The sequence below is a fragment of the Mustelus asterias genome, unplaced genomic scaffold (assembly GCF_964213995.1).
Source record: "Mustelus asterias unplaced genomic scaffold, sMusAst1.hap1.1 HAP1_SCAFFOLD_1602, whole genome shotgun sequence".
Lineage (NCBI taxonomy): Eukaryota > Metazoa > Chordata > Chondrichthyes > Carcharhiniformes > Triakidae > Mustelus > Mustelus asterias.
In genome coordinates this window covers 1-72089 of record NW_027591547.1, presented here as the reverse complement: position 1 = coordinate 72089, position 72089 = coordinate 1, and the positions used below count along the sequence as shown (strand labels likewise).

General features: G+C 51.0%; 2 protein-coding genes across 2 annotated transcripts; both read right to left on the bottom strand.

Moving 5' to 3' along the window:
* Nucleotides 1-24726: 24726 nt before the first annotated feature.
* On the bottom strand, nt 24727-37777 carry LOC144488485 (low molecular weight neuronal intermediate filament-like). The gene is made up of 4 exons (XM_078206543.1): nt 36607-37777; nt 32198-32515; nt 28942-29066; nt 24727-25194 (listed from the first exon to the last, which is right to left on the bottom strand). The coding sequence occupies exons 1-4, from the start codon at nt 37288-37290 to the stop codon at nt 24969-24971; spliced, it is 1353 nt and encodes a 450-aa protein (XP_078062669.1). The 5' UTR covers nt 37291-37777; the 3' UTR covers nt 24727-24968.
* An 18357-nt stretch (nt 37778-56134) lies between these two features.
* On the bottom strand, nt 56135-71990 carry LOC144488484 (serine/threonine-protein kinase 10-like; the record flags this gene model as incomplete). The annotated part of the gene is made up of 7 exons (XM_078206542.1): nt 56135-57300; nt 59308-59421; nt 63468-63593; nt 66073-66258; nt 67942-68066; nt 68530-68659; nt 71814-71990. Coding segments are annotated over 7 exons (993 nt in total), but the record flags the coding sequence as incomplete, so codon positions are not given.
* Between the last annotated feature and the right edge of the window lie 99 nt (nt 71991-72089).

Genomic DNA, 72089 nt, shown 5'->3' with positions numbered 1-72089 from the left:
TGAGCCACCAGGTGGCACTGTAATCACATGGACCATCGCTAACGGGCCTAATCTTTCGGCTGAAGCCTGACTCTGAGGCAGACTATTTCATTCTTCCTCCACCTTTCTTCATCTTAGTCTCTAACACCGGAAATTCGTGGGAAATCCTGAAAATTAAAAAATAAATATGCGAACCATTCAATGGCTTCCTGTCAGTGGGCGAGGCTCAGGTGGGCAGAATGGCCCCCTGGGGTGGGGGCACCAGAAGGCTGCCACTACCCTTGTTACATCTCAGGGGAAGATAAAAGTGGGGCTCGGGGGGGGGGGGGGGAGGGGGGGGGGTGTGGGGGATGCGATTCATAGAATCATAGAATCCCTACAGTACAGAAAGAGGCCATTCAGCCCATCGAGTCTGCACTGACCACAATCCCACCCAGGCCCTACCCCCATATTGTGGGGGGAATAAAATAATTATGTATTTCAGGTTTCAGGGATGTACTTCTGAGGCTGTATAAGGCTCTGGTCAGACCCCATTTGGAATATTGTGAGCAGTTTTGGGCCCCGTATCTAAGGAAGGATGTGCTGGCCTTGGAAAGGGTCCAGAGGAGGTTCACAAGAATGATCCCTGGAATCAAGAGCTTGTCGTATGAGGAATGGTCGAGGACTCTGGCCTGTACTCGTTGGAGTTTAGAAGAATGAGGGGGGGATCTCATTGAAACTTACAGGATACTGAAAGGCCTGGATAGAGTGGACGTGGAGAGGATGTTTCCATTAGTCGGAGAGACTCGGATCCGAGGGGCACAGCCTCAGAGTAAAGGGACGACCCTTTAGAATCGAGATGAGGAGGAATTTCTTCAGCCAGAGAGTTTGATGAATCTGTGGAATTCATTGCCACAGAAGGAGGCCGGGTCATTGAGTGTATTTAAGACAGAGATAGATAGGTTCTTGATTGGTAAGGGGGGGTCAAAGGTTACTGGGAAAAGGCAGGAGAATGGGGTTGAGAAACTTATTAGCCATGATCGAATAGTGAGTAGACTCGATGGGCCGAATGGCCTAATTCTGCTCCTATATCTTATGCTCTTATATAGTGCTTTCAATGCAGTGAAATGTCCCCAGATTCTTCACAAGGGCATCAAGATGGTGGTGTAGTGGTTATGCCACTGGCCTAGTAATCCAGAGGTCCAGACCGAATGGGTTCAAATCCCATCTGGGCAGTTTTAATTCAATTAATAAAAATCTGTAAAGTTGTCCATCGCGGCTGTCATTGTTTTAAAAAACTGTTTGACTAATGTCCTTTTGGGAAGGGAATCTGCCGTCCTTACCCGGTTTGGCCTACATGTGACTCCAGACACACAGTCCTCGGGTCACTGTCTGTGTGGAGTCTGCACGTTCTCCCCGTGTCTGCGTGGGTTTCCTCCGGGTGCTCCGGTTTCCTCCCACAGTCCAAAGATGTGAGGGTTAGGTGGATTGGCCGTGCTAAATCGACCCTAGTGTCAGGGGGGATTAGCAGGGTAAATGTATGGGGCTACGGGATGGGGCCTGGGTGGGATTGTTGTTGGTACAACCTCGATGGGTCGAATGGCCTCCTTGTGCTCTGTAGGGATTCTATGAATGTGGCTGCCTCTCTGAAAATGGCCCAATAGGGAGGCCTAATGGATAATCCAGAAACTCAGCTAATGCTCTGGGGACCCGGGTTCGAATCCCGCCATGGGCCTGTACTGCGCTGTAATGTTCTATGTTCTATGGCAGAATTTGAATTCAATAAAAAAAATATTGGAAATTTAAAAACTATGAAATCATCATCAATTGTCAGAAAACCCCATCCAGTTCACTAATGTCCTTTAGGGAAGGAAATCTGCCGTCCTTACCCGGTCTGGCCGACATGTGACTCCAGAGCCACAGCAATGTGGTTGACTCTCAACTGCCCTCCAAGGGCAACTAGGGATGGGCAATAAATGCTGGACCCCAGCCAGCGACGCCCATGTCCCACGAATTAAGTTAAAAAAAATTGGGGATGGGCAACTGGTGCTGGCCTTGCCAGTGACATCAAGGGCTGGATATTCCGACCCCTCCAGCTAGTCGAATCTTCCAACCCAGCTGAAGTTGAACCCTGATGTCGGTGGTGAACTGGGTAAGCACAGTAAGAAGTCTCACAACACCAGGTTAAAGTCCAACAGGTTTATTTGGCAGCACGAGCTTTCCGAGTGTCACTCCTTCTTCAGGTGAGTGAGGACTTGTGTTCACAAACAGGGCATTTACAGACACAAACTCAATTTACAGAATAATGATTGGAATGCGAGTCTTTACAGATAATCAAGTCTTAAAGGTACAAACAATGTGAATGGAGGGAGCATTAAGCACAGGTTAAAGAGATGTGTATTGTCTCCAGACAGGACAGTTGGTGAGATTTTGCAAGCCCAGGCAAGCTGTGGGGGTTACAGATAGTGTGACATGAACCCAAGATCCCGGTTTAGGCCGTCCTCATGTGTGCGGAACTTGGCTATCAGTTTCTGCTCAGCGACTCTGCGCTGTCGTGTGTCGTGAAGGCCGCCTTGGAGAACGCTTACCCGAAGATCAGGGGCTGAATGCCCGCTGACCCCAACAGGAAGAGAACAGTCTTGCCTGGTGATTGTCATTCTCCAAGGTGGCACACGACAGCGCAGAGTCGCTGAGCAGAGACTGATAGCCAAGTTCCGCACACATACTTTTCACTGTATACCAATACATGTGACAATAATAAATCAAATCAAATCAAATCAAATCAAGAGGTGGTGACAGAGGTTAGGGGGACTTGAAAACAGCGATGTGGATTTTAAATTCAGGGTGCTGAGAGCCAGCAGAGGTCAGTGAGCACGGAGATGATGAGTGAAGCAGAAATTGAGGTGAGTTGGAATCGGCAGAATGTAAGCTGCTTTTTGTCTGCTCAGACCCAAGTAATCGCGACAGATAGAAAGGTATCCCACAGGAATAGGGAGAGGCTGACTCAAGCTTCCAGCTGCGGCAGAAATTATGCAAGTGGGAAGATAGAGAAATATATTCAGACCAGCTCCAATCTATTCTGACTTCAGGCTCATCGAATCTAATTTTCGCACCTTGCGGATGCTGTACTCAGGCAAAGTGTCCCCTGAACCTGCATTGAATTCAAAATGAGAGCAAATTGAATTCAAAATGGGGGGGGGGCAGCACGGTGGCACAGTGGTTTAGCACTGCTGCCTCACAGCGCCAGGGACCTGGGTTCGATTCCCAACCTTGGGTCACTGTCTGTGCGGAGTTTGCACATTCTCCCCGTGTCTGCGTGGGTTTCCTCCAGGTGCTCTGGTTTCCTCCCACATTCTGAAAGACGTGCGGGTTAGGGTGCATTGACCCGAACAGGCGCCGGACTGTGGCGACTCGGAGGATTTCACTGTAACTTCATTGCAGTGTTAATGTAAGCCTTGCTTGTGACTAATAAATAAACTTAAAAAACTTTAAGGAACAAGACCAGCTTGATCAGAGCAATTGACTAATAAATAAACTTTAAAATTGCACTCAGGAAGGAAGCTTATCTGCTTATCCTCAATTCCCGAGGCAAACACTTGATCCCCTTTATCTCCCACTACCAACGCCTCTACTTTCTCAGGAGACTAAGGAAATTTGGCATGTCCACTACAACTCTCACCAATTTTTACAGATGAACCGTAGAAAGCATCCTTTCTGGTTGTATCACAGCTTGGTATGGCGCCTGCTCTGCCCAGGACTGTACGAAACTACAAAAGGTCGTGAATGTAGCCCAATCCATCACTCAAACCAGCCTCCCATCTGGCGCCTGCTCAGGTTACACTGAGGGAGAATTTAGCACCTAACCAGCATGTCTTTCGGACTGTGGGAGGAAACCGGAGCACCCGGAGGAAACCCACGCAGACACGGGCAGACTCCACACAGACAGTCACCCGAGCTGGGAATCGAATGCTGGTCCCCGGTGCTGTGAAGCAGCAGTGCTAACCACTGTGCCACCATGCCAGCCTGTTAACCTCCTTCACCTTACATCCCCCTTCATTTGAGACACCAAGTGAGCCCATGCGACGTGGGTTAACGACATTGCCAACCCAGCGCCAGTTGGTACAGCTCCACATTTAGCACCCAGAGAGCACTTGGTATTGGAGATCACCGGCTCACTTTTGCCTCTTGCCGGGGCCTACCTCGGGCGTCGAGCCTCACCGCAGCCAGCTGTGGATACTTCCATCTAGAAATCCTAAAGTAACTAGTTTTCTCACCCACCGTCCCATCACTGCTTATTGCTGCCAAACAGCTGTGTGAAGGAATCTCACTGCGTTCAATAAACTACCTCCGGGAAATGGGCAATTGGGTGCAGTGCCAATTGTCTCTGCTGTTGTCGTGACAATGGGAGCTAGGGACACAATTCATCCTCTGTTCCATCAGGTAAAAGCAGTTGGGGAAGGCGATGGCCTAGTGGTACACGCACTAGATTCTTTATCCAGGAAATTCAGCTCACGTTTTGGGGACCCGGGTTCGAATCCCGCCACGGCAGACGGTAGAATTTGAATTCAATTTTAAAAAATCATAATCTGGAATTAAGAATCTACTGACGACCGTGAAACCATTGTCAGATTGTCGGAAAAACCCACCTGGTTCTTTCCTAAGGTAGCACTAGGGCATGTAGGTTTAAGGTGCGTGGGGAAAAGTTTAGAGGAGATATGCGAGGCAATTTTTTTTACACAGAGGGTGTTGAATGTTTGGAATGCGTTGCCCGGGGAGGGGGTGGGAGCGGGTACGATAGCGGCATTTAAGGGGCAACTAGACGATACATGAATAGGATGGGAATGGAAGGATACGGGCTCCGTAAGTGCACACGGTTTTAGTTGAGGCAGGCATCATGATCGGCGCAGGCTTGGAGGGCCGAAGGGCCTGTTCCTGTGTTGTACTGTTCTTTGATCTTTGTACCTTTGGGCAGCTAGGGATGGGCAATAAATGCTGGCCCAGCCAGCGACGCCCATGTCCCACGAATGAGTAATAATAAAATTAGGCCATTCTCAGTGTAAAACCCTCACTAATGTCCTTGAGGGAAGGAAATCTGCCATCCTTACCTGGTCTGGCCTACATGTGACTCCAGAGCCACAGCAATGTGGTTGACTCTCAACTGCCCTCCAGGGGCAACTAGGGATGGGCAATAAATGCTGGGCCCAGCCAGCGACACCCACGTCCCAGGAATGAATGCAAAAAATTTTTGCTTGCAGGTACGAGATCTTAAAAACGATCGTGGTTTCATGGGTAGTAAACTTGGTCTTTATTTACAACAGGTTTAGCTTGTGTCGCAGAGTAAGATCATAGCTTAGGAGTGGGCAGGAATGGGGAAGGAGATGGGGAAGTGGGGGAGGCAATTCTTCACTTTAATGGAAGTCACTTGATTGAATCGAGATGAGGAATTGAGGAAGCTCAGAAGAGGAAATAAGACTGAAGAAGCGATACAATATTGACAATCTGCAATTCCTGCACAAGTTACGGATGGTGTTCTCCTGACTGGCGTTTAGCTTCGCTCTGAATCATAGAAGGAGGCCATTCGGCCCATTGGTTTGGCACCGACCACAATCCCACCCAGGCCCTATCCCCGTAACCTCACGTATTTGCAGTTGGGGATCAGTATAACTAATATTGCTTCATTCTGCAGACTGAAGGTGGTACATTTGGTCCCAGGCATCCCGGTTCACTCTCAATGGGTATGTATACACAAGCTTTTTTTCATTCAGTCCTGGGACATGGGCGTCGCTGGCTGGGTCCAGTATTTATTGCCCATCCCTAGTTGCCCCTTGGGAAGGTGGTGGGTGAGCCGCCATCTTGAATCCGCTGCAGTCCCTGTGGTGTAGGTACACCCACAGTGCTGTTAGGGAGGGAGTTCCAGGATTGTTATTGGACATCAGTCAGTCCGTGTGGTGTAGGTACACCCACAGTGCTGTTAGGAAGGGAGTTCCAGGATTGTTATTGGACATCAGTCAGTCCGTGTGGTGTAGGTACACCCACAGTGCTGTTAGGGAGGGAGTTCCAGGATTGTTATTGGACATCAGTCAGTCTGTGTGGTGTAGGTACACCCACAGTGCTGTTAGGGAGGGAGTTCCAGGATTGTTATTGGACATCAGTCAGCCTATGTGGTGTAGGTACACCCACAGTGCTGTTAGGGAGGGAGTTCCAGGATTGTTATTGGACATCAGTCAGTCTGTGTGGTGTAGGTACACCCACAGTGCTGTTGGGGAGGGGGTTCCAGGAGTTTGACCCAGCGACTGCGAAGGAATGGCCGATATATTTCCAAATCAGGATGGTGAGTGGCTCAGAGGGGAACTTGCAGGTGGTGGTGTTCCCCATGTATCTGCTGCCCTTGTCCTTCTAGATGGTAGAGGTCATGGGTTTGGAAGGTGCTGTCTAAGGATGAGTTGCTGCAGTGCATCTTGTAGATGGTCCACACTGCTGCTACTGAGCGTCGGTGGTGGAGGGAGTGAGTGTTTGTGGATGGGGTGCCAATCAAGCGGGGCTGCTTTGTCCTGGATGGTGTCGAGCTTCTTGAGTGTTGTTGGAGCCGCACCCATCCAGGCGAGTGGGGAGTATTCCATCACACTCCTGACTTGTGTCCTTGTAGATGGGGGACAGGCTTTGGGGGAGTCAGGAGGTGAGTTACTCTCCGCAGGATTCCCAGCCTCTGACCTGCTCTGGTAGCCACTGTGTTTATGTGGCTGGGTCCCGCTCAGTTTCTGGTCAATGGTAACCCCCAGGATGTCGATAGTGGGGGATACAGCGACGGTAATGCCATTGAATGTCAAGGAGCGGTGGTTAGATTGTCTCCGGGCCAGCAGAGTGACTGTCCTTGTGCCAGTGGTTTTGGGCAGAAATGGAATGCTGGCAGTGCAGATCCTATGAGAAATAGTTTGGAAGGAAGCTCGCTAAACTGCGAAGTACGATCACAATCAGAATCAGGCAATGAAGAGGCTCCCCCAGCCTCACTCCCAAGGCCTCGTCTACTTAGCCTGGATCCTTCAGTTGGATTCCCGCCGGGAAAATGTCATTTATTGTTTTCCTGCCTTCAGAATTTTAACTCTTTCAGTCCTGGTCAGGCTGTGCTGCACCTTGTAAGGCCATCAGAACCAAAGGAGAAAGAAACAGTGGGAAGGAGTAGGCCATGTAGGCCTCCGCATCATTGATCTGTGGCCTAAACTCTTTTCCTGTCAGATTCCCCTCATTTGGTGTCCAGAAAGCTATCCATCGCGGCCTTAATCATCGAGTAATCAGCCAGAGCCCTCTGGGTTAGAAGTTCTCAAAGATTCACAACCCACTCAGTGATGTATTTTTGCCTCACCCGCAGTCCAAAACGGCCGCCCTCCCAGCCTCCTCTTTCTAGACTCTCCAGCCAAGGGAAAACAGCCTCTCAGCACGGTCGTTAGCACTGCTACCTCACAGCACCAGGGACCCGGGTTCGATTCCCGGCTTGGGTCACAGTCTGTGTGGAGTCTGCATGTTCTCCCCGTGTCTGCATGGGTTTCCTCCGGGTGCTCCGGTTTTCTCCCACAGTCCAAAGATGTGCCCCTTAGTGTCCCAAGATATATAGGTTAGGTGGATTGGCCATGGTAAATTGCCCCTTAGTGTCCAAAGATGTGCAGGTTGGGTGGATTGGCCATGCTAAATTGCCCCTTAGTGTCCAAAGATGTGCAGGTTAGATGGATTGGCCATGCTAAATTGCCCCTTAGTGTTCAAAGATGTGCAGGTTGGGTGGATTGGCCATGCTAAATTGCCCCTTCGTGTCCAAAGATGTGCAGGTTGGGTGGATTGGCCATGCTAAATTGTCCCTTAGTGTCCAAAGGTGTGCAGGTTGGGTGGATTGGCCAAGCTAAATTGCCCCTTAGTGTCCAAAGATGTGCGGGTTAGGTGGATTGGCCATGTTAAATTGCCCCTTAGTGTCCAAAGGTGTTAGATGGATTTGCCATAGTAAATGTGCGAGGCTATGGGGATAGGGTGAGATACTCTGTCAGGGAGTCGGCACAGACTCAATGGGCCAAATGGCCTCCTTCTGCACTGTAGGGATTCTATGATAACCTGCCAAACCCTCTCCGAATCTTAGATGCTTCAATGAGTTCAGCTCCCATCCTTCTAAACTCCAGAAAGTCTACCCCATCAGCTCACAGCACAACCCCCTCATGGCTCATTGCTCACTAACTAGGAGGATTAACTGGGCTGAGAGTTAGAATCATAGAACACAAGGAGGCCATTCGGCCCATCGAGCCTGCACTGGCAACAAAACCACCCAATCTCTATATCCTACTTATTTACCCTGCTAATCCCCCCTGACACTAAGGGGCAATTTAGCGTGGCCAATGCACCTCACCCACAGATTGTGGGAGGAAACCGGAGCACCCGGAGGAAACCCACGCAGACACGGGAAGAATGTGCAGACTCCGCACAGACAGTGACCTAAGCCGGGAATCGAACCCGGGTTCCTGGCGCTGTGAGGCAGCAGTGCTAACCACTGTGCCACCGTGCTGCCCCAGTTTCTCTTTCCTAGACTCTGGTCTCTGAGGCCATTTAGAAGGCAGCTCAGCATCGTCTAAGGATCATCCCCAGGATCTTCAAGGTGGAAGATGATTGTTGGTCTTGCTGGTAAATATTCTGGGCAGTACCTTTCCACACACAGACAAAAGGAGCACCTTCTCTTCAGTGAAGGGGAAACAAGTTGTAATTGTCAGGATTGTGGGATAGACCAGAGATGATCTAAGGTTCTTTGCCAGTCTGTCGACCACACAGCAGAATGTGGCGATGCTGCATTGCAGTGAAGGTGTCTATATTTAGCAACATTGCGATTAGGAGCTAGAGGCTGCAGCATTGGGACAGAAAAGGACACACACTCCTACACACACACTCACACACACACACACACACACACACACACTCACTCACTCACTCACACACTCACTCACTCACACTCACACACACACACACACACTCCTACACACACACTCACACACACACTCACTCACACACACACACACACACACACACACACACACACACTCACACTCACACACACACACACACTCCTACACACACACTCACACACACACACACTCACACACACACACACTCACACTCACACATACACACTCACACACACATACACACTCACACACACACACTCACACACGCAGTCACACACACACACACACTCACACATACACACTCACACACGCACTCACACACACACTCACACACACACTCACACATACACACTCACACACGCACTCACACACACACTCACACTCACACATACACACTCACACACACACACTCATACACACACACACTCACACACACACACTCACACACACTCACACACACTCACACACTCACACACACACTCACACTCACACACTCACACACACACTCACACTCACGCTCACACTCACACACACACTCACACACACTCACACACTCACTCACACTCACACACACTCACTCTCACACACACACACACACACACACACTCACACACACACACACACTCACTCTCACACACTCACACACACACACACTCACTCTCACACACACACACACACGCACTCACACACTCACTCTCACACTCACACACTCTCATACGGATCTCAAACAATGCCGAGACAGAGTACGGGATTAACAAGGGAGGGTGAAAGGTTATTGGGATAAATGAGATGCGGATTTGAGGTTACTATTCGATCACTGGGGCACAGGAGAGGTTAAAGGGATAATGGTGCAAATGAAGCGTTAATGAGACAAGTTCAGAAAGGTAGGTCTGGAAGAGGTGTAAATGATTACAGAGGAACCATTAGCTGCGCTGAACCGTCCAACTAAATAGGAATCATAGAATCCCTACAGTGCGGAAGGAGGCCATTCGGCCCATCGAGTCTGCACCGACACATCTTTGGACTGTGGGAGGAAACCGGAGCACCTGGAGGAAACCCACGCAGACACGGGGAGAACGTGCAGACTCCCCACGGCCAGTGACCCGAGCCGGGAGTCGAACCCGGGTCCCTGGCGCTGTGAGGCAGCAGTGCTAACCCACTGTGCCACCGTGCCACCCATCAGCGGTTACAGCGTAAAGTGGTGAACTGAATGTTGTAAAGCGCTGAGTCAAAACATGGCACATTCCTTGTGTTGGTGTTGAGTGAGAATTCTGAGCCAGCACGGGCACAGATGGGCCAATGGCCTCCTTGTGTGCTATTCCACGGTGGCACAGTGGGTTAGCACTGCTGCCTCACAGCGCCAGGGACCCGGGTTCGATTCCCGGCCTCGGGTCACTGTCTGTGCGGAGTCTGCACGTTCTCCCCGTGTCTGCGTGGGTTTCGTCCGGGTGCTCCGATTTCCTCCCACAGACCAAAAGATGTGCGGGTTAGGTGCTAAATTCTCCCTCAGTGTCACCCGAACAGGAGTGTGGGGACTAGGGGATTTTCACAGTAACTTCATTGCAGTGTTAATGTAAGCCAACTTGTGACACTAATAAATAAACTTTATTGACTTTAAATCTGGTGGCACATTCACATCCAATACTTATAGCTCTTTTGTGGGACCGTTATGCTTTTTAGAATCCCGATGTGGAGGTGCCGGCGTTGGACTGGGGTAAACACAGTAAGAAGTTTAACAACACCAGGTTAAAGTCCAACAGGTTTATTTGGTAGCAAAAGCTTGTGTGGCTTTTGCTACCAAATAAACCTGTTGGACTTTAACCTGGTGTTGTTAAACTTCTTACTGTGTTTTAGAATCCCTACAGTGCAGAAGGAGGTCATTTGCCGATCGAGTCTGCACCGACCACAATCCCACCCAGGCCCTATCCCCGTACCCCACATATTTACCCTGCTAATCCCCCTGTCACTAAGGGGCAATTTAGCATGACCAATCCACCAAACCTTCACATATAATTGGGGGAGGGGTAATTATGACGCGATTAGGCAGGAATTAGGGAGCGTAAGTTGGGAACAGAAACTGTCAGGGAAAGGCACAAATGAAAAATGGAGCTTGTTCAAGGAACAAATACTGGGTGTCCTTGATAGGTATGTCCCTGTCAGACAGGGAGGAAATGGCCGAGTGAGGGAACCATGGTTCACAAAAGAGGTTGAATGTCTTGTCAAGAGGAAAAAGGAAGCGTACGTAAGGATGAGGAAACAAGGTTCAGTTGGGTCGCTTGAGGGGTACAAGGTAGCAAGGAATGAGCTCAATAAAGGGCTTAGGAGAGCTGGGAGGGGACACGAGAAGTCCTTGGCGGTCGGATCAAGGAAAGCCCCAAAGAGTTTTACTCTTATGTGAGAAATAAAAGAATGACCAGGGTGAGGTTAGGTCCGGTCAAGGACAGTAGTGGGAACTTGTGCATGGAGTCAGAAGAGATAGGAGAAGCAATGAATGAATACTTTTCTTCAGTGTTCACCAAGGAGAGGGGCCATGTTTTTGAGGATGAGAGTGTGATACAGGCTGATAGGCTGGAGGAGGTAGATGTTCTGAGGGAAGATGTATTAGCAATTTTGAAAAACCTGAGGGTCGATAAGTCCCTTGGGCCAGATGGGATATATCCTAGGATTCTTTGGGATTGCAGAGCCTTTGGCTTTGATCTTTGGGTCCTCACTGTCCACGGGGATAGTGCCAGAGGACTGGAGAGTGGCGAATGTTGTTCCTCTGTTCAAGAAAGGAAGTAGGAATGACCCTGGCAATTATAGGCCGGTTAGTCTTACTTCGGTGGTTGGTAAGTTAATGGAAAAGGTCCTGAGGGATAGGATTTATGACCATTTGGAAAGATGCAGCTTAATCCGGGATAGTCAACACGGATTCGTGAAGGGGAAGTCTTGCCTCACAAATTTGATTGAATTCTTTGAGGAGGTAACTAAGTGTGTAGATGAAGGTAGAGCAGTTGATGTTGTATACATGGATTTTAGTAAGGCGTTTGATAAGGTTCCCCGTGGTGGGCTCATGAAGAAAGTAAGGAGGTGTGGGGTAGAGGGAAATTTGGCCGATTGGATAGGTAACTGGCTATACAGAGACCACTCCATCTGACGAAGGAGCATTGCTCCGAATAATTTGCTACCAAATAAACCTGTTGGACTTTAACCTGGTGTTGTGAGACTTCTTACTGTGCTATCTCATAGAAGACAGAGGGTGGTGGTGGATGGAAAATTTTCAGACTGGAGACCAGTTACCAGCGGTGTACCACAGGGATCAGTGCTGGGTCCTCTGCTATTTGTGATTTTTATCAATGACTTGGAGGAGGGGGCTGAAGGGTGGGTCAGTAAATTTGCTGAAGACACCAAGATTGGTGGAGTAGTGAATGAAGTGGAGGGCTGTTGTAGGCTGCAAAGAGACATAGATAGGATGCAGAGCTGGGCTGAAAAATGGCAGATGGAGTTTAACACTGATAAATGTGAGGTGATTCATTTTGGGAGGACTAATTTGAAAGCGGATTACAGGGTCAAAGGTAGGGTTCTGAGGAATGTGGAGGAACAGAGAGATCTTGGGGTTCATATCCACAGATCTCTGAAGGTTGCCGCTCAAGTGGATAGAGCCGTGAAGAAGGCCTATAGTGTGCTAGCGTTTATTAACAGGGGGTTTGAGTTTAAGAGCCGTGGGTTATGCTGCAACTGTACAGGACCTTGGTGAGACCACATTTGGAATATTGTGTGCAGTTCTGGTCACCTCACTATAAGAAGGATGTGGAAGCATTGGAGAGAGTGCAGAGGAGATTTACCAAGATGCTGCCTGGTTTGGAGGGTAGGTCTTCTGAGGAAAAGTTGGGCTTTTCTCTTTAGAGCGGAGGAGGATGAGAGGCGACTTAATAGAGGTCTATAAGATGGTGAGGGGGATAGATAGAGTGGATGTTCAGAGACTATTTCCTCGGGTGGATGTAGCTGTTACTGGGGGGCATAACTATAAGGTTCATGGTGGGAGATATAGGAGGGATGTCCGAGGTAGGTTCTTTACTCAGAGAGTGGTTGGGGTGTGGAATGGACTGCCTGCTGTGATAGTGGAGTTGGACATTTTAGGAACTTTCAAGCGGTTATTGGATAGGCACATGGAGCACACCAGGATGATAGGGAGTGGGATAGCTTGATCTTGGTTTCAGACAAAGCTCGGCACAACATCGAGGGCCGAAGGGCCTGTACTGTGCTGTACTGTTCTATGTTCTATGTTCTATCTTGGGACACGAAGGGGCAATTTAGCATGGACAATCCACCGTATCCGCGCATCTTTTCAGTGTGGGAGGAAACTGGAACACCCGGAGGAAACCCATGAAGACAAGGGGAGACAGTGACCCGAGACCGGAATCGAACCTGGGTCCCTTGGCGCTGTGAGGCAACAGTGCTAACCACTGTGTCACTGTGCCACCTTTAGGTTACATATAGTCACTGATCAGCCCACGAGGGAATTCGGGATAAATCTTTTAATCTGAAGTGGGGCAAGAATGTCACACTGGAAGAATCAAAAGATATGTTGATAGGTTGAGGGAGGGAGAAGGTTCAATGTGAAGCATAAGTGCTGGGAGAGATTAGTTGGGCCGAATGGCCTGTTAACGTGCTGTGTAATGTAACCCAACCTCTATCCGAGGGGCGGCATGGTGGCACGGTGGTTAGCACTGCTGCCTCACGGCACCAGGGACCCGGGTTCGATTCCCGGCTTGGGTCACTGTCTGTGTGGAGTTTGCACATTCTCCCCGTGTCTGCGTGGGTTTCCTCCGGGTGCTCCGGTTTCCTCCCACAGTCCAAAGATGTACGGGTTAGGTTGGTTGGCCGTGCTAAATTGCCATTTTTAATGTAAGGGGGATTAGAAGGGTAAATATGGGGCCTAGTGGTATTACCGCGAGGCTACTAATCCAGTAATTTAGCTAATGTTCTGGGGACCCAGGTTCGAATCCCGCCACGGCAGATGGTGGAATTTGAATTCAGTAAAAAAAATCTGGAATTAAGAATCTACTGATGACCTTGAAACCATTGTCGGAAAAACTCATCTGGTTCACCAATGTCCTTGAGGGAAGGAAATCTGCCATCCTTACCCGGTCTGGCCTACATGTGACTCCAGAGCCACAGCAATGTGGTTGACTCTCAACTGCCCTCGGTCAACTAGGGATGGGCAATAAATGATGGCCCAGCCAGCGACGCCCATGTCCCACGAATGAATAAAAGAAAATGTGGGGTTATTGGGATAGGGCCTGGTTGGGATTGTGGTCGGTGCAGGCTTGATGGGCTGAATGGTCTCCTTCTGCACTGTAGGGATTCTGTGATTCTATAAATGGTACAGCTACTGACGCTTTTTTTTTGTTCCCGCAGGGAAAATCACAGCGAGCAAATCTGTCCAGACAAAATGACAAATTAACTTCAGTACAAAAAATTAACTGCAGAGACAAAGCTCAGAGAGTCCGTCTCAAGGTTAACCAGTCTGAAGGACATTGGGGACTAAGCTGAGCGGGACAATTGTTTCAATGAAAATAGATCTTCACATTCTTCCTTTGTGACAGTGTGGATTGTGTACCTTGTGGTTATCAGAGAATTTAATATCAACCAGCCTGGGTTCTTTTTTAATTTTAATTCCCAGCTTATCGAAAGGACGGTAAGCCGTGCTGGCTATCGGTGAGGGTGATAATTTACCATCACCGTGGCGATGTATTATGAATTCAATGGGCTGAATGGCCTCCCTCTGAGCCCAATGGTATGTCACCCGATTACAGGAAAGATATTGATAAACTGGAAAGAGCGCAGAGAAGATTTACGAGGATGTAGCCAGGACTAGTGACGCAGTGGTTAGCACTGCTGCCTCAGAGCGCCAGCGTCCCCGGGTTCGATTCCCGGCCTCGGGTCACCGTCTGTGTGGAGTTTGCACATTCCCCTCGTGTCTGCGTGGGTTTCCTCCGGGTGCTCCGGTTTCCTCCCACAGTCCAAAGATGTATAGGTTAGGTGGATTGGCCATGCTAAATTGCCCCTTAGTGTCCAAAGATGTGCAGGTTAGGTGGATTGGCCATGCTAAATTGCCCCTTAGTATCCAAAGATGTGCGGGTTTGGTGGATTGGCCATGCTAAATTGCCCCTTAGTGTCCAAAGATGAGTAAGTTAGGTGGATTGGTCATGCTAAATTGGTCGTTAGTGTCCAAAGATGTACAGGTTAGGTGGATTGGCCGTGCTAAATTGCTCCTTAGTGTATAAAGATGTGCTGGTTAGGTGGATTGGCCATGCTAAATTGGTCGTTAGTGTCCAAAGATGTACAGGTTAGGTGGATTGGCCGTGCTAAATTGCTCCTTAGTGTATAAAGATGTGCTGGTTAGGTGGATTGGCCATGCTAAATTGCCCCTTAGTGTTCAAAGATGTGCAGGTTGGGTGGATTGGCTATGCTAAATTGCCCCTTAGTGTCCAAAGATGTGCAGGTTAGGTGGATTGGCCATGCTAAATTGCCCCTTAGTGTCCAAAGATGTGCAGGTTAGGTGGATTGGCCATGCTAAATTGCCCCTTAGTGTCCAAAGATGTGCAGGTTAGGTGGATTGGCCATGCAAAATTGCCCCTTAGTGTCAGGGGGATTAGCAGGGTAAATATGTGAGATTATGGGGATAGGACCTGGGTGGGATTGTGGTCGGTGCAGGCTCGATGGGCCGAATGGCCCCCTTCGGCGCTGTTAGGGATTCTATGATTCTGACGTAGCTCCCCAGTTGCCCACTCTCATTGGAACACAGGAGCAGAGGAAGGCCACTCAGTCCCTCGAGTCTGCTCTGCCATTCAATAAGATCATGGCTGCTCTGTTTGTGTTTCAAATTCCACATTCCCCACCTACCCCCCGATATCATAGAATCTCTACAGTGCAGAGGGAGGCCATTCAGCCCATCGAGTCTGCACCGACCACAATCTCACCCAGGCCCTATCCCCATAACCCCATGCGTTTACCCCAGCTAGTTCCCCGGACATTAAGGGGCAATTTAGCATGGCCAATCCACCTAACCTACACATCTTTGGACTGTGGGAGGAAACCGGAGCACCCGGAGGAAACCCATGCGGATACGGGGAGAACATGCAGACTCCGCAGACAGTGACCCAAGGGTGAGAATCGAACCCGGGTCCCTGGCGCTGTGAGGCAGCAGTGCTAACCACTGTATCAATCACCTTGCCCAACAAGAATCTATCTACTGCTGCCTTAAAAATATTCAGTGACCACCTCCCCCCGCCACCGCCCTCCCCCACCCCTACCGCTCCCACTGAGGCAGAGAATTCCAAAGTCACGCAGCCCTCCGAGAGAAAAATATATCTCCTCTCTCATCAGAACAGATGCAGGATCAGAAGGCAAAGTGGGCATTTGGGGGAAATAAGCTTAGAGTGCTTTGAGAATAGAGAGGGGGGGAATGGTACTGACTGGATTGATGTCGGAATGAATTCAATGGGCTGAATGGCCTCCATCTGAGCTGAATGACATGTCACCCTGTTATAGGAAAGACATTAATAAACTGGAAAGAGCGCAGAGAAGATTTCCGAGGATGTTGCCAGGACCATTGGGTCTGAGTTATAGTGAGAGATTGGCCAGGCTAGGACTTTATCCCTTGGAACGTAGGAGAATGAGGGGAGACCTTATTGAGGTGTATAAGATAATCAGGGGCATGGACAGGGTGAACGCACAGAGTCTTTTCCCCAGGGAAGGGGAATTGAAAACTAGACGGCGTAGAATCATAGAATCCCTCCAGTGCAGAAGGAGGCCATTCAGCGCATCAAGTCTGCACTGACCACAATCCCACCCAAGCCCTATCCCCACAACCCTATGCACTTACCCTAGCTAGTCCTCCCTGACACTCAGGGGCAATTTAGCATGGCCAATCCACCTAACCCGCACGTCTTTCGGACTGTGGGAGGAAACCGGAGTACCCGGAGGAAACCCACGCAGACACGGGGAGAATGTGCAGACTCCACACTGACCCGGGAATCGAACCTGGGTCCCTGGTGCTGTGAGGCAGCAGTGCTAACCACTGTGCCACCGTGCCGCCCCTTAGGTTAAAGGTGAGAAGGGAAAGGGGACTGAGGGGCAACTTCTTCACGCAGAGGGTGGTGCGTGTATGGAATGAGCTGCCAGAGAAAGTGGTTGAGGCAGCTACAATGGCAACATTTAAAAAGCATTTGGATAAGAACATGGAGGGAGAAGGATAGAGGGATGTGGGCCAAATGCGGGCTAACTGGGACTAGCTGGGAGAGCGCCAGGGTCAGCATGGACCGGTGGGGCCGAAGGGTCTGTTTCTGTGCTGTGTTGCTCTCTGGTTCTATGGGTGGGATTTTCCCATCTCTGGGGAACTGTAGCGGGCGGGACATGACCATGCAAAGGTTCATTCACCTCGGGTGGGATTTTCTGGCTTCGGGGTGAGTGCGGTGGAAACTCCCGCCCCTATGACTCTCTGAAGAATAAGGAGTCAACAAGAAACTAATACTCTTAATAATGTGTAGATATGTGTTAAACGTAACAATTTATTGTCGCCATCCCCTGTTTCGGGTGCCTTGCCTGAAGAGGATCATGGAGTTAAAGTCATCGAGTCATAGAGGTTTACAGCATGGAAACAGGCCCTTCGGCCCAACCTGTCCATGCTGCCCTTTTTTTGAACCACCAAGCTAGTCCCAATTGCCCACGTTTGGTCCATATCTCTCTATACCCATCTTACCCATGTAACTGTCTAAACGCTTTTTAAAAGACAAAATTGTACCCGCCTCTACTACTGCCTCTGGCAGCTCGTTCCAGACACTCACCACCCTCTGTGTGAAAAAATTGCCTTTCTGGACCCGTTTGTATCTCTCCCCTCTCACCTTAAACCTATGCCCTCTAGTTTTAGACTCCTCTCCCTTTGGGAAAAGATGTTGACTATCTCGCTGATCTATGCCCCTCATTATTTTATAGACCTCCATAAGATCACCCCTCAGCCTCCTATGCTCCAGGGGAAAAAGTCCCAGTCTATCCAGTCTCTCCTTGTAACGCAAACCATCAAGTCCCGGTAGCATCCTAGTAAATCTTTTCTGCACTCCTACAGTGCAGAAGGAGACCATTCGGCCCATCGAGTCTGCACTGACCACAATCCCACCCAGGCCCTATCCCCGTAACCCCATGCATTTACTTTAGCTAGTCCTCCTGAGACTAAGGGACAATTTAGCATGGCCGATCCACCTAAACCACACACCTTTGGACTGTGGGAGGAAACCCACGCAGACACGGGGAGAATGTGCAGACTCCACGCAGACAGTGACACAAACCGGGAATCGAACCCGGGTCCCTGGCGCTGTGAGGCAGCGGTGCTAACCACTGTGCCACCGTGCCGTCCCTAGTTTAATAATATTCTTTCTATACAGTTCCATGTTGTAATGCTTGGCAAGTGGGTTTGCCATTGCCATAGTAAGGGGGGCCACCTTCTCTCCCCATTTGAACCCGGGCTGCCCCGTGCTTTGTGAACCACTGGCAAGGAAGCTTCTGCCTTCCGTGAAGGTCTTGTTTCTCTAAATAGTTTGTGCCCCAGTTAGCTCTTTATAATGGTTGCAACAGTAAAGCAGTTGGGAGTGGGGTGATTCTAAGTTCAGCGTCGTTGTAAGCACTTTTTATCAAATCGCAAGGGGAAAGGTTATCTCAACATTTAAAGTATAGGGAATGTAGGAATAAGCTACTCGGTCACCATTTAATTCGATCGTCACCATTCTATCCTCATAATATATACCCTCAGTGTGTCAAAGCTTTGACAAAGGGTCACCTGGACTTGAAACGTCAGCTCTTTTCTCTCCTCACAGATGCTGCCAGACCTGCTGAGATTTTCCAGCATTTTCCCTTTTGGTTTCAGATTCCAGCGTCCGCGGTAATTTGCTTTTTTCCCCCATCCAGCTTGGTGTGCCTCCTGCTCTGCCCAAGACGGCAAGTAAACTACAAAGGGTCGTGAATGTAGCCCAATCCATCACTCAAACCAGCCTCCCATCCATTGACTCTGTCTACACTTCCCGCTGCCACGGAAAAGCAGCCAGCATAATCAAGGACTCCACGCAAACCAGACATTCTCTCTTCCACCTTCTTCCGTTGGGAAAAAGATACAAAGGTCTGAGATCACGTATCAAGTGACTCAAGAACAGCTCCTTCCCTGCTGCCGTCAGACTTTTGAATGGACCTACCTCGCACTAAGTTCTTTCTCTACACCCTAGCTATGACTGTAACACTACATTCTGCACCCTCTCCATGTACGGTGTACTAGTTTGTATAGCGCGCAAGAAACAATACTTTTCACTGTATACTAATACATTTGACAATAATAAATCAGATCAAATCAATAGTTACAGTTTGCTGACCTGAAAGTGACCCATTTATTCCAACTCTGTTTACTGTTAGTTCACCAATTAACCATCTATGCAAATTGCAATGACCTCAGCGGGGCCCATGAGGTTGGCCTCTTTGAGTATGAGCTCCCTGATTGAGGTAATGCTTGCTTGCCCAATCAGGGAGTCTCGCCAGAGTATATAAGGAGGGCCAGGGCCACTGACACTCCAGATTCTGACTCTGTACCTGAAGCACTCTGAGGATTGGAGATACGTTTGTAAATAAAGGGAATTTGGTGAAGGGACAGTGGCCTTTGAGGAGTTATTTCACAAACATGTCACGCCCTAACACCATTAACTCTTACCTTCTACAGTACCCTCTTATGTTGCTCCTTCATCGAATGTCTTTTGGAAATCCCAAATACACCACATCTACTGGTTCCCCTTTAGTCATCCTGTTTATTACATCCTCAGAGAACGCGAATAAGGGGCCTCTCACAAGAACATAAGAACTAGGAGCAGGAGTAGGCCATCTGGTCCCTCGAGCCCGCTCCGCCATTCAATAAGATCATGGCTGATCTTTTCGTGGACTCCACTTACCCGCCCGCTCACCATAACCCTTAATTCCTTTACTGTTCAAAAATCTATCTATCCTTGCTTTAAAAACATTCAATGAGGTAGCCTCAACTGCTTCACTGGGCAGGGAATTCCACAGATTCACAACCCTTTGTGTGAAGAAGTTCCTCCTCACCTCAGTCCTAAATCTGTTGCCCCTTATTTTGAGGCCATGCCGCCTAGTTCTGATTTCATTGGAAACACCCTTCCTGCTTCTATCTTATCATAATCTTATATGTTTCTATAAGATCCCCCCCCTCATTCTTCTGAATTCCAATGAGTAGTGTCCCAGTCTACTCAGTCTCTCCTCATAAGCCAACCCTCAACTCCGGAATCAACCTAGTGAATCTCCTCTGCACCCCCTCCAGTGCCAGTATATCCTTTCTCAAGTAAGGAGACCAAAACTGTACACAGTACTCCAGGTGTGGCCTCACCAGCACCTTATACAGCTGCAACATAACCTCGCTGTTTTTAAACTCCATCCCTCCAGCAATGAAGGACAAAATTCCATTTGCCGCCTTAATTACCTGCTGCACCTGCATACCAACTCCTTGAGATTCCTGCACAAGGACACCCAGGTCCCTCTGCACAGCAGCATGCTGCAATTTTTCACCATTTAAATAATAGTCCATTTTGCTGCCAAAATGGATGACCTCACATTTACCAACATTGTACTCCATCTGCCAGACCCTCGCCCACTCACTTAGGCTATCTGACTCATTGACTATTTATTAACGTCACAAGTAGGTTTACATTAACACTGCAATGAAGTTACTGTGTGAATCCCCAAGTCGTCACACTCCTGTTCGGGTGACACTGAGGGAGAATTTAGCACCTAACCAGCATGTCTTTCGGACTGTGGGAGGAAACCGGAGCCCCCGGAGGAAACCCACGCAGACACAGGGAGAATGTGCAAACTCCACACAGACAGTGACCCGAGTCGGGAATCGAACCCGGCTCCCCGGCGCTGTGAGGCAGCAGTGCTAACCACTGTGCCACCGTGCCGCTCTATATCCCTTTGCAGAGGTTCGGTGTCCTCTGCACACTTTGCTCTGCCGCTCGTCTTCGTGCCATCTGCGAATTGGTCAGACTACACTCGGTCCCCAACTCCAAGTCACCTGTGTAAATTGCAAACAATTGCGGTCCCAACACCGATCCCTGAGGCATGCCACTAGTCACTGATCGCCAACCAGGGGAAATAAAAATGAAATTCGGGAAACAGTGAAGCCAAATATCTCAGGACAAGGGAGAACAAATGATCGCAGATTGCAGATTTTGGTATCAGAACTTGGAACTCGTTTTTATTGCAATCGGCTGGACTTGAATGAATCTCCTGCATTTGGACTTACCCAAGGGTCAGACTGATTACGTTAACACATGTTGTGAAAATGATAACATGATAAAGCACGCTGCCATTCCACGGAGCTGTATTATATATTTGCTCTCTTCCAATGCTTAAACCTCTGCAGTAAACACCACTGCCGTTCATCACGCTTAAAGCAGCATCATGCATCACAGTCTCAAAAGATTATTACAAGTTAGCCACTGATTCCCTCGCTTGGCTCGACAGTTCTGTGGCTCCTCGGCAACTTACAGTTCTAGGAACACCAAATCGTTGCCCCATTTCTACTGGCCCTTTTGTGTGGGGGGGGTGGGGGGAGGTAAGAGGGGTGCGGGGTTGAAAATCTTACCTCACTGTCCTGTCTCCTTAACTTTACACTCATCAGTATGATGGAGATATAGGCCGGAATTTTACCGGCCCACCCGCCACAGGAATTGAAGCGGGCAAGGGGCGGACGGTGGGAAGGTCCGTTGATCTCGGGTGGGATATTTTGGCTTCGGGATGAGCGAGGTTGCAAAATCCGGCCCATAAAGTTTATTTATTAGTGTCACGAATGGGCTGACATTAACACCAGAATGAAGTTTCTGTGAAAATCCCCTAGTCGTCACACTCCAGCAACGGGTACACCGAGGGAGAATTTACCATGGCCAATCCTCCTAACCTGCACATCTTTGGACACAAAGGGGCAATTTAGCATGGCCAATCCATCTAACCTGCACATCTTTGGACACTAAGGGGCAATTTAGCATGGCCAATCCATCTAACCCGCACATCTTTGGACACAAAGGGGCAATTTAGCATGGCCAATCCACCTAACCTGCGCATCTTTGGACACAAAGGGGCAATTTAACATGGCCAATCCACCGAACCTCTCCATCTTTGGACACTAAGGGACAATTTAGCATGGCCAACCCACCTAACCTACACATCTTTGGACACTAAGGGACAATTTAGCATGGCCAATCCATCTGACCTGCACATCTTTGGACACAAAGGGGCAATTTAACATGGCCAATCCACCTAACCTCTCCATCTTTGGACACTAAGGGACAATTTAGCATGGCCAATCCACCTAACCAGGATGTCTTTCAGACTGTGGGAGGAAACCGGAGAACCTGCAAGAAACCCATGTAGACACGGGGGAGAACGTGCAGACTCCGCACAGACAGTGACCCAAGCCGGGAATCGAGCCCGGGTCCCTGGCGCTGTGAGGCAGCAGTGCTAACCCACTGTGCCAACATGTTGCCAGTGCTTAACATCTGCAACCAAAAAAAGGAAAGTCTTGTGTTGCCAACATCTGAGAGGGAAAACAAGCAAGCTGAAGCAGGACTTGTGGTCAGAAATGGCATTGTCGATAGGGAGATGCTTTGTGGTTCCCATCAGACAAGATGGGAGATCAAATGGGGAGGTGAGGGATGGCTTGCTGGGGCAGTTGGGTTGAAGGGCATGGACAATTCTCAGCCTCTGTCCTGGTTGTTAATCTGTGACATGGGATTTCTGAGGCTTTGTATACTTTAAAGTAAAGTTAAAGTTTATTTATTAGTAACAAGTAGGCTTACATTAACACTGCAATGAAGTTACTGTGAAAATCCCCCAGTCGCCACACTCTGGTGCCTGTCCGGGTTACACTGAGGGAGAATTTAGCATCTAACCAGCACGTCTTTCAGACTGTGGGAGGAAACTGGAGCATCCGGAGGAAACCCACGCAAACACAGGGAGAATGTGCAAACTCCATACAGACAGTGACCCAAGCTGGGAATCGAACCCGGGTCCCTGGCGTTGTGAGGTAGCAGTGCCAATCACTGTGCCACCGTGCCGCCCCACGCAGCATGGGGGGGGGGGGGGGTGAGGGGGAAAGGTGTCAATAAATGAAATTGTGGCAAAACAAACCAAAGGGTTTGACCAGGTAACTTACACGCGACAATTGGATGGCATGCTGTGTCATTTGGCATCTCGCGATCTGGACATAGCCACTCCCAATAAGCCTTTGAACAAGGTTATCCTCTCCCGACATTGTGCAACTCTCTTGAGAAGCTATTATTCAAGTGAATCTTTGTGCTTTTCAGTGGGGAAGATGTCAATGGTGGTGTGTGTGGGGGTGGGGGGAGTGTGGAGGGCAGGGGTTAGGGTAGCTCTTTCATTTTACCCACCTTGAGACATCTTCTATATTGAAGGCATGTTGCTATTGTGATTGTGCTAACCTCGTCCTAAATAAAGAGAGTGAGAGAGGACTTCCTCAAATGTGGAACAGTTCCTGCTTCTCTATTCAGCAATCCTTATTTTGCACATAAAATTCATCTTGCAAATACTGTCTGGAAGAAAATAATAACAAGGATTCTGATGCAGTTGCAAATAACTCTCAGTGATAGGAACATAGAAACCTAGAAGCAGGAGGAGGCGATTCGGCCCTTCGAGCCTGCTCCACCATTCATCACGATCATGGCTGATCATCAAATTCAATATCCTGATACTCCCCCCTTCCCCCCCGCTCATATCCCTCGATCCCTTTAGCCCCAAGAGCGAAATCTAATTTCTTCTTGAAATCACACAATGTTTTGGCCTCAACTACTTTCTGTGGGAGTGAATTCCACACATTCACCACCCTCTGGGTGAAGAAATTTCTCCTCACCTCAGTTCTAAAAGGTTTACCCCTTATCCTCAAACTATCATAGAATCCCTTCAGTGCAGAAGGAGGCCATTCGTCCCATTGAGTCTGCACCGACCACAATCCCACCCAGGCCCTATCCCCATAACACCATTCATTTACTCTAGTTAGTCCTCCCTGACATTAAGGGGCAATTTAGATGGCCAATCCACCTGACCTACATACCTTTGGACATTAAGGGGCAATTTAGCATGGCCAATCCACCTAACTTGGATATCTCACTGTCTGTGTGGAGTTTGCACATTCTCCTCGTGTCTGCGTGGGTTTCCTCCGGGTGCTCCGGTTTCCTCCCACAGTCCAAAGATGTGCGGGTTAGGTTGATTGGCCAGGTTAAAAATTGCCCCTTAGAGTCCTGAGATGCGTAGGTTAGAGGGTAAAATATGTGGGGGTAGGGCCTGGGTGGGATTGTGGTCGGTGCAGACTCGATGGGCCGAATGGCCTCCTTCTGCACTGTAGGGATTCTATGATTCTATGATCTTTGGACACTAAGGGGCAATTTAGCATGGCCAATCCCCCTAACCTGCACATCTTTGGACACTAAGGGGCAATTTAGCATGGCCAGTCCACTTTACCCACACATCTTTGGACTGTGGGAGGAAACCGGAGCACCCGGAGGAAACCCCACGCAGACACGGGGAGAGTGTGCAGACTCTCAGGTGGTGACCTGAGCCGGGAATCGAACCCGGGTCCCTGGCGCTGTGAGGCAGCAGTGCTAACCACTGTGCCACCGTGCCGCCCTATGACCCCTAGTTCTGGACTCCCCCCACCATCGGGAACATTCTTTCTGAATCCACCCCGTCTAACCCTGTTAGAATTTTATAAGTTTCAATGAGGTCTCACTGAGAGTGTGAAATTATACATTGGATTGTTTAGTTACAAATAAAATACATTCAAGAATAACTATCAATCATTGGTTACATTGGAAAGGTTGTATCTAGTGTTTCTCCGAGTGCTGCGTTGTAATAATCCTGACTGTCTCCTGTAAGCTGTGTAAAGATGATGTCTAGAAACTTTACTCTAATTTTCTCCCCTTGGGGGTGAGGGGTTTGGAAATGGGAAGAGTCAGCCAGTCGGATGATTTGAAAAAGGGACTAAGTCTTGCTGGGCTTCTTTCCTGGTTTCTCCTCATCCCGAGGTTTCTCCTTCTTTTTTGAGGCCGCTGTGGCTTTCCCTCCCGTGCTTTTCCTGAAGTCGGCAGCGGAGAAGGACCTTGTCTCAGACAGGATGGAGGAGGAGTAGGAGTAGGTGGAGTTCAGGAACGCAGAGGTGCCGCCATCGATAGTGTTCAGCCGCGTCTCCTCCCCCTCCAACAGTTTCCTGCAACAGAAAATATCAGGTTTACAATCCATCTGGTACAAATCCACTCAGATCTCTCTCTGCATGTTCTGACTCTACTTCAGGGCAAAATCTACTCTAACAAACATGAACACCCAAAATAGAAGGCCATTCAGCCCCTCGAGTCTGCTCCTGTTATATATTTCAGTGGTTGCAGATTGCTTTAAGAGCAGAATACACGATGTAATCGCAATATCATTAGGGTGTTGCACTGTGTGAGTTTCAGTTTGTACTCTGTACAGGCCAGAACTCCAAGAATAAATCTGTTGTCCTTTGAATCGACATGCGCAAACCACATCCTTTTATTTTGTTTAATCACTGGTGGCACAGTGGCACAGTGGGTTAGCACTGCTGCCTCACAGCGCCAGGGACCCGGGTTCGATTCCAGCCTTGGGTGACTGTGTCTGTGTTGAGTTAGCACGTTGTCTGCGTGGGTTTCCTCCGGGTGCTCCGGTTTCCTCCCACAGCCCTGGTTTGGTGGATTGGCCATGCTCAATTGCCCCTTAGTGTCCAAAGATGTGTAGGTTAGGGGAATTGGCCATGCTAAATTGCCCCTTAGTGTCCTAAGATGTGTAGGTTAGATGGATTGGCCATGCTAAATTGCATCTTAGTGTTCAAAGATATGCGGGTTAGGTAGATTGGCCATGCTAAATTGCCCCTTAGTGTCCAAAGATGTAGGTTAGGGGGATTGGCCATGCTAAATTGCCCCTTAGTGTCCCAAGATGTGTAGGTTATGTGGATTGGCCATGCTAAATTGTCCCTTAGTGTCCCAAGATGTGTAGGTTAGGGGGATTGGCCATGCTAAATTGCCCCTTAGTGTCCAAAGTTGTGCAGGTTAGGTGGATTGGCCATGTTAAATTGCCCCTTAGTGTCCAAAGATGTGCAGGTTAGGTAGATTGGCAATGCTAAATTGCCCCTTAGTGTCCAAAGATGTGTAGGTTAGGGGGATTGGCCATGCTAAATTGCCCCTTAGTGTCCCAAGATGTGTAGGTTATGTGGATTGGCCATGCTAAATTGTCCCTTAGTGCCCCAAGATGTGTAGGTTAGGGGGATTGGCCATGCTAAATTGCCCCTTAGTGTCCAAAGATGTGCAGATTAGGTGGATTGGCCATGTTAACTTGCCCCTTAGTGTCCAAAGATGTGCAGGTTAGGTGGATTGGCCGTGCTAAATTGCCCCTTAGTGTCCAAAGTTGTGCCGGTTAGGCGGATTGGCCATGATAAATTGTCCTTTAGTGTCCAAAGATGTGCAGGTTAGGTGGATTGGCCATGCTAAATTGCCCCTTAGTATCCAAAGATGTGTATGTTAGGTGGATTGGCCATGCTAAATTGCCCCTTAGTGTCCAAAGATGTACAGGTTAGGTGAATTGGCCATGCTAAATTGTCCCTTAGTGTCCAAAGATGTGTAGGTTAGGTGGATTGGCCATGCTAAATTGCCCCTTAGTGTCCAAAGTTGTGCGGGTTAGGTGAATTGGCCATGGTAAATTGCCCCTTAGTGTCCAAAAATGTGTAGGTTAGGTGGATTGGCCATGCTAAATTGCCCCCTAGTGTCAAAAGATGTGCAGGTTAGTGGGATTAGCCATGCTAAATTGCCCCCTAGTGTCAAAAGACGTGTAGGTTAGTGGGATTAGCAGGGTAAAGATGTGGGGTTATGGGGTTGGGATTGGGTAAGATGCTCTGTCAGAGAGTTGGTGCAGACTCAATGGGCTGAATGGCCTGTCTGTATTGTCGGGATTCTATGATAAACTTTAAAAAATAATATTAAATAAAAAATTTAAAAATAAAATAGAAGATAGACTTTTTAGAATAAGTAGAAAACACCTGTCAGAGTAAGAAGTTTAAAACAAACTCGATCATCAGTCTATCAATAGCTGTGCTGATACATACTGCATTATTCCAATAAACATTGTTAAAATCAGGCCCTACTCACCAGCTTTAGCTGGTCAAATTTGGTGGGCCGCACTGTGGCACAGTGGTTAGCACTGCTGCCTCACAGTACCAGGGGCCTGGGTTCGATTCCCGGCTTGGGTCACTGTCTGTGTGGAGTCTGCACGTTCTCCCCCGTGTCTGTGTGGGTTTCCTCCAGGTGCTCCGGTTTCCTCCCACACTCCAAAGATGTGCGGGTTAGTTGGATTGGCCGTGCTAAATTGCCCCTTCGTGTCCAAAGATGTGCAGGTTAGATGGATTGGCCATGCTAAATTGCTCCTTAGTGTCCAAAGATGCGTAGGTTAGGTGGATTGGCCATGCTAAATTGTCCCTTAGTGTCCAAAGATGTGTAGGTTAGGTGGATTGGCCATGCTAAATTGTCCCTTAGTGTCCAAAGATGTGTAGGTTAGGTGGATTGGCCATGCTAAATTGCCCCTTAGTGTCCAAAGATGTGTAGGTTAGGGGGATTGGCCATGCTAAATTGCCCCTTAGTGTCCAAAGATCTACAGGTTAGGTGAATTGGCCATGCTAAATTGTCCCTTAGTGTCCAAAGATGTGTAGGTTAGGTGGATTGGCCATGCTAAATTGCCCCTTAGTGTCCAAAGTTGTGCGGGTTAGGTGGATTGGCCATGCTAAATTGCTCCTTAGTGTCCAAAGATGTGCAGGTTAGGTGGATTGGCCATGCTAAATTGTCCCTTAGTGTCCAAAGATGTGCAGGTTAGGTGGATTGGCCATGGTAAATTGTCCCTTAGTGTCCAAAGATGTGTAGGTTAGGTGGATTGGCCATGCTAAATTGCCCCTTAGTGTCCAAAGTTGTGCGGGTTAGGTGGATTGGCCATGGTAAATTGTCCCTTAGTGTTCAAAGATGTGCAGGTTCGTTGGATTGGCCGTGCTAAATTGCCTCTTTCCTTGTCAAATTACTCCTTCCAAAGTGTATCACCTCTCACTTTTCAGGGTTAAATTCCATCTGCCACTTATCCGCCCATTTAACCATTCTGTCTATATCTCCCTGTAACCAAGACACTCAACCTCACTGTTAGCCACCTGGCCAATCTTTGTGTCATCGGCAAACCGACTGATCCTACCCCCACATAGTCATCTATGTCATTTATATAAATGACGAACAATAGGAGGCCCAGCACGGATCCCTGTGGTACGTCACTGGCCTCCAGTCACTAAAGCAGCCTTCTGTCATTTAGGGTCAAGTTATGTGATTTCAAGAAGAAATTAGATTTCGCTCTTGGGGCTAAAGGGATCGACGGATATGGGGGGAAGGGGAAAGGATCAGGATATTGAATTTGATGATCAGCCATGATCATAGTGAATGGTGGAGCAGGCTCAAAGGGCCGAATGGCCTCCTCCTGCTTCTAGTTTCTATGCTTCACCCGGAGGGAACCCACGCAGACACGGGGAGAACACGCAGTCTCCGCACAAACAGTGACCCAAGCCGGGAATCGAACCCAGGTCCCTGTGAGGCAGCAGTGCTAACCACTGTGCCACCATGTTGCCCATTAACACTGCAATGAAGTTACTGTGAAAATCCCCGAGTCGCCACACTCCTGTTCGGGTTACACTGAGGGAGAATTTAGCACCCTAACCAGCACGTCTTTCAGACTGTGGGAGGAAACCGGAGCACCCGGAGGAAACCCACGCAGACACGGGGGAGAATGTACAGACTCCGCACAGACAGTGACCCAAGCCGGGAATCGAACCCGGGACCCCGGCGCTGTGAGGCAGCAGTGCTAACCCCACTGTGCCACCCGGTGCCATCCGAAATCAAATCGAATCAAATGAGTAGAGGTGAACCTGTATGCAGCGATTTCTATATCCAGCGCCATCTTGACATTGAGCAGGTCCTGATACTCTCTCAGGTGTCGAGACATTTCATTCTTGGTGGACCCCAGGGCACTCTCGAGCTGGTTAATGGTTTCCTGTGGAGGTCAAAGGTGGCAAAGTTAGGCCGGTGGCTTTGAACTTGCATGCTGGATAATGTGCACCCGTCATAACGGACTGGAAAACAATCGCGCGGAATATCGCCTGCGTGCTAAGCGCAAAGCTTGGCCGCAGGGGCCAGGTGAGGCACATCGATTCAAAATGGGAGGAGGCCTCGAGTGCACCTCAGGTTTAGTGAAGGAATGGGTAAGAAGGGGCCTGAATTTATTACCTCCCATCGCGCTGACTCACCTCAACGGTACATCGAATAAGGTTGTTAAATTTAATTTATTAATCACAAGTTAGGTTTACATTAACACTGCAATGAAGTTACTGTGAAAATCCCCTAGTCGCCACACTCCTGTTCGGTGACACTGAGGAAGAATTTAGCACCTAACCAGCACGTCTTTAGGTCTGTGGGAGGAAACCGGAGCACCCGGAGGAAACCCACGCAGTCATGGGGAGAATGTGCACACTCCACACAGTGACCCAAGCCGGGAAGCGAACCCTGGTCCCTGGCGCTGCGAGGCAGCAGTGCCAACCTCTGTGCTGCCGTGTCTCATTAGTCTAGCTTTCAGGGATGAATCTGAGGCAACAGGCGAATATTGGGCTTCTCCTAGCAGGACAGAGTGCCGAGTATGGAAGTACATCCGTGTTCCGGAGTCCCTGCCACGTTTCCCCACTTGAGACATCTGTGCCAGCTGTGGAAAGGACTGCCACTCCTGGATTTGGTGGCACAGTGGTTATTACTGCTGCCTCACAGCGCCGGGGACCTGGGTTCAATTCCCGGCTTGGGTCACTGTCTGTGCGGAGTCTGCATGTTCTCCCTGTGTCTGCGTGGGTTTCCTCCGGGTGCTCCGGTTTCCTCCCACACTCTAAAGATGTGTACGTTAGCTGGTTCAGAAATGCTAAATTGCCCCTTAGTGTCCAAAGATGTGCAGGTTAGGTGGATTGGCCATGCTAAATTGTCCCTTAGTGTCCAAAGATGTATAGGTTAGGTGGATTGGCCATGCTAAATTGTCCCTTAGTATCCAAAGATGTGCAGGTTATGTGGATTTGCCATGCTAAATTGCCCCTTAGTGTCCAAAGATGTGCAGGTTAGGTGGATTGGCCATGCCAAATTGTCCCTTAGTGTCCAAAGATGTATAGGTTAGGTGGATTGGCCATGCTAAATTGTCCCTTAGTATCCAAAGATGTGCAGGTTATGTGGATTTGCCATGCTAAATTGCCCCTTAGTGTCCAAAGATGTGCAGGTTAGGTGGATTGGCCATGCCAAATTGTCCCTTAGTGTCCAAAGATGTATAGGTTAGGTGGATTGGCCATGCTAAATTGTCCCTTAGTATCCAAAGATGTGCAGGTTATGTGGATTTGCCATGCTAAATCGCCCCTTATTGTCCAAAGATGTATAGGTTAGGTGTATTGGCCATGCTAAAATGCCCCTTAGTGTCCAAAGGTGTGCAGTTTAGGTGGATTGGCCATGCTAAATTGTCCCTTAGTATCCAAAGATGTGCAGGTTAGGTGGACTGGCCATGCTAAATTGCCTCTTATTGTTCAAAGATGTGTAGGTTAGGTGTATTGGCCATACTAAATTGCCCTTAGTGTCCAAAGGTGTGTAGGTTAGGTGGATTGGCCATGCTACGTTGCTCCTTAGTGTCCAAAGATGCGCAGGTTTGGTAGATTGGCCATGCTAAATTGCCCCTTCGTGTCCAAAGATGTGTAGGTTAGGTGGATTGGCCATGCTAAATTGCCCCTTCATGTCCAAAGATGTGTAGGTTAGGTGGATTGGCCATACTAAATTGCCCTTAGTGTCCAAAGGTGTGTGGGTTAGGTGTATTGGCCATACTAAATTGCCCTTAGTGTCCAAAGATGTGCAGGTTAGGGGGATTGGCCATGCTAAATTGCCCCTTAGTGTCCAAAGATGTGTAGGTTAGGTGGATTGGCCGTGCTAAATTGCCCCTTAGTGTCCAAAGATGTGTAGGTTAGGTGGATTGGCCATGCTAAATTGCCCCTTAGTGTCCAACGATGTGTAGGTTAGGTGGATTGGCCATGCTAACTTGCCCCTTAGTGTCCAAAGATGTGTAGGTTAGGGGGATTGGCCGTGCTAAATTGCCCCTTAGTGTCCAAAGATGTGTAGGTTAGGTGTATTGGCCGTGCTAAATTGCCCCTTAGTGTCCAAAGATGTGTAGGTTAGGTGGATTGGCCATGCTAAATTGCCCCTTAGTGTCCAAAGATGTGTAGGTTAGGGGGATTGGCCATGCTAAATTGCCCCTTAGTGTCCAAAGATGTGCAGGTTAGGGGGATTGGCCATGCTAAATTGCCCCTTAGTGTCCAAAGATGTGCAGGTTAGGTGGATTGGCCATGCTAAATTGCCCCTTAGTGTCCAAAGATGTGTAGGTTAGGGGGATTGGCCATGCTAAATTGCCCCTTAGTGTCCAAAGATGTGCGGGTGAGGTGGATTGGCCATGGTAAATTGCCCCTTAGTGTCCAAAGATGTGCAGGTTAGGGGGATTGGCCATGCTAAATTGCCCCTTAGTGTCCAAAGATGTGCAGGTTAGGGGGATTGGCCATGCTAAATTGCCCCTTAGTGTCCAAAGATGTGTAGGTTAGGTGGATTGGCCGTGCTAAATTGCCCCTTAGTGTCCAAAGATGTGTAGGTTAGGTGGATTGGCCATGCTAAATTGCCCCTTAGTGTCCAACGATGTGTAGGTTAGGTGGATTGGCCATGCTAACTTGCCCCTTAGTGTCCAAAGATGTGGAGGTTAGGGGGATTGGCCGTGCTAAATTGCCCCTTAGTGTCCAAAGATGTGTAGGTTAGGTGTATTGGCCGTGCTAAATTGCCCCTTAGTGTCCAAAGATGTGTAGGTTAGGTGGATTGGCCATGCTAAATTGCCCCTTAGTGTCCAAAGATGTGTAGGTTAGGGGGATTGGCCATGCTAAATTGCCCTTTCGTGTCCAAAGATGTGTAGGTTAGCTGGATTGGCCATGGTAAATGCATGGGGTTATAGGGGTAGTTGCTGGGTGAGATGCTCTGCCAGCGATCTCACTGGTCCTGTGCACCAGTTCAGTCGAGTAGACTCATTCCCCACACGTGTTGGCTGGTTTCCCTATTTTCCTCCCACCCAGTGATTACCTGCAGGTTGCCGGTCTCCGTGCTGTGCCTGTCTTCCATCTCCTGCAGCTGCCTCTCCAGGGATTCGTTGGTGCTTTTGGCAGCCTCGATCTCGATGTTCTGCATCTGTAATTGGCGGCGATACTCGGACATCTCCTCCCTGGCCGCCCGGGCCTCCTCGCTTCCCCGTGCCGCACTCTCGGATAAATCGGCAAATTTGGATTTGTACCACTCTTCCGCCGTCTGCTGGTTCTTGGACGCGATGGCTTCGTACTGGGACCGGACCTCCTTCAGAGCGGTGGACAGATCCGGCTTGCTGAAATCCATCTCCACGGTTACCTTGCCAAAGAAAATTCCAACAAAAATCTATTAGAAACATGAAAGATAGCAGGAGGAGGCCATTCGGCCCTTCGAGCCTGCTCCGCCATTCATCACCATCATGGCTGATCGTCCAACTCAATAGCCTAATCCTACTTTCTCCCCATAACCTTTGATCCCATTTGCCCCCAAGTGCTATGTCCAGCCGCCTCTTCGAATCCTACAGTGCAGAAGGAGGCCATTCGGCCCATCGAGTTTGCACCGACCACAATCCCACCCAGTCCCTTTCCGCATAACCTCATACATTTACCCTCTGACACTAAGGGGCAATTTAGCATGGCCAATTCACTGAACCCGCACATCTTTGGACTGAGGGAGGAAACCCACGCAGACACGGGGAGAATGTGCAGACTCCGCACAGTGACGCAAGCCAGGAATCGAACCCTGATCCCTGGCACTCTGAGGTGGCAGTGTGCTAACCACTGAGCCACGATGCGACCCCTTGAATGCACGCAATGTTTTGGAATCAACTACTTCCTTAGCAGGGATAGGGGATTGGTTAACTAACAGAAAGCAAAGAGTGGGGGTAAATGGGTATTTTTCGGGTTGGCGATCAGTGACTAGTGGTGTACCTCAGGGATCAGTGTTGGGACCGCAATTGTTTATGATTTACATAGATGATTTGGAGTTGGGGACCAAGTGTAGTGTGTCAAAATTCACAGATGACACTAAGATGAGCGGCAGAGCAAAGTGTACAGAGGACACTGAAATTCTGGCACGGTGGCACAGTGGGTTAGCACTGCTGCCTCACAGCACCAGGGACCCGGGTTCGATTCCCGGCCTTGGTTCACTGACTGTATTGAGTCTACATGATTTGATTTATTATTGTCACATGTATTAGTATACAGTGAAAAGTATTGTTTCTTGTGCACTATACAGACAAAGCATACCATTCATAGAGAAGGAAACGCGAGAGTGCAGAATGTAGTGTTACAATCATAGCTAGGGTGTAGAGAAAGATCTCCCCATGTCTGCGTGGGTTTCCTCCGGGTGCTCCGGTTTCCTCCCACAGTCCGAAAGACGTGCTGGTTAGGTGCTAAATTCTCCCTCAGTGTGACCCGAACAGGAGTGTGGCGACTAGGGGGATTTTCACAGTAACTTCATTGCAGTGTTAATGTAAGCCTACTTGTGATACTAATAAATAGTCAATGAGTCAGATAGTCTAAGTGAGTGGGCGAGGGTCTGGCAGATGGAGTACAATGTTGGTAAATGTGAGGTCATCCATTTTGGTCGGAATAACAGCAAAATGGACCAATATTTAAATGGTAAAAAATTGCAGCGTGCTGCTGTGCAGAGGGACCTGGGTGTCCTTGTGCAGGAATCTCAAGGGGTTGGTTTGCAGGTGCAGCAGGTAATTAAGAAGGCAAATGGAATTTTGTCCTTCATTGCTAGAGGGATGGAGTTTAAAAACAGCGAGGTTATGTGGCAGCTGTATAAGGTGCTGGTGAGGCCACACCTGGAGTACTGTGTACAGTTTTGGTCTCCTGACTTGAGAAAGGATATACTGGCACTGGAGGGGGTGCAGAGGAGATTCACTGGGTTGATTCCGGAGTTGAGAGGGTTGGCTTATGAGGAGAGACTGAGTAGACTGGGGCTATACTCATTGGAATTCAGAAGAATGAGCATCTTGATGAATAATTATCAGATAATTTTTACTGTTTGTTGTCCTTGTGAATTATATCACATTGCGGCAATCAATACTTAATAGGATTAAAATCAGTGACAGGTATGCTCGTTAACTCCAAAGATTCTGTACCCCTTATCAAGCACAATTTTATGTGGCAAAGTCATTCTGGATCGGTAAAAAATACTGGAGGAGAAATATGAAAAATTGCACATTTGTCATAAAGGAAGAGACAGCAAGTGAAGGGAGGTATTCAGCTCGCTGCCGCTGCTTCAGCATCCAGCTACCCCGCTGTGATTCATTTCAAAATGACAGAGTCTTTATAAATCAGAAACAGAGAACCGCAGAGTTACCGCATTCCCCTCGCACTGTGCAGAGAGCTCAGGGAAACGGGGCAGAGATACACATCTGTCTCCCGGCAGAATTAACTCAATATGAACTCACATTTTGGGGACCATGTTAATATTTGATTGGTTGAAAGCCACACACACTCTCACACACATTCACACACACTCACTCACTCACACTCACACACTCACATTCATACTCACACACACACACACACACACACACATTCACACTCACACACACACATAAAACACTCACTCACACACTCACACACACACTCACACTCACTCACACTCATTCTCTCACACACACACTCACACACACACTCACTCTTACACACACACACACACACTCTCTCACACACACACACACACACACTCACACACACACACTCACACACACTCTCTCACACACACTCACACACTCACATTCATACTCACACACACACACACACACACACATTCACACTCACACACACACTCTCACACACATTCACACACACTCACTCACTCACACTCACACACTCACATTCATACTCACACACACACACACACACACACACATTCACACACACTCACTCACTCACACTCACACACTCACATTCATACTCACACACACACACACACACACATTCACACTCACACACACACATAAAACACTCACTCACACACTCACACACACACTCACACACTCACACTCACTCACACTCACTCTCTCACACACACACTCACACACACACTCACTCTTACACACACACACACACTCTCTCTCACACACACACACACACACACTCACACACACACACACACACTCACACACACTCTCTCACACACTCTCTCACACACTCTCTCACACACACACTCACACACTCACACACACTCTCTCACACACACACACACACACACACACTCACTCACACACATTCACACACACACACACGCTCACACTCACTCTCACATACACTCACTCACACTCACTCACACACACACACTCACACACACTCAGACACACACTCTCTCACACACTCACACTCACTCACACACACTCTCACACACACACACATACACACACACATACACACTCACACACACACATGCAAGCACGTATTTAATATAATTTATAATGTGTACATATATATATGCACATTTAATATATATTTTATAAATTATATATATATTTCTGTACCCCTCTGTGATATAAAAATGCACATTATATTATTTTTATTATTAATTCATGGGACATGGGCATCACTGGCTGGGCCAGCATTTATTGCCCATCCCTAGTTGCCCCGAGGGTAGTTGAGAGTCAGCCACATTGCTGTGGCTCTGGAGTCACATGTAGGCCAGACCGGGTAAGGACGGCAGATTTCCTTCCCTAAAGTGAACCAGATGGGTTTTTCCGACAATGGTTTCATGGTCATCAGTAGATTCTTAATTCCAGATATTTTTTATTGAATTCAAATTCCACCATCTGCCGTGGCGAGATTCGAACCTGGGGCATTACCCTGGGTCGCTGGCTGAGTGACAATATATACAGACATTTCATTGCATGCAGTATATAAGTACTGATACATGCACGATATACACACACATTCCATATGCACACATTATATATGGACACAGATATAAATGTGCACTATACGCATGCACTATATGCACACATTTCGGATATATGGACATTAGGTATACACATGTAGATGTGAGACCTCTGTACACTGATCTACATAGTAAAGTAAAGTAACTTTTATTTATTAGTCACAATTTAAGGCTTACATTAACGCTGCAATGAAGTTACTGTGAAAATCCCCCAGTCGTCACACTCCGGCGCCTGTTCGGGTTACACTGAGGGAGAATTTAGCACCTAACCAGCACGTCTTTCGGACTGTGGGAGGAAACCGGAGCACCCGGAGGAAACCCACGCAGACACGGGGAGAACGTGCAGACTCCGCACAGACAGTGACCCAAGCTGGGAATCGAACCCAGGTCCCTGGCCCTGTGAGGCAGCCGTGCTAACCACTGTGCCACCGTGCCACCCTTACTCATTGTATATATTGCCCATGTATACATTGACACAGCCTTACCTGGGATGCCTGCAGTGCAGCCTGCAGTTCAGCCAGCTCCTCCTGGTGAATCTTCCTCAGGAAGGTGATCTGGTCCAGCAGGGAATCGACCGTCCTCTCCTGCTGCAGCTTGGCCATCCTGGCCTGCTGAACCTCCTCCCGATATCTCAGCAGGGTGCCCTGGGCCTCCTGGCGCTTGTTCGCCTCCTGCTGGTGGCCGTGGCGGAGCTGCTGCAGACAGATGACCAGCTGCTGGCAGTCCAGCTGCAGACGCCGCTTGTCGTGGGTCAGCCCCTCCAGGCGGGAGCGTAGGTCGCGGATCTCCTGGCCGTACAGCTGGCTCAGGCGACAGGGCTCCGTCTGCTGCTGCTGCCTCAGCAAGACCACCTCCGCCTCCAGCGCCCGCTTCTGCTGCTCCAGCAACCTCACCTTGTCCATGTAGCCCACCAGCCGGTCGTTCAGCCCCTGGAGCTGCTCCTTCTCGTTGGTCCTGATGATCTTGAACTCGTTGTTGATGGCGCTGCACTGGGACAGGTCGTAGCTGTCCCAACAGGGGGAGGGGCTGCCCCTCTTGAGGGAGGATAGAGGGTTTCCTCTGGGAGCAGAGAGCCTACCCCCAGAGCTCAGGCGAGCTCCCAAGCCCAGTGGGGTGTCCCCCAAGACCTTTCGGTAAGAACCGTGATAGCATTCGGTTGCATAACTCATCGCTGCTGCTGCTAATTGTGGCAACTGCTACAGGTATTGTGGTCGTTATTCCAATTGCTACAGTTATTGTGACTGTTATTCCAATTGCTACAGGTATTGAGACTTTTATTCTAATTGCTACAGTTACTGCAACTGTTATTCCAATTGCTACAGGTATTGCGACTGTTATTCCAATTGCTACAGGTATTGAGACTGTTATTCCAATTGCTACAGTTATTATGACTGTTATTCCAATTGCTACAGTTGTTCCAATTGCTTGTTATTGCAATTGTTTGCTGTTCCGATTGCCACACTTACTGGTCCTGCTGCAATTGCCACAGATATCGCTGCAGTTATTGCTGTTGCTGTCCTTGGCTTCTCCTGCTGCTCTGGTTCTGCTGCTCTGCAAAGCCTGCCCCCTATCCCTCCCCCTTCTTATATCCCACACGCCTGGGATACACGGCCAATCTGCAGCCTCGAACACACCCCCCCCTCCTTCCCTCTCCTCCGAATTCCCTCTCCAAAAACCTCTCTGTAAGCTTCCCAGCCGACTGAAGAACAGCTTCTTCCCTGCTGCCGTCAAGGCTTTTGAATGGACCTACCTCGCATTAAGCTGATCTTTCTCTGCACCCTGGCTGTGACTGTGACACCGCATTCTGCACCCTCTCCTTTCCTTCTCCATGAACGGTATGCTTTGTCTCATAATTCCCTGCCTGAATTTTCCAAGTAATGCCCAGTGCAGGATGGTCCCGAGGAATGGCTGGGATAACGTGTGTGAAAGTGTACAAATGGCCAGATGTTGAAGAGTTAAACGCAGCAGCCTCAGTTGGAGCAGGAGCTGCGACAGATTCAAGCCATGACGTGTCCTGTTGTTTCACCATGTTAAGTTGGGGCATCACCGAGTGTTGACGGCATTGAATTGAAATTAATATCAGACAAACTCAGCTTGCAATCTGCTTTCCGGCTGTAAACACTTTGGCGATACAGCGAGTGTGAGAGTCACAAGACAGAGACAGATTAGAAGCTGTTTTACAGTTTTATTTATTAGTGTCACAAGTAAGGCTCACATTAACACTGCAGTGAAGTGACTGTGAAAATCCCCTAGTCGCCACATTCCTGTTTGGGTTACACTGAGGGAGAATTTAGCACCTAACCTGCACATCTTTGGACACTAAGGGACAATTTAGCATGGCCAATCCACCTAACCTACACATCTTTGGACACTAAGGGACAATTTAGCCTGGCCAATCCACCTAACCTGCACATCTTTGGACACTAAGGGACAATTTAGCATGGCCAATCCACCTAACCTGCACATCTTTGGACACTAAGGGGCAATTGAGCATGGCCAATCCCCCTAACCTGCACATCTTTGGACACTAAGGGGACAATTTAGCATGGCCAATCCACCTAACCTACACATCTTTGGACACTAAGGGGCAATTGAGCATGGCCAATCTACCTAACCTGCACATCTTTGGACACTAAGGGGCAATTTAGCATGGCCAATCCACCTAACCTGCACATCTTTGGACACTAAGGGACAACTTAGCATGGCCAATCTACCTAACCTGCACATCTTTGGACACTAAGGGGCAATTTAGCATGGCCAATGCACCTAACCCGCACATCTTTGGACACTAAGGGACAATTTAGCATGGCCAATGCACCTAACCTGCACATCTTTGGACACTAAGGGACAATTTAGCATGGCCAATGCACCTAACCTGCACATCTTTGGACACTAAGGGGCAATTTAGCATGGCCAATCCACCTAACCCGCACATCTTTGGACACTAAGGGACAATTTAGCATGGCCAATCCACCTAACCTGCACATCTTTTGGACACTAAGGGGCAATTTAGCATGGCCAATCCCCCTAACCTACACATCTTTTGGACTGTGGGAGGAAATTGGAGCACCCGGAGGAAACCCACGCAGACACGAGGAGAATGTGCAAACTCCACACAGTGACCCAAGCTGGGAATCGAACCCGAGTCCCTGGCTCTGTGAGGCAGCAGTGCTAACCCACTGTGCCACCGTGAACACACACATGTGCCGACCTCCTCTGGCATTGCTCTGGCAGCTGGCACCCAGATTGTGATGTTTGGCTTACTCAGGTGGGGCTAGCTTGATTTTCCCCCCTCCAAGACAACTGGTTCACAAGATCCCCAGTTGAGGTCAGTTATCGAATGATGTTTTCTCTTTATAAGCCCAGAACTCTTGCCTCTGGGGGAAAAGATTAAGTTGAGTGAAATATGCAGCAAGTAGTTGGATCTTGAGAAAGGATATACTGGCACTGGAGGGGGTACAGAGGAGATTCACTAGGTTGATTCCGGAGTTGAGAGTGTTGGCTTATGAGGAGAGACTGAGTAGACTGGGGCTATACTCATTGGAATTCAGAAGAATGAGGGGAGATTTATAGAAACGTATAAGATTATGAAGGGAATAGATAAGATAGAAGCAGGGAAGTTGTTTCCACTGGCAGGGGAAACTAGAAGTAGGGGGCATGGCCTCAAAATAAGGGGAAGCAGATTTAGGATTGAGTTGAGGAGGAACTTCTTCACACAAAGGGTTGTGAATCTGTGGAATTCCCTGCCCAGTGAAGCAGTTGAGGCTACCTCATTGAATGTTTTTAAGGCAAAGAAAGATTTTTGAACAGTGAAGGAATTAAGGGGTGAGCGGGCGGGTAAGTGGAGCTGAGTCCACGAAAAGATCAGCCATGATCTTATTGAATGGAGGAGCAGGCTCGAGGGGCCAGATGGCCTACTCCTGCTCCTAGTTCTTATGGTCTCCCTCTCTCACAGAAAATGCCGGGGGGTTGGGGGGGGGGGTTGGGGGGGGGGGGGGGGGGGGGAAACGACTCAGCAGGTCTGGCAGCATCTGTGGAGGGTGAGAACAGAGTTAACGTTTCGAGTTGGCAAGACTCTTCTTCAGAACTAAAGAGAGGGAGGAATGTATTGGATTATATACTGTTTTAAGTTTATTTATTAGTGTCACAAGTTAGGCTTACATTAACACTGCAATGAAGTTACTGTGAAAATCCCCTAGTCGCCACACTCCAGCGCCTGTTCGGGTTACACTGAGGGAGAATTTAGCACCTAACCAGCACGTCTTTCAGACTGTGGGAGGAAACCGGAGCACCTGGAGGAAACCCACGCAGACACGGGGAGAACGTGCAGACTCCACACAGACAGTGACCCGAGCCGGGAATTGAACCTGGATCCCTGGCGCTGTGAGGCAGCAGTGCTAATCACTGTGCCACCGTGCCGCCCAGTGGGAAGAGAGCAGAAAGTCAGTGGGTGCTGGGAGAGATGGCAGCAAAGAAATGTGGCAAAAACTGAGGAACAAGTGACAGATGGCCCAGTGGGGGAGGGGAAGGGATTGGGGCTAAAAACATTTGGGATATTTTTAAAAGATGGTGGAGGAGAAAGATCAGAGTGTAAAGGCGTTGAACTCAATGTTGAATCCTTTCTTGCAGGTTCTGTACGTACAGGGGTGAATATCACTGAGCGCTGTAGAGTTCCCCAGTGAAGATGCTTCACTGCAGTTCCCACACTTACACATGGGCAGCACTAACAAGCTGACAAGAGGGTGAGAACTCTTAGAGCCACAAGCCATAAACCACTGGTGTGGATGTTTGAACAGTGTGACCAAGCTGTACCTCATCAGCAAGTAATCGTTATAATCGGAGGGCGGCACGGTGTCAAACTGTGGCCTCGCAGCACTAGGAACCCTTAGTGTCCAAAGATGTGTAGGTTAGGTGGATTGGCCATGCTAAATTGCCCCTTAGTGTCCAAAGATGTGTAGGTTAAGTGGATTGGCCATGCTAAATTGCCCCTTAGTGTCCAAAGATGTGTAGGTTAGGTGGATTGGCCATGCTAAATTGTCCCTTAGTGTCCAAAGATGTGTAGGTTAGGTGGATTGGCCATGCTAAATTGCCCCTTAGTGTCCAAAGATGTGTAGGTTAAGTGGATTGGCCATGCTAAATTGCCCCTTAGTGTCCAAAGATGTGTAGGTTAGGTGGATTGGCCATGCTAAATTGCCCCTTAGTGTCCAAAGATGTGTAGGTTAGGTGGATTGGCCATGCTAAATTGTCCCTTAGTGTCCAAAGATGTGTAGGTTAGGTGGATTGGCCATGCTAAATTGTCCCTTAGTGTCCAAAGATGTGCAGGTTAGGTGGATTGGCCATGCTAAATTGCCCCTTAGTGTCCAAAGATAGAACATAGAACAGTACAGCACAGAACAGGCCCTTCGGCCCACGATGTTGTGCCGAGCTTTATCTGAAACCAAGATCAAGCTATCCCACTCCCTATCATCCTGGTGTGCTCCATGTGCCTATCCAATAACCGCTTAAATGTTCTGAAAGTGTCTGACTCCACTATCACTGCAGGCAGTCCATTCCACACCCCAACCACTCTCTGCGTAAAGAACCTACCTCTGATATCCTTCCTGTATCTCCCACCACGAACCCTATAGTTATGCCCCCTTGTAATAGCTCCACCCACCCGAGGAAATAGTCTTTGAACGTTCACTCTATCTATCCCCTTCATCATTTTATAAACCTCTATTAAGTCTTCCCTCAGCCTCCTCCGCTCCAGAGAGAACAGCCCTAGCTCCCTCAACCTTTCCTCATAAGACCGACCCTCCAAACCAGGCAGCATCCTGGTAAATCTCCTCTGCACTCTTTCCAGCGCTTCCACATCCTTCTTATAGTGAGGTGACCAGAATGTGCAGGTTAGGTGGATTGGCCATGCTAAATTGCCCCTCAGTGTCAGGGGGATTAGCAGGGTAAATGCAGGGGTAGTGGGGGGAGGTTACAGGGGCAGACCCTAGGTGGGATTGTTGTCGGTACAGACTCGATGGGCCAAAGGGCCTTTTCTATGCTGTGTGACTCTATGACATGAATACTGTGGCTACCAGAGCAGGTCAGAGGCTGGGAATCCTGCGGAGAGTAACTCACCTCCTGACTCCCCCAAAGCCTGTCCACCATCTACAAGGCACAAGTCAGGAGTGTGATGGAATACTCCCCACTTGCCTGGATGGGTGCGGCTCCCAACAACACTCAAGAAGCTCTACACCATCCAGGACAAAGCAGCCCCGCTTGATTGGCACCCCATCCACAAGCACTCACTCCCTCCACCACCGACGCTCAGTAGCAGCAGTGTGTACCATCTACAAGATGCACTGCAGCAACTCAACAAAGATCCTTAGACAACGGGGGTGAATCTCCCAGCCTGTTGCGCTGCTAGTGCGGAGTCCGTGTAGCGGGCTTCCCGCTGGCCGCCACGGCTTCTGCATGTCACCCGCCGCTGGAACTCCAGCGTCTGATTAAAATATTTAAATTAGAATTTAAATCTAATTTTTTACACAGAGAGTGGTGGGGGCCTGGAATGCGCTGCCAAGTAGGATGGTGGAGGCAGACACGCTGACATCGTTTAAGACTTACCTGGATAGTCACATGAGCAGCCTGGGAATGGAGGGATACAAACGAATGGTCTAGTTGGACTAATGAGCGGCACAGGCTTGGAGGGCCGAAGGGCCTGTTTCCTGTGCTGTACTGTTCTTTGTTCTTTGTTCTAATTCGCGGACCCCAGAACTGAAGTCTCCGGGACCGCTAGCCTTCCCTCCTCTTGCCAGGAGTGTTTCACCCCAGTGAGGATTACAACAGCTCCCCGCTCGGGGGGAATTGGTGTCCAGACCCCACTGGAGTGAAGGAGGTACCCCCAGGAGTTTGGGGGTACGGGGGGTGTCCCCTGATCATTGCCAGCCTGGCACCCCGGCACTGCCATGGGGCAAAGCGACAATGCCCAGGGGGCACCTTGGCACTGCCCACCGGGCACCAGGCAGTGCCAAAGTGGCGTGGCCAGAGGGCGCATTCACAATGGCCCGCTCAGCGCAATGCTGCCAACCTCTCCAGCGGGAATAGGCCCCGTCCACTGATTTGCAGCCTGAATCTCGCTGGGGCACTCTGCAGTGCACAGAACGCGGGAGATTCATTTTGAAAATCCCGCTGAATGAAGCAGCGGGATTCACTCCAGTTTTCCCGTGAATCCGAAACTTATTTTAGGAGAGAATCCCAGCCAATCACACAAACAGAATGTGTTCTTTGACAATTAGCAGCCAACACTGCCATCTGGTGGCCACAACCATTTTAACAGGGACAAGAGAACATGAAAGGCAGAGAGTGGAATTCTGTCTGGAAATAGTTTGAATAAGATTGATGGCAAAACAAGAATAACAAAAAGCAAGCAGAAGTGTGCAAATGGACGATATTTTTTCCTGTTTTTCTTATACGGTTGATCTGATCCCAATACGGACTGCATAAAAGAGATGTCCCGTGTCCAGGAACTCAAACACTCTCTCCGAGACTCTGCCCCCATCCTTTGCAACAGTTGCGAGGAATCCAGGTGCTATAGAAATGCGGGGAGATCTTCTACCGCCTCTCGAGAGGGCAGTGTCTCAGTTTAATACCTCATCCAACAGATGGCAGCTCTGGCAGTGCGGCACTCCCTCAGTACTGACCATCTGACAGTGCGGCACTCCCTCAGTACTGACCCTCTGACAGTGCAGCACTCCCTCAGTACTGACCCTCTGACAGTGCGGCACTCCCTCAGTACTGACCCTCTGACAGTGCGGCACTCCCTCAGTACTGACCCTCTGACAGTGCGGCACTCCCTCAGCACTGACCCTCTGACAGTGCTGCACTCCCTCAGTACTGACCCTCTGACAGTGAGGCACTCCCTCAGTACTGACTCTCTGACAGTGCGGCACTCCCTCAGTACTGACCATCTGACAGTGCGGCACTCCCTCAGTCCTGACCCTCGGACAGTGCAGCACTCCCTCAGTACTGACCCTCTGACAGTGGGGCACTCCCACAGTACTGACCCTCTGACAGTGCGGCACTCCCTCAGCACTGACCCTCTGACTGCGCGGCACTCCCTCAGCACTGACCCTCTGACAGTGTGGCACTCCCTCAGCACTGACCCTCTGACAGTGCGGCACTCCCTCAGCACTGACCCTCTGACAGTGTGGCACTCCCTCAGTACTGACCCTCTGACAGTGTGGCACTCCCTCAGCACTGACCCTCTGACAGTGCGGCACTCCCTCAGTACTGACCCTCTGACAGTTCGGCACTCCCTCAGTACTGACCCTCTGACAGTGCGGCACTCCCTCAGCACTCACCCTCTGACAGTGCTGCACTCCCTCAGTACTGACCCTCTGACAGTGTGGCACTCCCTCAGTACTGACTCTCTGACAGTGCGGCACTCCCTCAGTACTGACCCTCTGACAGTGCGGCACTCCCTCAGTCCTGACCCTCTGACAGTGCGGCACTCCCTCAGTCCTGACCCTCGGACAGTGCAGCACTCCCTCAGTACTGACCCTCTGACAGTGAGGCACTCCCTCAGTACTGACCCTCTGACAGTGCGGCACTCCCTCAGCACTGACCCTCTGACTGTGCGGCACTCCCTCAGCACTGACCCTCTGACAGTGTGGCACTCCCTCAGCACTGACCCTCTGACAGTGCGGCACTCCCTCAGCACTGACCCTCTGACAGTGTGGCACTCCCTCAGTACTGACCCTCTGACAGTGCGGCACTCCCTCAGTACTGACCCTCTGACAGTGCGGCACTCCCTCAGCACTGACCCTCTGACAGTGCGGCACTCCCTCAGCACTGACCCTCTGACAGTGCGGCACTCCCTCAGCACTGACCCTCTGACAGTGTGGCACTCCCTCAGTACTGACCCTCTGACAGTGCGGCACTCCCTCAGTACTGACCCTCTGACAGTGCGGCACTCCCTCAGCACTGACCCTCTGACAGTGCGGCACTCCCTCAGCACTGACCCTCTGAGAGTGCGGCACTCCCTCAGTACTGACCCTCTGACAGTGCAGCACTCCCTCAGTACTGACCCTCTGACAGTGCGGCACTCCCTCAGTACTGACCCTCTGACAGTGCAGCACTCCCTCAGTACTGTCCCTCTGACAGTGCGGCACTCCCTCAGTACTGACCCTCTGACAGTGCGGCACTCCCTCAGTACTGACCCTCTGACGGTGGAGCGCTCCCTCAGTACTGACCCTCTGACAGTGCGGCACTCCCTCAGTACTGACCCTCTGACAGTGCAGCACTCCCTCAGTACTGACCCTCTGACAGTGCGGCACTCCCTCAGTACTGACCCTCTGACAGTGCAGCACTCCCTCAGTACTGACCCTCTGACAGTGCGGCACTCCCTCAGTACTGACCCTCTGACAGTGTGGCACTCCCTCAGTACTGACCCTCTGACAGTGCAGCACTCCCTCAGTACTGACCCTCTGACAGTGCAGCACTCCCTCAGTACTGACTCTCTGACAGTGCGGCACTCCCTCAGCACTGACCCTCTGACAGTGCGGCACTCCCTCAGTACTGACCCTCTGACAGTGCAGCACTCCCTCAGGACTGACCCTCTGACAGTGCGGCACTCCCTCAGTACTGACCCTCTGACAGTGCAGCACTCCCTCAGTACTGACCCTCTGACAGTGCAGCACTCCCTCAGTACTGACTCTCTGACAGTGCGGCACTCCCTCAGCACTGACCCTCTGACAGTGCGGCACTCCCTCAGTACTGACCCTCTGACAGTGCAGCACTCCCTCAGTACTGACCCTCTGACAGTGCGGCACTCCCTCAGTACTGACCCTCTGACAGTGCAGCACTCCCTCAGTACTGACCCTCTGACAGTGCGGCACTCCCTCAGCACTGACCCTCTGACAGTGCAAGAGCTAAATAAGTGTTACTTATCACGGCCGCAGTGAAACATTGCGAATATTTGAGGCTCAGTTTATAAAATTGCATTAACCCCGAACAATTAGTCGGTAGAATAAGTTTATTTACATTTGTAGACAATAATGTTAACAGACATTGAAAAATAAAGTTTTACAGATGTGCAGAACATGGGAACCCTACTGCTTGATGAACGGTTGGTGGGCAGTGCGTCAGACTGACTTTTTCTTTTATTCATCCATGGGACATGGGCGTCGCCGGCTGGTCCAGCATTTATTGCCCTTCCCTAGTTGTCCTTGGAGGGCAGTTGAGAGTCAACCACGTTGCTGTGGCTCTGGAGTCTCATGTCGGCCAGACCGGGTAAGGACGGCAGATTTCCTTCCCTCAAGGACATTAGTGAGGTGGGTTTTTCCGACAATAGCTGGTAGTTGTCGCGGTCGCTGTTACTGAGGCTACTGGCGGGCGGCACGGCGGTTTAGCACTGCTGCTTCACAGCGCCAGGGACCCAGGTTCGATTCCCGGCTTGGGTCACTGTCTGTGCGGAGTCTGCACGTTCTCCCCGTGTCTGCGTGGGTTTCCTCCGGGTGCTCCGGTTTCCTCCCACAGTCCAAAAGATCTGCGGGTGAGGTGGATTGGCCATGCTAAATTGTCCCTTAGTGTCCAAAGATGTGTAGGTTAGATGGATTGGCCATGCTAAATTGTCCCTTAGTGTCCAAAGATGTGTAGGTTAGGTGGATTGGCTGTGCTAAATTGCCCCTTAGTGTCCAAAGATGTGTAGGTTAGGTGGATTGGCCATGCTAAATTGCCCCTTAGTGTCCAAAGATAGAACATAGAACAGTACAGCACAGAACAGGCCCTTCGGCCCACGATGTTGTGCCGAGCTTTATCTGAAACCAAGATCAAGCTATCCCACTCCCTATCATCCTGGTGTGCTCCATGTGCCTATCCAATAACCGCTTAAATGTTCCGAAAGTGTCTGACTCCACTATCACTGCAGGCAGTCCATTCCACACCCCAACCACTCTCTGCGTAAAGAACCTACCTCTGATATCCTTCCTGTATCTCCCACCACGAACCCTATAGTTATGCCCCCTTGTAATAGCTCCACCCACCCGAGGAAATAGTCTTTGAACGTTCACTCTATCTATCCCCTTCATCATTTTATAAACCTCTATTAAGTCTCCCCTCAGCCTCCTCCGCTCCAGAGAGAACAGCCCTAGCTCCCTCAACCTTTCCTCATAAGACCGACCCTCCAAACCAGGCAGCATCCTGGTAAATCTCCTCTGCACTCTTTCCAGCGCTTCCACATCCTTCTTATAGTGAGGTGACCAGAATGTGCAGGTTAGGTGGATTGGCCATGCTAAATTGCCCCTCAGTGTCAGGGGGATTAGCAGGGTAAATGCAGGGGTAGTGGGGGGAGGTTACAGGGGCAGACCCTAGGTGGGATTGTTGTCGGTACAGACTCGTTGGGCCAAAGGGCCTTTTCTGTGCTGTGTGACTCTATGACATGAATACTGTGGCTACCAGAGCAGGTCAGAGGCTGGGAATCCTGCGGAGAGTAACTCACCTCCTGACTCCCCCAAAGCCTGTCCACCATCTACAAGGCACAAGTCAGGAGTGTGATGGAATACTCCCCACTTGCCTGGATGGGTGCGGCTCCAACAACACTCAAGAAGCTCGACACCATCCAGGACAAAGCAGCCCCGCTTGATTGGCACCCCATCCACAAACACTCACTCCCTCCACCACCGACGCTCAGTAGCAGCAGTGTGTACCATCTACAAGATGCACTGCAGCAACTCAACAAAGATCCTTAGACAACGGGGGTGAATCTCCCAGCCTGTTGTGCTGCTAGTGCGGAGTCCGTGTAGCGGGCTTCCCGCTGGCCACCACGGCTTCTGCATGTCACCCGCCGCTGGAACTCCAGCGTCTGATTAAAATATTTAAATTAGAATTTAAATCTAATTTTTTACACAGAGAGTGGTGGGGGCCTGGAATGCGCTGCCAAGTAGGATGGTGGAGGCAGACACGCTGACATCGTTTAAGACTTACCTGGATAGTCACATGAGCAGCCTGGGAATGGAGGGATACAAACGAATGGTCTAGTTGGACTAATGAGCGGCACAGGCTTGGAGGGCCGAAGGGCCTGTTTCCTGTGCTGTACTGTTCTTTGTTCTTTGTTCTAATTCGCGGACCCCAGAACTGAAGTCTCCGGGACCGCTAGCCTTCCCTCCTCTTGCCAGGAGTGTTTCACCCCAGTGAGGATTACAACAGCTCCCCGCTCGGGGGGAATTGGTGTCCAGACCCCACTGGAGTGAAGGAGGTACCCCCAGGAGTTTGGGGGTACGGGGGGTGTCCCCTGATCATTGCCAGCCTGGCACCCCGGCACTGCCATGGGGCAAAGCGACAATGCCCAGGGGGCACCTTGGCACTGCCCACCGGGCACCAGGCAGTGCCAAAGTGGCGTGGCCAGAGGGCGCATTCACAATGGCCCGCTCAGCGCAATGCTGCCAACCTCTCCAGCGGGAATAGGCCCCGTCCACTGATTTGCAGCCTGAATCTCGCTGGGGCACTCTGCAGTGCACAGAACGCGGGAGATTCATTTTGAAAATCCCGCTGAATGAAGCAGCGGGATTCACTCCAGTTTTCCCGTGAATCCGAAACTTATTTTAGGAGAGAATCCCAGCCAATCACACAAACAGAATGTGTTCTTTGACAATTAGCAGCCAACACTGCCATCTGGTGGCCACAACCATTTTAACAGGGACAAGAGAACATGAAAGGCAGAGAGTGGAATTCTGTCTGGAAATAGTTTGAATAAGATTGATGGCAAAACAAGAATAACAAAAAGCAAGCAGAAGTGTGCAAATGGACGATATTTTTCCTGTTTTTCTTATACGGTTGATCTGATCCCAATACAGACTGCATAAAAGAGATGTCCCGTGTCCAGGAACTCAAACACTCTCTCCGAGACTCTGCTCCCATCCTTTGCAACAGTTGCGAGGAATCCAGGTGCTATAGAAATGCGGGGAGATCTTCTACCGCCTCTCGAGAGGGCAGTGTCTCAGTTTAATACCTCATCCAACAGATGGCAGCTCTGACAGTGCGGCACTCCCTCAGTACTGACCCTCTGACAGTGCAGCACTCCCTCAGTACTGACCCTCTGACAGTGCGGCACTCCCTCAGTACTGACCCTCTGACAGTGCGGCACTCCCTCACAACTGACCCTCTGACAGTGCAGCACTCCCTCAGTACTGACCCTCTGACAGTGCGGCACTCCCTCAGTACTGACCCTCTGACAGTGCGGCACTCCCTCAGTACTGACCCTCTGACAGTGCGGCACTCCCTCAGTACTGACCCTCTGACAGTGCGGCACTCCCTCAGTACTGACCCTCTGACAGTGCGGCACTCCCTCAGTACTGACCCTCTGACAGTGCGGCACTCCCTCAGTACTAACCCTCTGACAGTGCGGCACTCCCTCAGCACTGACCCTCTGACAGTGCGGCACTCCCTCAGTACTGACCCTCTGACAGTGCGGCACTCCCTCAGTACTGACCCTCTGACAGTGTGGCACTCCCTCAGTACTGACCCTCTGACAGTGCGGCACTCCCTCAGTACTGACCCTCTGACAGTGCGGCACTCCCTCAGTACTGACCCTCTGACAGTGCGGCACTCCCTCAGTACTGACCCTCTGACAGTGCGGCACTCCCTCAGTACTGACCCTCTGACAGTGCGGCACTCCCTCAGTACTGACCCTCTGACAGTGCGGCACTCCCTCAGTACTGACCCTCTGACAGTGCGGCACTCCCTCAGTACTGACCCTCTGACAGTGCGGCACTCCCTCAGTACTGACCCTCTGACAGTGCGGCACTCCCTCAGTACTGACCCTCTGACAGTGCGGCACTCCCTCAGTACTGACCCTCTGACAGTGCGGCACTCCCTCAGTACTGACCCTCTGACAGTGCGGCACTCCCTCAGTACTGACCCTCTGACAGTGCGGCACTCCCTCAGTACTGACCCTCTGACAGTGCTGCACTCCCTCAGTACTGACCCTCTGACAGTGCGGCACTCCCTCAGTACTGACCCTCTGACAGTTCGGCACTCCCTTAGTACTGACCCTCTGACAGTGCGGCACTCCCTCAGTACTGACCCTCTGACAGTGTGGCACTCCCTCAGTACTGACCCTCTGACAGTGCAGCACTCCCTCAGTACTGACCCTCTGACAGTGCAGCACTCCCTCAGTACTGACCCTCTGACAGTGCAGCACTCCCTCAGTACTGACTCTCTGACAGTGCGGCACTCCCTCAGTCCTGACCCTCTGACAGTGCAGCACTCCCTCAGTACTGACCCTCTGACAGTGCGGCACTCCCTCAGTACTGACTCTCTGACAGTGCGGCACTCCCTCAGTCCTGACCCTCTGACAGTGCAGCACTCCCTCAGTACTGACCCTCTGACAGTGCGGCACTCCCTCAGTCCTGACCCTCTGACAGTGCGGCACTCCCTCAGTACTGACTCTCTGACAGTGCGGCACTCCCTCAGTACTGACCCTCTGACAGTGCGGCACTCCCTCAGTACTGACCCTCTGACAGAGCAGCACTCCCTCAGTACTGACCCTCTGACAGAGCAGCACTCCCTCAGTACTGACCCTCTGACAGTGCAGCACTCCCTCAGTACTGACCCTCTGACAGAGCAGCACTCCCTCAGTACTGACCCTCTGACAGAGCAGCACTCCCTCAGTACTGACCCTCTGACAGTGCAGCACTCCCTCGGTACTGACCCTGCGACAGTGCAGTGCTCCCTCAGCACTGACCCTCTGACAGTGCGGCACTCCCTCAGTACTGACCCTCTGACAGTGCGGCACTCCCTCAGCACTGACCCTCTGACAGTGCGGCACTCCCTCAGTACTGACCATCTGACAGTGCGGCACTCCCTCAGCACTGACCCTCTGACAGTGCGGCACTCCCTCAGTACTGACCCTCTGACAGTGCGGCACTCCCTCAGCACTGACCCTCTGGCAGTGCGGCACTCCCTCAGTACTGACCCTCTGACAGTGCAGCACTCCCTCAGTACTGACCCTCTGACAGAGCAAGAGCTAAATAAGTGTTACTTATCACGGCCGCAGTGAAACATTGCGAATATTTGAGGCTCAGTTTATAAAATTGCATTAACCCCGAACAATTAGTCGGTAGAATAAGTTTATTTACATTTGTAGACAATAATGTTAACAGACGTTGAAAAATAAAGTTTTACAGATGTGCAGAACATGGGAACCCTACTGCTTGATGAACGGTTGGTGGGCAGTGCGTCAGACTGACTTTTTCTTTTATTCATCCATGGGACATGGGTGTCGCTGGCTGGGCCAGCATTTATTGCCCTTCCCTAGTTGTCCTTGGAGGGCAGTTGAGAGTCAACCACGTTGCTGTGGCTCTGGAGTCTCATGTCGGCCAGACCGGGTAAGGACGGCAGATTTCCTTCCCTCAAGGACATTAGTGAGGTGGGTTTTTCCGACAATAGCTGGTAGTTGTCGCGGTCGCTGTTACTGAGGCTACTGGCGGGCGGCACGGCGGTTTAGCACTGCTGCTTCACAGCGCCAGGGACCCAGGTTCGATTCCCGGCTTGGGTCACTGTCTGTGCGGAGTCTGCACGTTCTCCCCGTGTCTGCGTGGGTTTCCTCCGGGTGCTCCGGTTTCCTCCCACAGTCCAAAAGATCTGCGGGTGAGGTGGATTGGCCATGCTAAATTGTCCCTTAGTGTCCAAAGATGTGTAGGTTAGATGGATTGGCCATGCTAAATTGTCCCTTAGTGTCCAAAGATGTGTAGGTTAGGTGGATTGGCTGTGCTAAATTGCCCCTTAGTGTCCAAAGATGTGTAGGTTAGGTGGATTGGCCATGCTAAATTGCCCCTTAGTGTCCAAAGATAGAACATAGAACAGTACAGCACAGAACAGGCCCTTCGGCCCACGATGTTGTGCCGAGCTTTATCTGAAACCAAGATCAAGCTATCCCACTCCCTATCATCCTGGTGTGCTCCATGTGCCTATCCAATAACCGCTTAAATGTTCCGAAAGTGTCTGACTCCACTATCACTGCAGGCAGTCCATTCCACACCCCAACCACTCTCTGCGTAAAGAACCTACCTCTGATATCCTTCCTGTATCTCCCACCACGAACCCTATAGTTATGCCCCCTTGTAATAGCTCCACCCACCCGAGGAAATAGTCTTTGAACGTTCACTCTATCTATCCCCTTCATCATTTTATAAACCTCTATTAAGTCTCCCCTCAGCCTCCTCCGCTCCAGAGAGAACAGCCCTAGCTCCCTCAACCTTTCCTCATAAGACCGACCCTCCAAACCAGGCAGCATCCTGGTAAATCTCCTCTGCACTCTTTCCAGCGCTTCCACATCCTTCTTATAGTGAGGTGACCAGAATGTGCAGGTTAGGTGGATTGGCCATGCTAAATTGCCCCTCAGTGTCAGGGGGATTAGCAGGGTAAATGCAGGGGTAGTGGGGGGAGGTTACAGGGGCAGACCCTAGGTGGGATTGTTGTCGGTACAGACTCGTTGGGCCAAAGGGCCTTTTCTGTGCTGTGTGACTCTATGACATGAATACTGTGGCTACCAGAGCAGGTCAGAGGCTGGGAATCCTGCGGAGAGTAACTCACCTCCTGACTCCCCCAAAGCCTGTCCACCATCTACAAGGCACAAGTCAGGAGTGTGATGGAATACTCCCCACTTGCCTGGATGGGTGCGGCTCCAACAACACTCAAGAAGCTCGACACCATCCAGGACAAAGCAGCCCCGCTTGATTGGCACCCCATCCACAAACACTCACTCCCTCCACCACCGACGCTCAGTAGCAGCAGTGTGTACCATCTACAAGATGCACTGCAGCAACTCAACAAAGATCCTTAGACAACGGGGGTGAATCTCCCAGCCTGTTGTGCTGCTAGTGCGGAGTCCGTGTAGCGGGCTTCCCGCTGGCCACCACGGCTTCTGCATGTCACCCGCCGCTGGAACTCCAGCGTCTGATTAAAATATTTAAATTAGAATTTAAATCTAATTTTTTACACAGAGAGTGGTGGGGGCCTGGAATGCGCTGCCAAGTAGGATGGTGGAGGCAGACACGCTGACATCGTTTAAGACTTACCTGGATAGTCACATGAGCAGCCTGGGAATGGAGGGATACAAACGAATGGTCTAGTTGGACTAATGAGCGGCACAGGCTTGGAGGGCCGAAGGGCCTGTTTCCTGTGCTGTACTGTTCTTTGTTCTTTGTTCTAATTCGCGGACCCCAGAACTGAAGTCTCCAGGACCGCTAGCCTTCCCTCCTCTTGCCAGGAGTGTTTCACCCCAGTGAGGATTACAACAGCTCCCCGCTCGGGGGGAATTGGTGTCCAGACCCCACTGGAGTGAAGGAGGTACCCCCAGGAGTTTGGGGGTACGGGGGGTGTCCCCTGATCATTGCCAGCCTGGCACCCCGGCATTGCCATGGGGCAAAGCGACAATGACCAGGGGGCACCTTGGCACTGCCCACCGGGCACCAGGCAGTGCCAAAGTGGCGTGGCCAGAGGGCGCATTCACAATGGCCCGCTCAGCGCAATGCTGCCAACCTCTCCAGCGGGAATAGGCCCCGTCCACTGATTTGCAGCCTGAATCTCGCTGGGGCACTCTGCAGTGCACAGAACGCGGGAGATTCATTTTGAAAATCCCGCTGAATGAAGCAGCGGGATTCACTCCAGTTTTCCCGTGAATCCGAAACTTATTTTAGGAGAGAATCCCAGCCAATCACACAAACAGAATGTGTTCTTTGACAATTAGCAGCCAACACTGCCATCTGGTGGCCACAACCATTTTAACAGGGACAAGAGAACATGAAAGGCAGAGAGTGGAATTCTGTCTGGAAATAGTTTGAATAAGATTGATGGCAAAACAAGAATAACAAAAAGCAAGCAGAAGTGTGCAAATGGACGATATTTTTTCCTGTTTTTCTTATACGGTTGATCTGATCCCAATATGGATTGCATAAAAGAGATGTCCCGTGTCCAGGAACTCAAACACTCTCTCCGAGACTCTGCTCCCATCCTTTGCAACAGTTGCGAGGAATCCAGGTGCTATAGAAATGCGGGGAGATCTTCTACCGCCTCTCGAGAGGGCAGTGTCTCAGTTTAATACCTCATCCAACAGATGGCAGCTCTGGCAGTGCGGCACTCCCTCAGTACTGACCCTCTGACAGTGCGGCACTCCCTCAGCACTGACCCTCTGACAGTGCGGCACTCCCTCAGTACTGACCCTCTGACAGTGCGGCACTCCCTCAGTACTGACCCTCTGACAGTGCAGCACTCCCTCAGTACTGACCCTCTGACAGTGCGGCACTCCCTCAGTACTGACCCTCTGACAGTGCGGCACTCCCTCAGTACTGACCCTCTGACAGTGCGGCACTCCCTCAGTACTGACCCTCTGACAGTGCGGCACTCCCTCAGTACTGACCCTCTGACAGTGCGGCACTCCCTCAGTACTGACCCTCTGACAGTGCGGCACTCCCTCAGTACTGACCCTCTGACAGTGCGGCACTCCCTCAGGACTGACCCTCTGACAGTGCGGCACTCCCTCAGCACTGACCCTCTGACAGTGCGGCACTCCCTCAGTACTGACCCTCTGACAGTGCGGCACTCCCTCAGTACTGACCCTCTGACAGTGCGGCACTCCCTCAGTACTGACCCTCTGACAGTGCAGCACTCCCTCAGTACTGACCCTCTGACAGTGCGGCACTCCCTCAGTACTGACCCTCTGACAGTGCGGCACTCCCTCAGTACTGACCCTCTGACAGTGCAGCACTCCCTCAGTACTGACCCTCTGACAGTGCGGCACTCCCTCAGTACTGACCCTCTGACAGTGCGGCACTCCCTCAGTACTGACCCTCTGACAGTGCTGCACTCCCTCAGTACTGACCCTCTGACAGTGCAGCACTCCCTCAGTACTGACCCTCTGACAGTGCGGCACTCCCTCAGTACTGACCCTCTGACAGTGCGGCACTCCCTTAGTACTGACCCTCTGACAGTGCGGCACTCCCTCAGTACTGACCCTCTGACAGTGCGGCACTCCCTCAGTACTGACCCTCTGACAGTGCAGCACTCCCTCAGTACTGACCCTCTGACAGTGCAGCACTCCCTCAGTACTGACTCTCTGACAGTGCGGCACTCCCTCAGTCCTGACCCTCTGACAGTGCAGCACTCCCTCAGCACTGACCCTCTGACAGTGCAGCACTCCCTCAGTACTGACCCTCTGACAGTGCAGCACTCCCTCAGTCCTGACTCTCTGACAGTGCAGCACTCCCTCAGTACTGACCCTCTGACAGTGCAGCACTCCCTCAGTCCTGACTCTCTGACAGTGCAGCACTCCCTCAGTACTGACCCTCTGACAGTGCAGCACTCCCTCAGTCCTGACTCTCTGACAGTGCAGCACTCCCTCAGTACTGACCCTCTGACAGTGCGGCACTCCCTCAGTACTGACCCTCTGACAGTGCAGCACTCCCTCAGTCCTGACTCTCTGACAGTGCAGCACTCCCTCAGTCCTGACTCTCTGACAGTGCAGCACTCCCTCAGTACTGACCCTCTGACAGTGCAGCACTCCCTCAGTACTGACCCTCTGACAGTGCAGCACTCCCTCAGTCCTGACTCTCTGACAGTGCGGCACTCCCTCAGTCCTGACCCTCTGACAGTGCAGCACTCCCTCAGTACTGACCCTCTGACAGTGCAGCACTCCCTCAGTACTGACCCTCTGACAGTGCAGCACTCCCTCAGTCCTGACTCTCTGACAGTGCGGCACTCCCTCAGTCCTGACCCTCTGACAGTGCAGCACTCCCTCAGTACTGACCCTCTGACAGTGCAGCACTCCCTCAGTCCTGACTCTCTGACAGTGCAGCACTCCCTCAGTACTGACCCTCTGACAGTGCGGCACTCCCTCAGTACTGACCCTCTGACAGTGCAGCACTCCCTCAGTCCTGACCCTCTGACAGAGCAAGAGCTAAATAAGTGTTACTTATCACGGCCGCAGTGAAACATTGCGAATATTTGAGGCTCAGTTTATAAAATTGCATTAACCCCGAACAATTAGTCGGTAGAATAAGTTTATTTACATTTGTAGACAATAATGTTAACAGACGTTGAAAAATAAAGTTTTACAGATGTGCAGAACATGGGAACCCTACTGCTTGATGAACGGTTGGTGGGCAGTGCGTCAGACTGACTTTTTCTTTTATTCATCCATGGGACATGGGTGTCGCTGGCTGGTCCAGCATTTATTGCCCTTCCCTAGTTGTCCTTGGAGGGCAGTTGAGAGTCAACCACGTTGCTGTGGCTCTGGAGTCTCATGTCGGCCAGACCGGGTAAGGACGGCAGATTTCCTTCCAAGGACATTAGTGAGGTGGGTTTTTCCGACAATAGCTGGTAGTTGTCGCGGTCGCTGTTACTGAGGCTACTGGCGGGCGGCACGGCGGTTTAGCACTGCTGCCTCACAGCGCCAGGGACCCGGGTTCAATTCCGGCATTGGGTCACTGTCTGTGTGGAGTCTGCACGTTCTCCCCGTGTCTGCGTGGGTTTCCTCCAGGTGCTCCGGTTTCCTCCCACAGTCCGAAAGATGTGCGGGTGAGGTGGATTGGCCATTCTAAATTGCCCCTTAATGTCCCAAGATGTGCAGGTTAGGGGGATTGGCCATGCTAAATTGTCCCTTAGTGTCCAAAGATGTGCAGTTAGACGTATTAGGTGAGTGGGCTTATGGGGATCGGTCCTCGGTAAGACACCCTCTGTGAGTTGGTGCAGACTCGATGGGCTGAATGGCCTCTTCTGCACTGTAGGGATTCTATGAATCTTTTCAATTCCAGATTTATGAATTGAATTTAAATTCCTTTTGGGATTTGAAACCATGTTCCCCCACCGCACCCCACCCCCCCCCCAAGACCATCAGCCTCTGGGTTACGAGTCCAGTGTCAATACCACTGCGCCACTGTCCCCCCGCCGCACTGTCGATGCGTTCTGCTCCCTCTGAACCTGGTTTCAATCCACCGTGCCGCGCTGATCCTGGCTGGTTGACGTGTCCTCCAGTGACGGGCGCAGGTGACGGGCGCAGGCGGCGGGCAAGGGGCTGCCTACGACGGGAAGCTGGGCAGCGGGAAGAAACGGGAGATTCTGTACAACGAGGACTTGGAGGCGTCTGGCTCGCTGCTCCTTCGGAACGGGATGTCCGGCTGCGGCTGGTCCCTGGACAAGGCCTCCTCGAGGATCTGCGGGAGACACACAGCGGAGGGGGAACACCCCAGGAACGTGTCAGTCACTCCGAGAATAAACATCCACCCCCCCACCCCCCCCCTCATCAGTACATCGCTGGCTGCAAAACATTGCATTTTATTCCCAGAAACTCCCCGGGGGGCGGCGGGGGGTGGGGGGCTAAAGGAGGAGGCCATTCAGCCCCTCAACCTCTTGGGCACCCAGGCTGGGACTGGCAATACAGAGCAAGTCTGTCACACTCAACACCATTTTCTTAAAAAAAAAGATGTTCTCATGTTGGGTGGATTGGCCGTGCTAAATTGTTCCTTAGTGTCCAAAGATGTGCAGGTTAGGGGGATTGGCCATGCTAAATTGTCCCTTAGTGTCCAAAGATGTGTAGTTTAGGTGGATTGGCCATGCTAAATTGCCCATGAGTGTCCAAAGATGTGTAGGTTAGGTGGATTGGCCATGCTAAATTGCCCCTTAGTGTCCAAAGATGTGTAGGTTAGGTGGATTGGCCATGCTAAATTGTCCATGAGTGTCCAAAGATGTGTAGGTTAGGTGGATTGGCCATGCTAAATTGCCCACGAGTGTCCAAAGATGTGCGGGTTAGGTGGGTTGGCCATGCTAAATTGACCATGAGTGTCCAAAGATGTGTAGGTTAGGGGGATTGGCCATACTAAATTGCCCCTTAGTGTCCCAACTGGGTTAGCACTGCTGCCTCACAACGCCAGGGACCCGGGTTCAAATCCCAGTTTGGGTCACTGTCTGAGTGGAGTCTGCACGTTCTCCCCATGTCTGCGTGGGTTTCCTCCGGGTGCTCCGGTTTCCTCCCACAGTCTGAAAGACGTGCTGGTTAGGTGCTAAATTCTCCCTCAGTGTAACCCGAACAGGAGTGTGGCGACTGGGGGATTTTCACAGATGATCACCCCTCCACCAGAAGGACGTGGAAGCTTTGGTGAGAGTGTAAAGAAGGTTCACCAGGATGTTGCCGGGTCTCGAGGGTGTCGGCTATGAGGAGAGGTTGAATAAACTAGGATTGTTTTCACTGGAAAGACGGAGGCTGAGGGGAGACCTGATAGAGGGTCTACAAAATGATGAGAGGCACAGACAGGGTGGATGGTCAGAGGCTTTTCCCCAGGGTGGAAGTGTCAATTCCAAGGGGGGCAAAGGTTCAAGGGGGAAAGTTTAAGGGAGATGTGCGGGGGGGAGGTTTTTCACGCAGAGAGTGGTGGGTGTCTGGAACGCGCTGCCAGAGGAGGTGGTGGAAGCAGGAACATTAGCAACATTTAAGAGGCATCGGGATGGGTCCATGAATAGGGAGGGAATGGAGGGATACGGACTGAGTAAGGACAGATTTAATTAGGGCATCATGATCGGCACGGGCTTGGAGGGCCGAAGGGCCTCTTCCTGTGCTGGACGTTTCTTTGTTCTTGGTCTAAGTTGGGACCGTTCTTGGAGGAGAGGTGGTTGAGAGGAGGTTAGATGGAAGTGTTCAAAACTGTGAGGGGTTTAGACAGAGTGGAGAGGGAGAGATTGCTGAGACTGTGAAAGATTGAGAATTAGAGGGAAACAGATTTGAGGCAATTGGTAAAAGCAGCAAGGGAGACATGAGGAAAGATATCTTCAGTGAGTGGTTAGGACGCGGAATGCACTGTCCGAGAGTGCGGTGGAGACAGATCCAATCGAAGCTTTCGAAAGGGGAATTGGATCGTTAACTGAAGATTTCCAGGGGAAATGGAGGGGGGATGGGTTAGCAGAGGGCCGGGATATGATGGGCTGAATGGCCACCTTCTGTGCTGCACCCATTCTCGGGTGTCGGATGGGGTTACAGATACAGGGAAGGGTCATTCAGGGATCTGCGCAACAAGGGTGGGAACTCGAGGATTTAAACATGGCCGGACTCGGAGACAGAGCAGGTCAGTGATGGGCAAACGGCGCGAGTTTGGATTACAGGCAGCTGGGGTTGACTGAGGGAGGACAGCGGGAGCCCCCGGATCTGGGAGCCTCTGCGTAACGGTCACCTCTTTCCGGGACACCAGGCGGTTTCTCCATTCCTTCAGTTCCATCGTGTGCTCCTCATCCAGAGTTTTCAGCTTCTCTTTCTCACCGGCGACCAAAAGGTTCAGTTTCTCGCTCTGGGAAAAGCGGACAAAAGAATTGGATCAGCTCAGTGCCAGTCTGGCTCAGACCCCAGTTGACACGTGACACACGGTCCCCAGTTGACACGTGACACACGGTCCCCAGTTGACACGTGACACACGGTCCCCAGTTTACACGTGACACACGGTCCCCAGTTTACACGTGACACACGGTCCCCAGTTTACACGTGACACACGGTCCCCAGTTTACACGTGACACACGGTCCCCAGTTTACACGTGACACACGGTCCCCAGTTTACACGTGACACACGGTCCCCAGTTGACACGTGACACACGGTCCCCAGTTGACACGTGACACACGGTCTCCAGTTGACACGTGACACACGGTCCCCAGTTGACACGTGACACACGGTCCCCAGTTTACACGTGACACACGGTCCCCAGTTTACACGTGACACACGATCTCCAGTTTACACGTGACACACGGTCCCCAGTTTACACGTGACACATGGTCTCCAGTTTACACGTGACACACGGTCTCCAGTTTACACGTGACACACGGTCCCCAGTTTACACGTGACACATGGTCCCCAGTTTACACGTGACACACGGTCTCCAGTTTACACGTGACACACGGTCCCCAGTTTACACGTGACACACGGTCTCCAATTGACACGTGACACACGGTCCCCAGTTGACACGTGACACACGGTCCCCAGTTGACACGTGACACACGGTCCCCAGTTGACACGTGACACACGGTCCCCAGTTGACACGTGACACACGGTCCCCAGTTGACACGTGACACACGATCTCCAGTTTACACGTGACACACGATCTCCAGTTTACACGTGACACACGGTCCCCAGTTTACACGTGACACATGGTCTCCAGTTTACACGTGACACACGGTCCCCAGTTTACACGTGACACACGGTCCCCAGTTTACACGTGACACACGGTCCCCAGTTTACACGTGACACACGGTCCCCAGTTTACACGTGACACACGGTCCCCAGTTTACACGTGACACACGGTCTCCAGTTTACACGTGACACACGGTCCCCAGTTTACACGTGACACACGATCTCCAGTTTACACGTGACACACGGTCCCCAGTTTACATGTGACACATGGGGCCCGATTTTACCATTGGTAAATGTGGTAAAGTCGTGTGAGAGGCCATTAAGGGGGACAGTGATGTGTGTGGGTAGTGGAGGGGGTGGATAAGGGGGACAGCGATGTGTGTGGGTAGTGGGGGGTGGATAAGGGGGACAGTGATGTGTGTGGGTAGTGGGAGGGTGGATAAGGGGGACAGTGATGTGTGTGGGTAGTGGGGGGGGGGTGGATAAGGGGGACAGTGATGTGTGTGGGTAGTGGGGGGGTGGATAAGGGAACAGTGATGTGTGTGGGTAGTGGGGGGGGTGGATAAGGGGGACAGTGATGTGTGTGGGTAGTGGGGGGGTGGATAAGGGGACAGTGATGTGTGTGGGTAGTGGGGGGGGTGGATAAGGGGGACAGTGATGTGTGTGGGTAGTGGGGGGGTGGATAAGGGGGACAGTGATGTGTGTGGGTCGTGTGGGGGGAGGATGAGGGGGACAGTGATGTGTGGGGGTAGTGGGGGGGTGGATGAGGGGGACAGTGATGTGTGTGGGTAGTGGGGGGGGGGTGGATAAGGGGGACAGTGATGTGTGTGGGTAGTGGGGGGAGGTGGATAAGGGGGACAGTGATGTGTGTGGGTAGTGGGGGGGGTGGATAAGGGGGACAGTGATGTGTGTGGGTAGTGGGGCGGTGGATAAGGGGGACAGTGGTGTGTGGGGGTAGTGGGGGGGTGGATAAGGGGGACAGTGATGTGTGTGGGTAGTGGGGGGGTGGATAAGGGGGACAGCGATGTGTGTGGGTAGTGGGGGGGTGGATAAGGGGGACAATGATGTGTGTGGGTAGTGGGGGGGTGGATAAGGGGGACAGTGATGTGTGTGGGTAGTGGGGGGGTGGATAAGGGGGACAGTGATGTGTGTGGGTAGTGGGGAGGTGGATAAGGGGGACAGTGATGTGTGTGGGTAGTGGGGGGGGGGTGGATAAGGGGGACAGCGATGTGTGTGGGTAGTGGGGGGGTGGATAAGGGGGACAGTGATGTGTGTGGGTAGTGGGGGGTGGATAAGGGGGACAGTGATGTGTGTGGGTAGTGGGGGGTGGATAAGGGGGACAGTGATGTGTGTGGGTAGTGGGGGGTGGATAAGGGGGACAGTGATGTGTGTGGGTGGGGGGGGGGGTGGATAAGGGGGACAGTGATGTGTGTGGGTGGGGGGGGGGGGTGGATAAGGGGGACAGTGATGTGTGTGGGTAGTGGGGGGTGGATAAGGGGGACAGTGATGTGTGTGGGTAGTGGGGGGTGGATAAGGGGGACAGTGATGTGTGTGGGTAGGGGGGGGGGGTGGATAAGGGGGACAGTGATGTGTGTTGGTAGTGGGGGGTGGATAAGGGGGACAGTGATGTGTGTGGGTAGTGGGGGGGGGATAAGGGGGACAGTGATGTGTGTGGGTAGGGGGGTGGATAAGGGGGACAGTGATGTGTGTGGGGACCATCACTCCCACGTTTTGCTCTCGATCCGTTTTCTCCGCTCTCTGCGTCCCGGGAGCGATCTGACACGGATCCGCTTTTTCAAATGTTTTTCGAACTGCGCATGCGCGGTTCAGAACTCCGATCGTTCCGGCCACACTAAGACCCGCCCACAGCGCGAATGGGACCCGAGATTTTTTTTCCAGGCTGGGTGCGTGTGGGGGGCCCCTGAAAGCAGATTCCCAAGTCGGATCTGAACTACACCCAGATTCAGCACTTAGAATGACAATGTTAAAATCAGGCCCATGGACACTCGTTTACATGTGACACACTTCCCAGTTTACACGTGACATACGGTCTCCAGGTTACATGTGACACACGGTTCCCCAGTTTACATGTGACACGTGGTTCTCCAGTTTACATGTGACACACTTCCCAGTTTACATGTGACACACGGTCCCCAGGTTACATGTGACACGCGGTTCCCCAGTTTACATGTGACACGTGGTTCCCCAGTTTACATGTGACACACGGTCCCCAGGTTACATGTGACACGCGGTTCCCCAGTTTACATGTGACACGCGGTTCCCCAGTTTACATGTGACACGTGGTTCCCCAGTTTACATGTGACACGTGGTTCCCCAGTTTACATGTGACACACGGTCCCCAGGTTATACCTGACACACAAACCCCAGTGTACATGTGACACGTGGTTCCCCAGTTTACATGTGACACACGGTCCCCAGGTTACATGTGACACGCGGTTCCCCAGTTTACATGTGACACACGGTCCCCAGGTTATACCTGACACACAAACCCCAGTGTACATGTGACACGTGGTTCCCCAGTTTACATGTGACACACGGTCCCCAGGTTACATGTGACACGTGGTTCCCCAGTTTACATGTGACACACGGTCCCCAGGTTATACCTGACACACAAACCCCAGTGTACATGTGACACGTGGTTCCCCAGTTTACATGTGACACACGGTCCCCAGGTTACATGTGACACGTGGTTCCCCAGTTTACATGTGACACACGGTCCCCAGTTTACATGTGACACGCAGTTCCCCAGTTTACACGTGACACACGGTCCCCAGGTTATACCTGACACACAAACCCCAGTGTACATGTGACACACGGTTGCGAGTTTACACATGACACGCGGTTCCCCAGTTTTGGAGAGGGTGCGGGATTAGGTGGGACCCTCCGTCCGCGATTCCCTCCCCGCTCACCCGGAGTTTCCCAAATTCCCGGGAGCTCCCAAGCCCTGGAGGGAGGTGAATGTTAACTCCGCGGGGAGTGTGATCCTTCGGGGAGAGGAATCTTTCGCAGCTGGTGCTGTCACTGGGTTGGTGAGCCAGACGGGTGGCGTGGGTGCCCGTTTAGGGATTTGACACGGGGGAGGGGGGCGGGCGGGGAGGGGGGAGGAGCAGCAGAGAGGGTGTTTCCTCCTGTGGGAGAATTGGAGAGGGAGGCGAGGGGAGCGTTCCCTCTCTCGGCCTCGGGTGGAGAGTTACCTGAAGCTGCTGTAACTCCGCCATGTTGCCGTCACACTGCCTCTGCAACTCCTTAAGGTGGGCTTCGTGCTTTAGCTGCTGCCGTTGTCGTTCCTCCTTCTGTCGGACCTCCTCCTGGGCTAAAAACTGCAGGGGGGGGGGGGGGGGGGGGGGGGGAGGGAGGCAAAAAAAAATTATTATTTATTCATCCGTGGGTCCCGGGCGTCGCTGGCTGGGCCCAGCATTCATTGCCCATCCCTAGTTGCCCCTTGAGAAGGTGGTGGTGAGCCGCCATCTTGAATCGCTGCAGTCCACGTGCTGTGGGTTGACCCACAATGCCGTTAGGGAGGGCATTCCAGGATTTTGACCCAGCGACTGCGAAGGAACGGCCGATATATTTCCAAGTCAGGATGGTGAGTGGCTCGGAGGGGAACTTGCAGGTGGTGGTGTTCCCCATGTGTCTGCTGCCCTTGTCCTTCTAGATGGTAGAGGTTGTGGGTTTGGAAGGTGCTGTCTAAGGATGAGTTGCTGCAGTGCATCTTGTAGATGGTCCACACTGCTGCTACTGAGCGTCGGTGGTGGAGGGAGTGAGTGTTTGTGGATGGGGTGCCAATCAAGCGGGGCTGCTTTGTCCTGGATGGTGTCGAGCTTCTTGAGTGTTGTTGGAGCCGCACCCATCCAGGCAAGTGGGGAGTATTCCATCACACTCCTGACTTGTGCCTTGTAGATGGTGGACAGGCTTTGGGGGGAGTCAGGAGGTGAGTTACTCTCCGCAGGATTCCCAGCCTCTGACCTGCTCTGGGAGCCACTGTGTTTATGTGGCTGGGTCCAGCTCAGTTTCTGGTCAATGGAAACACCCAGGATGTTGACATAACAACATAAAAAGTTGGCTAGGCCACATTTGGAATACTGTGTCCAATTCTGGTCACTGCACTACCAGAAGGATATGGAGGCTTTGGAGGGAGTACAGAAAAGGTTTACCAGGATGTTGCCTGGTATGGAGGGTATTAGCTATGAGGAGAGATTGAATAAACTGGGATTGTTCTCCCTGGAAAGACGGAGGCTGGGGAGGCGACCTGATAGAAGTTTATAAAATTATGAGGGGTATAGATAGGGTGAATAGTTGGAAGCTTTTTCCCAGGGCAGAAATGACAATTACAAGGGGGCACAAGTTCAGGATAAGGGGGGAAAGGTTCAGTGGAGATGTGCGGGGGGGAAGTTTTTTACACAGAGGGTGGTGGGGGCCTGGAATGCACTGCCCAGTGAGGTGGTTGAGGCAGATACATAATTGACATTTTAGACACTTGTCGGGATAGAGACATGAACAGGTGGGGAATAGAGGGATACAGGCGGTTGGTCTAGATAGGACAATGTGATCGGCGCAGGCTCGGAGGGCCAAAGGGCCTGTTCCTGTGCTGTACTGTTCTTTATTCTCAGCTCTGCGAGCCAGCTCCGCCATTGAATACAATCATAGCGGATCTGATTCTGATCTTAACTCCACTCTTAACCCCAAGGGTGGCACAGTGGGTTAGCACTGCTGCCTCTCAGCGCCAGGGACCCGGGTTCGATTCCCAGCTCGGGTGACTGTGCAAACTCTGCACATTCTCCCCGTGTCTGCGTGGGTTTCCTCCGGGCGCTCCGGTTTCCCCCCACCGTCCGAAAGACGTGCTGGTTAGGGTGCTAAATTCTCCCTCAGTGTCACCCGAACAGGAGTGTGGCGACTAGGGGATTTTCACAGTAACTTCATTGCAGTGTTAATGTAAGCCTACTTTTGACACTAATAAATAAACTTAAAACTTTAAGTGCTGGAAAATGGGATTAGAATAGTTGGGTGGTTTGTCTTTGACACGATGGGCTGAAGGGCCTTTTTCTGTCCTGTAGACCTCGAAGACTCTATACTCCATCCCCAGGGCAACATTTTGTCTTCCCAATGACTTCCTGTACGTGGCTGCTAACTATTCATGAGGGAAGACTATTCATAGGGTGACACAGTGGCACAGTGGTTAGCACTGCTGCCTCACAGCGCCAGGGACCCGGGTTCGATTCCCGGCTTGGGTCACTGTCTGTGCGGAGTCTGCACATTCTCCCCGTGTCTGCATGGGTTTCCTCCGGATGCTCCGCTTTCCTCCCACAGTCCGAAAGATGTGCTGGTTAGGAAGTTTTCCCTCAGTGTAACCCGAACAGGTGCCGGAGTGTGGCGACTAGGGGGTTTTCACAGTAACTTCATTGCAGTGTTAATAAATAAACTTACATTAAAAGTTGGGAAATGTATCAGTGGTGTATTTCGCACAGTGGTATTGTAAAGTTAAAGTAAAGTTTATTTATTAGTGTCACAAGTAGGTTTACACATTAACACTGCAATGAAGTTACTGTGAAAATCCCCTAGTTGTCACACCCCTGTTCGGGTTGCACTGAGGGAGAATTTAGCACCTAACCAACACGTCTTTCGGAGCGTGGGAGGAAACCGGAGCACCCGGTGGAAACCCACGCAGACACGGGGAGAACGTGCAGACTCCACACAGACAGTGACCCAAGCCGGGAATCGAACCCGGGTCCCTGGCGCTGTGAGGCAGCAGTGCTAACCCACTGTGCCACCCACACTGACCGTCACAAAGGGATAGCTGACCTGTTTGATGAGCTCCCTCTGCTCCAGGGAGCCGACGGCCCTGATCTTCAGGCTTTGCTTGAAGATGTTGAGGCGGGCCTTGCTGTCAGCGCGCTGCGCCTTGGGCATTCGGCCCCTCTCCTGCGCCTGCTGGCCCCGCAGGTCCTCGAGGAGGCTGCCGTGGTGGTGGGTCATCCTCTCCGTCTCCTGCGAGGGGAAAGGAAGCTCTTTAATCCGAGGGAATCCGATGGTAGGACAGTCAGGAGAAGATTTTTTTTTTAGTCCATTTGTGGGACATGGGCGTCGCTGGCTGGGCCCAGCATTTATTGCCCATCCCTAGTTGCCCCTTGGAGGGTAGTTGAGAGTCAACCACATTGCTGTGGCTCTGGAGTCACATGTAGGCCAGACCGGGTAAGGACGGCAGATTTCCTTCCCTAAAGGGAACCAGATGGATTTTTCCGACAATGGGTCATCAGTAGATTCTTAATTCCAGATATTTTTTATTGAATTCAAATTCCACCATCTGCCGTGACGGGATTCGAACCCGGGGCCCCAGAACATTAGCTGAGTTTCTGGATTAATCGTCTTGTGATAACACCTCTAGGCCATCGCCTGCCCTCGGGAACAATCTGGGGCTTTTATAGAAACATAGAAACTAGAATCAGGAGGAGGCCATTCAGCCCTTCGAGCCTGCTCCACCATTCATTTTGATCACGGCTGATCATCAAATTCAATATCCTGATACCCCCCTTCCCCCCATATCCCTCGATCCCTTCAGTCCCAGAGCGAAATCTAATTCCTTCCTGAAATCACACAACGTTTTGGCCTCAACTACTTTCTGTGGGAGTGAATTCCACACATTCACCACCCTCTGGGCCCACCAGTCGTGGGAATCGGAGCGGGTGAGGGGAGGGCAATGGAAAGGTTCGTTGATCTTGGGCAAGATTTTACGGTTTCGGGACGAGTGAGGCCGTAAAATCCCACCCATAGACTTTCCCAATTCCCTCTTCAGTGTCCCAGCTGTCCCCATTGATAGGGAAGGCTATGGCCTCGGGGTATTATCACGAGATTGTCCAGAAACTCAGCTAATGTTCTGGGGACCCGGGTTCGAATCCCGACACGGCAGATGGTGGAATTTGAATTCAATAAAAAATAAATTGGAATTAAGAATCTACTGATGACCATGAAACCGTTGTCGATTGTCGGAAAAACCCATCTGGTTCACTAATGTCCTTTAGGGAAGGAAATCTGCCGTCCTTACCCAGTCTGGCCTACATGTGACTCCAGAGCCACAGCAATGTGGTTGACTCTCAACTGCCCTCCAAGGGCAACTAGGGATGGGCAATAAATGCTGGCCCAGCCAGCGACGCCCATGTCCCACGGGTGAATACAAGAAAACAAATTAAACCAATTGAACAGAATAAGTAAAGGGTCTCTTAAAGGGACGTTCTATCAACTCGCACACACACTCGCACACACACTCGCACACACACTCGCACACACACTCGCACACACACTCGCACACACACTCGCACACACACTCGCACACACACTCGCACACACACTCGCACACACACTCGCACACACACTCGCACACACACTCGCACACACACTCGCACACACACTCGCACACACACTCGCACACACATGCAGACGCACTCACGCTCTCACAGACATGGAGAGACCGGAACATATGCAGATACACACACAAACACACATGCACTGTCTCAGACACACATGCACCATCTCAGACACAAATGCACCGTCTCAGACACAAGCACACCGTCTGGGACACACATGCACCGTCTCAGACACAAGCCCACTGTCTGGGACACACATGCACCGTGTGTGACACACTCTCAGTTCAGTGTAAAGCTCAGGCACACGCACCTTCTCATGCCTCCTCAGTAGTAGCTGTCTCTGCAGGGAGCACTGTTCCTTCACCTGCTGCTTGAACAGGTGATATTTCTCCTGTAGGTGTCGCTGCTCCACATCCCAGACCGCCGATTCCCGGTCTAATGAGGAGACACAGAGGAGGAGACATGACACAGACCAACCAGACAGCCAAACATGTCAACTTGTCGCATCGCAGAGGCCTGGGAAAAGCTCCCAGGACACAGAGTCAGAGGTTTCCAGCACGGAAACAGACCCTGCGCCCAACTTGTCCATGACGCCCTTCTTTTTAACCATTAAGATTAGGTAGATTGGCCATGCTAAATTGCCCCTCGGTGTCCAAAGATGTGCGGGTTAGGTGGATTGGCCATGGTAAATTGCCCCTCGGTGTCCAAAGATGTGCGGGTTAGGTGGATTGGCCATGGTAAATTGCCCCCTTGTGTCAGGGGTCTAGCTAGGATAAATGCATGGGGTGACAGGGATAGGGTCTGGGTGGGATTGTGGTCGGTACTGACTCGATGGGCCGAATGGTCTCTTTCTGCACTGTTGGGATTCCATGATTCCATGATCATAGGAAGTTCTCACCTCTCTTCAGCTGGTGCCCCTTTGTCAGCCGTTCCGAATCCGTGGAGGATATCTTAGTCTTCCGCTCCTGAACGATCTTCTGAAGACCCTCGTTGAGCTCCTGTTGTTGTCTCTGGATGAAGTCTTGCTCCTGGGTGAGGAAGAAAGTTCTGGTATTTATAATCGCTCCTAGCGTAACCTCAGGACGTCCGCAAAGGTGGCCCTCAGTCAACCGAGGGTCCGTTTTTATTGGGAGGCCATTCCGGGTGAGGAAGGCAAATGGCTTTCATTGGAAAGGGATCAGAGTACGAAGATGAGGATGTTGAGGAAGAATATATTTGCACTGGAGGTGGCACGGTGGAAGTTCACTCAATTGGATAGAATCATAGAATTCAAAGGTGTAGAAGGAGGCCATTCGGCCCATCGAGTCTGCACCGACCACATTCCCACCCAGGCCCTATCCCCATAACCCCATGCATTTACCCTACCCCCTGACACTAAGGGGCAATTTAGCATGGCCAATCCCACTAACCTGCACATCTTTGGACACTAAGGGGCAATTTAGCATGGCCAATCCACCGAACCTGCACATCTTTCGGACTGTGGGAGGAAACCGGAGCACCCGGAGGAAACCCACGCAGACGCGGGGGAGAATGTGCAGACTCTGATAGGCAGTGATCCAATCCGGGAATTGAACCCGGGTCCCTGGCGCTGTGAGGCAGCAGTGCTAACCACTGTGCCACCCATGTGTCTACCCTATCAAGCCCCATTTTCGAGGGGCTTGACCGCGTAGCCACTGAGGGATTGAGTCCCGCTGGTCGGGGAATCTCGAACACGGGGGCTCAGGATAAGGGACTGAGATGCGGGGAAATTTCTTCACTCAGAGGGTGGTGAATCTTTGGGATTTTCTACCCCAGAGGGTTGTGGTGCTCCATCCCTGAATCCATTTTAAATCTGGGACAGACAGATTTCTGGAAGGTTTGAGTTATAAGGAGAGGCTGGATAGACTGGGACTATTTTCCCTGGAGCGTAGGAGGTTGAGGGGTGATCTTATAGAGGTCTATAAAATCATGAGGGGCAAAGATAAGGTGAATAGCCGAGGTCTTTTCCCCAGGATAGGGGAGTCCAAAACTAGAGGGCAGAGGTTAAAGGTGAGAGGGGAAAGGGGACCCGAGGGGCAACTTTTTCACCCAGAGGGTGGCGCATGTGTGGAATGAGCTGCCAGGGCAGGTGGTAGAGGCGGGTACAATGACAACATTTAAAAGACATTTGGACAGGTAAGTTTAAGTTTATTTATTAGTGTCACAAGTAGGCTTACATTAACACCGCAATGAAGTTACTGTGAAAATCCCCCCAGTCGCCACACTCCTGTTCGGGTTACACTGAGGGAGAGTATAGCACCTAACCAGCACGTCTTTTGGAGTGTGGGAGGAAACCGGAGCACCCGGAGGAAACCCACGCAGACACGGGGAGAACGTGCAGACTCCGCACAGACAGTGACCCAAGACCGGGAATCGATAAAATCGTGGCAGTTTTGGGGCTGTTTCGGTTGATAACTATGGCTACACTACAAGTTGAACTCTCCGGGTTGGCCGCCCAGTGTTCTTCTAGAGGAAGCGTGTGAACCCTCTGACACTGAACCCTGTGGGATTTTCTGTTACTATTTTTCTCCATTGCAGGAGTAGGCCATTCGGCCCCTCAACCCTGCTCCACCGTTCAATAGTTGCCCTTGGTGTTCACTTCCTTTGAGATCACAAAGGCTGGAGGTGTTGTGGATAGTGTAGAGGGATGTCAGCAGTTGCAACGAGACATAGATAAGATGCAAGTCTGGGTGGAGAAGTGGCAGATGGACTTCAACCCAGATAAGTGTGTGGTGGTTCATTTTGGAAGGTCAAATAGGATGAAAGAATATAATATTAAGGGTAAGACGCTTGGCAGTGTGGAAGATCAGAAGGATCTTGGGGTCCGGGTTCATAGGACGCTCAAAGCAGCGTCGCAGGTAGAGGCTGTGGTTAAGCAGCCGTATGGAATACTGGCCTTCATCAATAGAGGAATTGAGTTTAGAAATCGGGAGATAATGCTGCAGCTGTATAGGACCCTGGTCAGACCCCACCTGGAGTACTGTGCCCAGTTCTGGTCACCTCATTACAGAAAGGATGTGGAAGCCATAGAAAGGGTGCAGAGGAGATTTACAAGGATGTTGCCTGGATTAGGTGGCATGCCTTATGAGGATAGGTTGAGAGAGCTAGGTCTTTTCTCCTTGGAGAGGCGAAGGATAAGAGGTGACCTGATAGAGGTGTACAAGATGTTGAGGGGTATTGATAGAGTGGATTCTCAGGGCTTTTACCCAGGGCTGAAATGGTTGTCACAAGAGGTCACAGGTTTAGGGTGCTGGGGAGTAGGTACGGAGGAGATGTTCGGGGTAAGTTTTTCACTCAGAGGGTGGTGGGTGCGTGGAATCGGCTGCCGGTAGTGGTGGTGGAGGCGGATTCGATAGGGTCTTTTAAGAGACTTTTGGATAAGATCATGGAGGTTAGTAAGATAGAGGGTTATAGGTAAGCCTAGTAGGTAGGGACACGTCCGGCGCAACTTGTGGGCCAAAGGGCCTGTTTGTGCTGTAGCTTTTCTATGTTCTATGTTCCACTTGCCCACCTGCTCTCCGTATCCCATAATTCCCTGACACAACATCGGTATCCAGCACTGAAACAGGCCCTTTGGCCCAGCTCGTCCAAACCGACCAGTTTTCCTGAACTGAATTAGTCCCATTTGCCTGCGTTTGATTCATATCCCTTGATATTTCCCATCCATGTACCAGCGGTGAGCACTGCTGCCTCACAGCGCCAGGGACCCGGGTTCGATTCCCCGCTCGGGTCACTGTCTGTGTGGAGTTTGCACGCTCTCCCCGTGTCTGCGTGGGTTTCCTCCGGGTGCTCCGGTTTCCTCCCACACTCCGAAAGATGTGCGGATGAGGTGAATTGGCTGTGTAAAATTCTCCCTCAGTGTAACCCGAACAGGCGCCGGAGTGTGGCGACGAGGGGATTTTTACAGTAACTTCATTGCAGTGTTAATGTAAGCCTTACTTGTGACACTGATAAATAAACTTTAAAACTTTAAACAATGCCTGAAGCCGAAAGTTTGGGGAAGGGTCAGTGGGGTGGGACTAATTGGATAGTTCTTGCACATCCCATTCCGAAGAAGCCATGTTTGACTCAAGGCTGTAACCCTGTCCATCTCTCTCTCCCCCCACACTGTAGGTGCTGCCAGACCTGCTGGGTTTTCTGTTGGTGTCTGAGAGAGATTCTTACTTGCTTTTTGTCCTTCAGCAGTTGGCACTGCTTTGCGAACTCTTTGGCTTGTCGAGCCTTCAGGCGTTTTGCCTCATCGCGCAGTCGGGTGGCGTAGTCTTGCTCCAGTCGCTGGAGGATCTGCCTGTAGTTCCGTTCCAGCGTCTCAATCTCTTGGTCGTAATGCTGCTTCTTGTTCTATTCAGGGGTAAAGCACACCGGTACGTATACGGAGGCTCTGTGCTAACATCCCTCCTTGCGTTAACCAATCCTCTCCGCGGGCAAGTACCTCGTCAG

Coding starts and splice junctions, on each gene's coding strand:
- LOC144488485 (XM_078206543.1), bottom strand. CDS start 37,290: ATGAGTTATGCAACCGAATGCTATCACGGTTCTTACCGAAAGGTCTTG. Junction 32,516..36,606: donor CTGCACTGCAGGCATCCCAG/GTAAGGCTGTGT, acceptor TTCTTTGGCAAG/GTAACCGTGGAGATGGATTT. Junction 25,195..28,941: donor ATAGAAATCGCTGCATACAG/GTTCACCTCTAC, acceptor TTTCTGTTGCAG/GAAACTGTTGGAGGGGGAGG.